This window comes from Bos javanicus, chromosome 12, assembly GCF_032452875.1.
Source record: "Bos javanicus breed banteng chromosome 12, ARS-OSU_banteng_1.0, whole genome shotgun sequence".
Classification (NCBI taxonomy): domain Eukaryota; kingdom Metazoa; phylum Chordata; class Mammalia; order Artiodactyla; family Bovidae; genus Bos; species Bos javanicus.
In genome coordinates this window covers 10,140,709-10,212,797 of record NC_083879.1, presented here as the reverse complement: position 1 = coordinate 10,212,797, position 72,089 = coordinate 10,140,709, and the positions used below count along the sequence as shown (strand labels likewise).

General features: G+C 40.0%; 2 long non-coding RNA genes and 1 other non-coding gene across 3 annotated transcripts; 2 read left to right on the top strand and 1 right to left on the bottom strand.

Moving 5' to 3' along the window:
- Nucleotides 1-17,910: 17,910 nt before the first annotated feature.
- Nucleotides 17,911-21,073, top strand: LOC133258069 (uncharacterized). The gene is made up of 3 exons (XR_009739791.1): nt 17,911-18,180; nt 20,578-20,697; nt 20,846-21,073. It is a non-coding gene; the product is annotated as an uncharacterized LOC133258069 (long non-coding RNA).
- A 23,276-nt stretch (nt 21,074-44,349) lies between these two features.
- On the top strand, nt 44,350-63,229 carry LOC133258154 (uncharacterized). Its single transcript, XR_009739834.1, has 3 exons — nt 44,350-45,678; nt 56,435-56,488; nt 61,800-63,229. It is a non-coding gene; the product is annotated as an uncharacterized LOC133258154 (long non-coding RNA).
- On the bottom strand, nt 45,412-45,483 carry TRNAC-GCA (transfer RNA cysteine (anticodon GCA)). The gene has a single exon. It is a non-coding gene; the product is annotated as a tRNA-Cys (tRNA).
- Nucleotides 63,230-72,089: the final 8,860 nt, after the last annotated feature.

Below are 72,089 nucleotides of genomic sequence, written 5' to 3'. Positions count from 1 at the left end.
TATTCCATGGTATGAATATGCTATAACTTGTTAATTTGTTTTAATTATTTACTGCACATTTGGATTGTTTCTAGCCTTTGGCCATTGCAAATAAAGCTGTTAACACTTATGTACAAGACTTTCTATGGAAATGTACTTTTATTTATCTTGCGTAAATATCTAAAAGTGGGATGATTTTGGCATACAGTGTACATGTGTGTGCTCCGTTGCTTCAGTCCTGTCTGACTCTTTGTGATCCTATGGACTGTAGTCCGGTAGCCCACCAGGCTCCTCTATCCATTGGATCCTATAGGCAAGAATACTGGAGTGAGTTACCATTCCCTCCTCCAAGGGATCTTCCTGACCCAGGGATGGAACGCATGTCTCCTGCATAGCAAGTGGATCCTTTGCCCAGTGAACCACCTGGGAAGCCCTCGTCATCAGATCAGATCAGTCGCTCAGTCGTGTCCAACCCTTTGCGACCCCATGAATCGCAGCACGCCAGGCCTCCCTGTCCATCACCAACTCCCAGAGTTCACTCAGACTCACATCCATCGAGTCAGTGATGCCATCCAGCCATCTCATCCTCTGTCGTCCCCTTCTCCTCCTGCCCCCAATCCCTCCCAGCATCAGTGTCTTTTCTGAGTCAGCTCTTCGCATGAGGTGGCCAAAGTACTGGAGTTTCAGCCTTAGCATCATTCCTTCCAAAGAAATCCCAGGGCTGATCTCCTTCAGAATGGACTGGTTGGATCTTTTTGCAGTCCAAGGGACTCTCAAGAGTCTTCTCCAACACCACAGTTCAAAAGCATCAATTCTTTGGTGCTCAGCCTTCTTCACAGTTCAACTCTCACATCCATACATGACCACAGGAAAAACCATAGCTTTGACTAGACGAACCTTTGTTGGCAAAGTAATGTCTCTGCTTTTGAATATGCTATCTAGGTTGGTCATAGACGTATGCTTTTCAAAGTGGTTGTACTATTATAATCTACATTCCCATTTCCAGTGTATGAGAGTTTGGGGCTTTCCATATCCTCACCAACACTGCTGCAGCTGCGACGCTTTAGTCGTGTCCGACTCTTTGCAACCGCATGGACTGTAGCCCGCCAGGCTCCCCTGTGTATGGGATTATCCAGGCAAGAATACTGGAGTGGGTTGCCAAGCCCTCTTCCAGGAATCTTCCCCACCCAGGAATCTAACCTGTCTTTCTTACATTTCTGTCTCTTGGATTGACAGGAGGGTTCTTTACAACTAGGGCCACCTGAGAAGCCCTTTTTAATCTTAGATGTTCTAATGGGTGTGTAAATGTATTCTATAGTGATTTTTAATTTCCTTTTACCTAATTACGAATGATATGAAATAGAATCAATAATAAGACAAAATGAGTGCAACACTCATCTTGGGCGCAAAACCGGAGAGGATGCCAAGAAACCCAGGAATCATGATAAATCCATACGTACACACTGCAGTAGTTAAAACAGATAATGAACAAGGACCTACCCTGGTGCACAGAGAACTCTGCTCAGTGTCACGTGGCAGCCTGGAGGGGAGTTTGGGGGAGAACAGATGCATGTGTATGTGTGACTGAGTCGCTCTGCTGTGTACCTGAAACTATCCCAACATTGTTAGTTGGGTATACTCCAGTATAAAATAAAAAGCTTTAAAAAAGATAATAGTTAAAAATAGAAGAATACTGGAAAATACAATGAACAAAGTATCAAAAAATAAATCAAGACTGAATTGATATTACTGACTTTTCCTTTTGCTTCAAACTCCAATGTGGCATGGTGCTGCACATATTGGAGGATTTTTGCATGCATTTATTTACTATCTTTATTACGTTCTTTTTACAAAGAATCTATTCAAGTCATTTTTTGCATGTATTTATTTACTACCTTTATATTCTCTTTATGAAGTATCTATTCAAATCTTCCACTCTTTTTTCCTTTAGTTTTTTTTTTTTTATTATTTGGTTTGCGATTACTAGTCCTTCATTACATATGTGTTTGCACATATTTTCTCCCAGTCTGTGGTGTATCATTTCTTTTTCTTAACGGTAACTTTCAAAGAGAGAAATTTCTTAATTTAGTGAAATTACATTATTGATTCTATTATTTTCTAACTTTATGAATTTTGATTTCGACGTTGAAAGAAAACTTTGCTCAACCAAAAGTCTCAAAAGAGTTCGTGCTATCTTTTCTAATGGAAATATTATAGCTTTAGGCTTTATAATTAGGCATATGGCACATTTTGATGGTTAATTTTTGTATAGATCAAAGCTCTTTTGCTTTGCCTATGATTATCCAATTGTTTCACCTGCATTTGAAAAGACTGTCTTTTCTTCATTGAAACATCTTTGAGAAACCTGTCTTCTTTCACAGAATTTTGTTCTTCTCCTTCAAAGATGTTTCGGCTATTTAAAATCCTTGATCATTCTATATGAGTTTTAGAGTCAGCCTGTCAGTTTCTACGGAAGAGGCTGCTCAATTCTGACTGAGATTGCACCGAATCTGTAGATCAACTGGAGAAAAATAATAACCATAATTAATCTGATCCATGGTGGTGGTGGTGGTTTAGTCACTGAGCTGTGTCCAACCCCATGGACTGTAGTGACCCCATGGATTGTAGTGACCCCATGGACTGTAGCCCGCCAGGCTCCTCTGTCCAGGGGATTCTCCAGGTAAGAATACTGGACTGGGTTGCCATGTCCTCCTCCAGGGGCTCTTTCCTAACCAGGAATCGAACCTGGGTCTCCTATATTGCAGGCCAGTTCTTTACGACTGAGCTATGAGGGAATCCCTTCTGATCCATGAACATGGTTTATCTCCCTATTTTTAAATGTGTTCTTTGATTTCTCTGAGGACTATCTTATAGTGTTCAGTGCATAAGCTTTGTATATCCATGTCAGATTTATCCCTATAAATTTAATACTGTTTGTGTTTTTAATAAATTCAATTTTTGATTGTTTGTTGCTGGAATATAGAAATGCAGTTGATTAACATTGGGGTACACGTGTCTCTTTCCCTTCTGGTTTCCTCAGTGTGTATGCCCAGCAGTGGGATTGCTGGATCATAAGGCAGTTCTATTTCCAGTTTTTTAAGGAATCGCCACACTGTTCTCCATAGTGGCTATACTAGTTTATAATAGCCAGGACATGGAAGCAACCTAGATGCCCATCAGCAGATGAATGGATAAGAAAGCTGTGGTACATATACACAATGGAGTATTACTCAGCCATTAAAAAGAATACATTTGAATCAGTTCTAATGAGATGGATGAAACTGGAACCTATTATACAGAGTGAAGTAAGCCAGAAAGAAAAACACCAATACAGTATACTAACGCATATATATGGAATTTAGAAAGATGGTAACAATAACCTTGTATACGAGACAGCAAAAGAGACACTGATGTATAGATCAGTCTTATGGACTCTGTGGGAGAGGGAGAGGGTGGGGAGATTTGGGAGAATAGCATTGAAACATGTATAATATCATGTATGAAACAAGTCGCCAGTCCAGGTTCGATGCATGGTACTGGATGCTTGGGGCTGGTGCACTGGGACGACCCAGAGGGAGGGGAGGGGAGGGAAGAGGGAGGAGGGTTCAGGATGGGGAATGCGGGTATACCTGTGGCAGATTCATTTCGATATTTGGCAAAACTAATACAATATTGTAAAGTTTAAAAATAAAATAAAATTTAAAAAAAAAGAAATGCAGTTGATTCTTATGAATTAATCTTGTATCCTGTAATCTTGCTAAACTTATTTACTAGTTCTGATACCTTTTTGATAGAGTCAGTAGATTTCATTTTTCCATAAATGATCATACTGTCTTCAAATAAAACACATTTTACTTTTCCTTTCCAGTATGTATGTTTTAAATTTCTTTCACTTACCTCATTGTGCTGGCTGGAACCTTCAGTCAGTCCGACATTGAATAGATGTGATGAGAGGGAGCTTCTTTGTTTTATCACTGTTCTGAAAAGGAAATTATTCATACTTTTACCATTAAGTATGTTGTTAGCTGTAGGTTTTTTTTTTTTTTTTTTGGAGGGGGGAATCCCTTCTTTTTCTAATTTGCTAAGAGTTTAAAATTAGAAATGTATAATGGATTTTATCAATTTTCTAAATTTATTGAGATGATCATAATTTTTTCTTATTTAGTTGTTAATATGATAAATTACATCTAAGAATATTCAACTAATCTTCCATTCCTGGAATAAACTCTACTTCATTGTGAGGCCTTATCTTTTCTACATAGTGTTAAATTAGATCTCCTAACATTTTAAAATGATTTTTGCCTCTATATTCATGAGACTTATAGAATTATCATTTTTTTAAACAGCTTTGTCCAATTTGGGGAGAATATGCTGGCCTCATAGAATTAATTGGGGGATTGTTCCCTTTGCCTATGCTTTTCTAGAAGTTTATATAAAGTTGGTATGATTATTTCTTAAAAGTTAGCTAGAATTCACCAGGGAGACCATCTGGTCCAGAGTTTTCTGTATAAGGAGCATTTTAACCTAAAGTTCAGCTTAAAAAAAGGTAAAGGGCTATTCATATTATCTATTTCTTCAGTGAACTTTGATCATTTGTGCCTTTTAAAAGCAGTTTTTACATTTTATAAAAATTGTCATCTTTTTTTTCTTTAAATGCCTTTAGAATTTATAACATCCTGCTTCTTTCATTTTTCACATGGTGATTTGTTTCTATTTTTTATTTCTGATCAGTTTTTTAAGGTATATGTCAATTTTATGGATCTTAAATAACCATGCCTGGATAGCTCAGTGAAGAGAGCATGTTTGCATTTTTATTGTTTTTCTGTTTTCTATTTTATTCATTTCTGTTCTAATCTTTATTATTTCCTTTTTTAACTTTTATTTCAATTTGCTCTTTTTTGAGTTTTTTAAGGTGAAAATTAAGGTTATTGACTTGAGACCTTTTTCCTATTGTAATCTAGTTTATTCAGTGCTATTAAATAAATGTTATTACTGTCATTTAAATACTACTTTACACCTTCAAACTTTGATATGTTGTGCATCCATTTGAATTTCATTCAAAATATTTTATACTTTTATTTCATTGTTTCAATTTTATTTTTTATCCATTGGCAAATTAAAAACATGTTATTTATATTCTAAATATTTCATGAATGGCCACATATTGATTGGTTATTGATTTCTAATTTAATTATATTGCCATTAAGGAGCATAAGTAGATTGCACACTTTTCAAATTATGTAGACCTCTTTTATATCCCAGAGAGTGGTCTTGTTTCATAAATATTCCATTTGTATTAAAGGACTGTGTGCTGCCATTGTCAGGTGGAGTTATTAGGTCACGTTGATTGATAATGTTTTTCATGCATTCTTTATACTTATTGATTTTATGTCTACATATTCTCTCAATTATTGAGACAGGTGTATTGAAATTTCTAACCAAAACTGCAGAATCTAGACTGTTTTTATCCTATGGCTGTTATTTCTACATAATACATTCATTATGCTGGGCCTGGGGAAGACAGAGTTTGAAGAATTCAAGCCACTCTTAAAACTTTTGGACCAGAAATGGCATATTTGGTTGATAAGACATAATCACATGATCCAAACAAGGAAAGCTGAAATATATGGCAGAGGGAGGGTCACATGGAATGGTTGGTAAGCAATAACCATATTTTCCATAATAAGTTTTACCCAAAGTATCTAGTGGGAAGTACTCCCATCTTTAGCACAGTGTACTATATAGAGATGACGCTTTACATAGACTTCTATATCAAAAAAGTTTATACTGTCTCATGCCTCAAAGGAGAAGGCAATGGCACCCCACTCCAGTACTCTTGCCTGGAAAATCCCATGGACAGAGGAGCCTGGTAGGCTGCAGTCCATGGGGCGCTAAGAGTCGGACACAACTGAGCGACTTCACTTTCACTTTTCACTTTCATACATTGGAGAAGGAAATGGCAACCCATTCCAGTGTTCTTGCCTGGAGAATCCCAGGGACGGGGGACCCTGGTGGGCTGCCGTCTCTGGGGTTGCACAGAGTTGGACACGACTGAAGCGACTTAGCAGCAGCAGCATGCCTCAAAATGCACATCTCAGACCTAAAAAAGGACTTTATAACTTTTAAAAGATAATTAAAATTCTAATTTATTGAAATCTTTGAAATGCAACAGAGTCATTCCCACCTTAAGTGTTAATCACTCAGTCTTGTCGAACTATTTGTGACCCTTGAACTGTAGCCCACCAGCCTCCTCCTCTGTCCATGGGATTTTCCAGGCAAGAATTCTGGAGTGGGTTGCCATTTCCTTCTCCAGGGGATCTTCCCACTTAGGGATCAAACCCAGGTCTTCCAAGCTGCAGGCAGGTTCTTCACTGTCTGAGACAACAGGGAAGCCTCCATCCTAAGAAAAAAAATAACAATGAACTATTTTTTGTCATTGTGTACCAGTTTGAAGATTGTAATATGTAAACAATTATATGTAATCTTTACAGAAGCCATATTTTTTTCCCAATTTCTAAGATTATGACACTGAACTATATACATACAAGTAATGAATACATGGACAAATAGCTAAAAAATTAGCCGAATTATTCTTTGGATCCTCATGCCACATCCATCTTATGACAAAGTTCATTTTGTAGGTTTTCTGTGATACTACTAATAGCAGTTTATTCTTTTGCTCAGTTACTGGAAAGTGAAGCAAAAAAAAAGATAAAAAGCGCACACACAGTTGTGTGACATTCGTGTTTCAGTTGAACTGATAAATGTATATGTGTGTGTGTATTCAGTTGCTCAGTCGTGTCTGACTCTGCAACAGCCTAGACTGTAGCCCACCAGGCTCCTCTGTCCATGGGATTTTCTAGGCAACAATACTGAAGTGGGCTGCTATTTCCTACTCCAGGGCGTCTTCCTGACCCAGGGATTGAACCCGGGTCTCCTGCATTGGCAAGTGGATTCTTTACCATTGCACCAGCTGAGAAGCCAATAAATGTATATGGTAAGCAATAATTCAGGTATCCCCAATAAATAAAGTTTTGTGATCTGTTGTAAGCATATTAAGATACCTATCTTTAACACTTCAGAAGCCTATCATGAAGGAAAAGATTATGCTGCTTATACATGGCCCAGTATGAGGCCACAGATAATCCCTTTCTATAGCACCATGATTGAAACATACACGCACATAAATATACATATAGGTATTTATATATGTATACATATCTAAGGAACAGTGATAAAGAATCTGACTGCCAATGCAGGAGATGAAAGATGTGCAGGTTGGATCCTTGAATCTGGAAGATCCCCTGGAGAAGGAAATGCCAACCTACTCCAGTATTCTTGACTGGGGAATCTCATGGACAGAGGAGCCTTCTGGGCTATAGTCAACGGGGTTGCAAAGAACTGGACATGACTGAGCATGCATGCACACATGTGCACATATATAAATTATAACATATAAAGTAGATGTTATATATACACATGTATGTCTGTGTACAAGTATACATGTATAAAAACATACATGTATGCATATGTGTGTGTTTTCCATGCTCAGAAGATTCTTAGGTTTCTTAATCCCCAAACTGCTATGTAGGAGAAAGAGTATCTCCCTGAAGAATCAGCACCTTGAATGATTTAGAGCTGATTCTTCCAAGCTTTAGTGGATGCTGATTTGCCAAGAGGAGCTAGAACTCTGTCTTCCCATTTATAACCTCAGGGTGCCTCACCTGTGAGGTATGGTTATTATGATTCTGTTAAGAAGGTGAAAGACCCATAACTAAAAAACCTCAAGCAGAAGGGAGTTACTAAGACCTCTCACATAAGCAATAGAAACACAATTCTCTCTTCAAAGGTCAGATTGAATGTTTTTTATTTCATTGCAAAAATACTGAGTAGAAAGAAAGAAAGAATGTGAGACACAAATTAACCATGTCAACATGAATAGAAAAATCAGCAGGAGTGAATTAGGTACTATTCTACATTGAGCTGAAATCTGTCTTCAATGTTTGGTCGTTTTGCTTAACTTTTGTTTCATTTTTAAACAATCAACTTGCAAGCTTCAGTGTACTTGAAAAGTTTAAATACAGTAAAAGTGTTGATAGCAAGGTAGACATGTCAGAACAAAAGAGTGTTAACAGGAAAAGTGATCTTCCTTCTTGTACATTTTAGTTGCAATTTTTCAACTTTCTATTATATATATACACACATAGTATTTAATTTCCTTTCTTCTTTCAGAGTTGACATTTTGCTTTCTCCTTTTCTTCATAGCCTGTTTAGATGTTCCTCCCTGTTTTTGTTCTATGCAATTAACACTGAGCAAAGTCATGTATGGTACTCTTGCAGCTTTTATATCCGTGAATAGAATGAAAATCTGTGCCTGCTCTTTCAAGCTCTGAGAGTCTGCACTTGATTTTAGGACTTGACAGCCACCTTTCAGCAATTCTGTTTCATAAAGGTAACTCCACGCCAATATCGTGTGTAGAATAGAATCAGCCACATACACTATATAGATTACAAGGCAATTAAAAGTGGTTTTAGAAATATTTTCCTTAGGAGAATACCAAAAGCATTTCGTTAAAGAGATATTCATGATCTTGTTTGAAAAAGGGTCCTTTGCTGTGATAGATGTGTGAAATGATATAAGACAGTGCATTTCTCTACAACAGTATCTATCTCCAATTTCCATCTCGGTCTCATCTCTTTTTCTTTCTCTATGCTTGGAAAACAGGCTGGTGCATAGCGACCTTGGATGTGAATTCAAACCAAGTCAATGACTGCAATCATATTAACGAACCAAGGATAAGGATTTGACTATCTCCTCAACCTATGTGTACTGACATTTTCAAAGGGCTGAAGTTCAGGTCCAAACTAATGGAGCTGTAAAGAAAGATGCACATGTTTGGAGCCACAGCGTCTGTACTGTGTTGTTGAATTATGCAGATTTAATTCAGTTAGGGTCATGGTCATAGTTTCAGTAATATCTTGGCTGCTTTTTTTGTCATTAGTAAATAGGATGAAAGAAAATTCATAAAGTGAATTATCTTGTGTATTATTTTTCAAAGGAAAAAAAAAACCCAATATCAGACTCTAAGAACTGAAAACTCCAAAGCTTTAGGTGGAAAACCAAGGTAAAACATAAAAGCTTCAGTTTATAAGATTGAATTGGAGATGGATAGGAGGCATGCACGTAGGTATCTTGGTCTGTGATTTTGTAGATTGCCCTGCCATTGTGGACATCTTTATGGAGATGTTGCCCTGGTGGCTTCTTTTCATAAAGAAATAACACAACATATAAGAATATAGCCTTTGCTTGTGCATTATCTGAGTGAAGCAACTGACCACTGTGCTATGCAATTTAATGTGCCTTCTGCTTCTCTTTGTGTTTTCTTGCTGTCTCTGCAACCCTTTCACCTGGCCCCACATTTTCTGCAATGTTCCTTACCCCCAGTACACCCAGTGCTGGGCTGTGCTTAGTTGCTCAATTGTGTCCGACTCTTTGTGACCCCATGGACTGTAACCTGCCAGGCTCCTCTGTCCATGGGATTCTCCAGGCAAGAATACTGGAGTGGGTTGCCATTCCCTTCTCTAGGGGATCTTCCGCACCCAGGGATTGAACTCAGGTCTCCTGCATTGCAGGTGGATTCTTTACCATCTGAGTCACCAGGGAAGCCCGGGACACCCGATATACACACCTAATTTAGTTCAACTGCTTCTTCACTCTTCATTCTTTATCCTTGATCCACATTTCCTCCTCTCCCAGCCACATCTCAACTGTTCCCCTGACCACAGAATCTTCTGCCCATTTTTGGCAACTATCCAGACTACTAGGAAAATGAGAGCAGATGACCCTCTGTTTATAGAACTGCAGCTTGATGCAAAATAGAAGATGTTTTCCCGACCACCCAGATGTGTATACAACATGGATATCCCAAAGAAAGTAAAAATTATGTGGCATATTTTTGAAATTTGGGAAAATGGAAAGCAGCCGTCTGCCATATCTCAGAACTCCTCTATGGGGAATATAGACAATAAGAACTGAAGCTCCAACTGATCCCTGAGAATTGAACAAGATAATGAGAGCTAAGACATAAAAGGATCTCTACTAGAAGCCAGGCTAAACTGGGAAATACCCCAAGAGTCCTTACAAATTTATGGTGCCTATCTTATCAGATCAGAATTAAGGAGCTTCTGATAAATCACCTTGAAATATTCATTTGTAAATGAGAATAAAGCTTATACAGAGAAATACAAAATTTTGGCAGGAAGTTTCTGAGCAAGATTAGTAGAGATGGGATTTCCTAGGAGAGAAACACTCCTTTTAGTTCCTGCGGGATGAGTGTGCATAAATATCATTTTTCAAATTATTCACCCAGATTTTTTTAAAGTGTTTTGGGAGTATAGTCCCTTTCCTCAGTTATTTTGTTAGCTTGACAGCTTTGCACATTTGAGGAGACCCATGGTGCCCAAAGAAAGTAAAAGGCACAATTATTTGCCTAGCACCCAGTCTGTGCCTGTGCTATGCTAGTTATAGAGCCTTTTATTATCACTGTCTTCACAATAACCCTACCAGTGGGGTGTTATTCTCACTGTTTGAATGAGGTTCAAAAGAAGTTCTTGGCGGGGTTACTCACCTCCATCAGGCCGACAGTACAGTACATCAGAACTCTTTTTAACACAACGCATGTCCTTGAGAGTCCCTTGGACTGCAAGGAGATCCAACCAGTCCATTCTGAAGGAGATCAGCCCTGGGACTTCTTTGGAAGGAATGATGCTAACGCTGAAACTCCAGTACTTTGGCCACCTCATGCCAAGAGTTGACTCATTGGAAAAGACTCTGATGCTGGGAGGGATTGGGGGCAGGAGGAGAAGGGGACGACAGAGGATGAGATGGCTGGATGGCATCACTGACTCGATGGACGTGAGTCTGAGTGAACTCCGGGAGTTGGTGATGGACAGGGAGGCCTGGTATGCTGCAGTTCATGGGGTCGCAAAGAGTCGGACATGACTGAGCGACTGAACTGAACTGAACTGATGTCCTGAATATAGAGGTTCTGTACAACCTTCTCAGTGGTTTTGATATAGGAGATAGATGTAGGTGATGTAGGAGATAAATGTCCAATCTGGACATTACAACTAGCCTCCTGTGGCGTTTCCTAAGGCAAGAAATAGGTGGGTCTCAGTTGAGGAATTTACAATCAGCCTCTCATTTACAAATAGCTGGTCCTTGCCTCTTGCAAACATCTCAAGGTAGTAATCATGGGAGGACAAAGAGAGAGAGAAAAATACCCTGTTAGAGTAAAGGATTAAGGGATCTTCTGCTTTCCAGTTTTTAAGACAGGAAGATACTACACATGCGCAGAAAGACTCTTTGTGGGTCAAAAGTCAAGGGATAACGCCAGGCTGTAATGGGTCTCACTCCTCCCAGGAGCCTTCACTTGAAGATCCACCTTGGCTGAAGAGTGCATGTACACCCCAGCGGAGGGTCCTGAGATGAATTAACCATGGGGTGAGGGGTGGGGAATAAAGCAAGATGATTGGCCCGAGGCAAGACAAAGACTTGGAAAACTGCCACCTTATAAAGGATTTAAACTTCCCAAAGGCGTGGCTGTCTCCCTGAGTTCACCTGTGTGCCTTTCCATGTGTAATTTTCCTTTCAATAAACTTTTTACTTTACGCTTTACCTTCTGCCTCCTCCTCTGAATTCGTTCTTGACTAGGCAGGCAAGGACTAGGGACTCTGGCCCTAACTGCTGGTTCCTGTGGTCCCTTGGTTAAGACTCCTGGTCCGGGAAACTAAGACCTTGCTTCCATCACTTCCAGCCCCCGCTCACTGCTGCTTGCTGCAAGCTACCTTTTATTGTTGCGTGCATCTGAAATCAGTTTTGCTTTATTTTTTTTTAACCTACAGACTTAAGCAGTATGGAGAAAAGCTCAAGTCTAACGTAATTAAAATCATGCAAGCTTTACTACTTAAACATTCAAATTTCTTTTTTTTTTTAAATAAACTGATAGCTTTGAGTTAAAAAATAAGGGATATTCTAAAAGGATATAGAAGGTAGCATCTTCATTTGCTATTTATACATGAGCTGGACATCAGAGCAGAGCAATAAGGTCATTGCATTTTTTTATGTTAAGAAAGTCTACTTTTTCCAAATGGAGGAATTTATGTAGTTTGAATTACAACACACACACAATTGAAGATTAAACTTTTCCTGGGAAAATTATGTCCCGCTTATGGTTTAGTGTGGGTTCAGTATGATTTTTACTTCTGTTTGTCTCTATCTTAACTATTTCACCTCTCCTTTATTCCTTCTAACCGAAATGAAAGTTCTTGTACAAATCCTGTGCTCTGAAACCTAGAGATTGGCAGGCGGGTCTTCTCTGTGATTCTCTTCACCTCTATAAGCTCACAGGCCAAGTTCCTATCCTGGAGCTGCTCAGCATCCATTCACTGAGGTTTTCCTCTTGACTTCACATAAAACACCAGATGTGAGCTGCTTGAATTAAAGTGGGTTGGAAGGAAAGGCAGAAACAATGTTTAGCCAAATCACATCCTTGTCTCAAATCTTTGAATTAGTTTTGTCTGTTTTATGTTGCTGGCATTGGTACATCTCTTCCCGTTCAAATCATTAGAGTGTGCCTCACTGTCGAGCCATTGTAAGCTTGGATTCATTTTTCTTCTTAGCGAGTCTTGGAGAAAAAAGTGCTCCCTGTTGGCCCCTTCGGATGTTCTTTCTGAATTTTTGGCTACTTCAAGAACAGGATAACTAAGCCCAGTGATCCATTCCTACTACATACGCAGGTGCTTGCTACATGCACATCTGAGACGTGTACAAGAACTATAGGTGATTCCTTTCACCTTGAGAATCACGCAGGCCAATGTTAGGTTTCTAAGATTTGTTTATTTTGGAACAGAATAACGACACACACAAGCGCACTAGACCCGAATCTCAGGAGGGGAGGAACAGTTGCTTTCTCCCCAGCTCTGCAAGCCCCACGGAAGCCCCTGTGAAGTTTCTGTGGACACGTGGGACTTGATGGATTGACCGTGCTCTCTCAAGAGCTTGCATATCATCTTCTTTACTGATCTGATTGGGAGACAATTTTGCCTGTTCTTTCAACTCTGATTCTGCAAGAGGTGATCAATTTGACATTTCCATCTGCTTACCACATCTCACTCTGGAACTGAGGAGTCGTGGATCAATGGGACAATGAAATGAAGTAGAAATTTCAATGATTCTATTTCATGAGATCAGAACTGCTTCTAATTCTTGGGAGAGGACGGAACAAAGATGGTCTTTAGGAAGACTTCCTGCTGTTGACTTAAGAAAATAGTCACAACCTAAAAATTGAGAGTTATGTTATAGTTGGTGGGAATTTTTAGGACTTCAAGCCTGGGAGACAGCACCTCAAGTGACTGTGAGAGTTCCAAGGAGGCAGGGGAAGGAATTGGGTTATATAGAAGTTTGTAACAAGGGGCAAATAGTCTGAATATCAAAAGATTATTGTTAATTAAAGAAAATAAGATATCTCAAGCTAAGGAATTCAGCACTTTTTAATGGGATGATGTAAGAGTCTGGGCCTTTTGAAATCTTTTTTTTTTTTTTGGAATATGTATCTCAGATATCTGGGGCCAGTATCTTGCATTCCCCCCTCCCCTGACCCTAACTCCTCAGTACTCACCTTGGGGAATGGTTGATGGCTGTGGATTGTGAATTGTTTTTCCTGGGTGCTCTCTAGGCTTAGAAATTCACTTTTGGAGGACTTGAATCACTGATTGCTATGACTTCTTTGTTTACTGACCTAGCAGGAAATATTCCATTACTCACTGCCGTGCATTGACTGTGTCTTCCAAAATTCATTTGTTGAACCCTAATGCCTAAGATGGTGCTTGGATGAGGGGTGTTTGAGAGGTGGTTAGGTCCTGAGGGTGCTTACTCATAACTGTGATTAGCGCCCTTATGAAAAAAGCCCATGAAAGGCCCTTGCTCCTTCTACCCTGTGAGGACACAGTGAAAAGACAGCCGTCCTGAAATCAGGCCTTTATCAGGCACGGGATTGGCCTGATCTTTGACTTTTCAGCTTCCAGAACTTCCAGTGACAAATGTCTATTGTTTAAGACAGTCAATGTACTGCATTTTGTTATAGCACCCTCAAAGGAATTAAGGCACTTCCCAACTTGGAAAACCCAAAGTTTTGTTAGAGCTGTAACTATGCCAGGCCACTAAGGAATCACAGTTTAGCCAACTTACTGGTGAAGCACAAAGACTTATGACACAGTCCAAGAATTATAATTAAAAGTTATTTTGAATTTGGAAAGCACTTCCTATGTTAGAAAGAAATCTCATAAACATTTTCTCATCTTGCACATGTGCAGACACAGAAGGTCCCCAACTTATGACTTTTTGATTTTACAATGGTGTAAAAGCCACACACACTCAGTAGCAACCATACTTCAGATGTTTTTACTTTTGCACTTTTCCTGGGCTTGTGATATGTGGCACATACTCTTTGGTGATGCTTGGCAGTAGCCACAGCTCACAGTTTGCCACATGAATATGAGAATAAACAACCAATACATTTGTAACTGTCATGACTCACCCATTCTGTTTTTCATTTTTGTATGGTATTCAATAAATTGCATGAGATATTCAATACTTCTTTATAAAATAGGCTTTGTGCTGGATGATTTTGTCCAACTGTGAATGTTCTGAGCATGTTCAAGGTAGGCTGGGCCTTTAAGCTCTCATGATCAGTATGTTAGGAGCATTAAATTTTTGACTCAAAATATTTTTCCTTTAGCAAGTTTATTGGGACATAACCATATTGTTAGTAGAGGAATATCTGTGTAAATATGAACATATATGCATGGCAGTGGGTCCCAGAGGGATATAGAATTCCTATGAAATACCATCTGTTAGGTTGTTGTAAATCTAAGTAGTTTTCAAGGAAGTTGGCTGCGTTGACTGGTGGAATCTATCTCAAATATCAAATCATTCCCTCAAAAAACACATAAAACTCCCATTAACTGGTATTATGGTGGAAACAAGGGTAAGAGTTTGGGGAAAGATTTAACTCAGAGGAAGTTAAAGGTAATGATCAAGAAGATAACTCAGTCCACAGAAAGTTGGGAGTGAGCTGTTAAAGGCAAAACTTAGCTCTGATTATATGGATAAGAGGCATAAAATGCAGTCTGTGTTTATTTTCATCCCTGGAGAGACATATACGACAGAAAGAAAATGACTTTTGGACTAAAACAGAATCTTAATAAAAGCCACAATGACAATACATTGGAAGCAGAGTTTAATTATTGTTTTTCTCTGCATGAGTCGTTCTTGGCCTTCTTTGTAAACTTCCTAGCACTTAGTCTAGATTCTTCTTTTATCCTTCATCTGCTGATGTTATTTACATACAGAATTGTGATGTGTGTTATCCTATTATTAAAATAGAACTGGATTTTAATTAAATATCAATTCAGGATCACAGCTTCAAGCTACTTGCCAGCACTGATGGTGATCAATAGATGTTGAACAAAGAAGATAAATGGGTTTTCTGAATAGCCCAATGTTTTTCATTCCTCTCTCTTCCTTCTCCAGTTTCTCTGCTTTCCTATTTCCCTCTAGACTTTTTCACTCACCCCCCCTTCTCTCTTCCTCCACCTGCTTAATTTTTCATACACGGCATATATTTAATTTCCTGTGTGCTTTCACACATTCTGGTGCGTGCATTCAAACATGGGGAACCGGAGATGTTGACTGCCAGATCATCACGTTTGCTAATTCACAAATCCACTTCCAGTTGCCAGTTCCCTTGGATTAAGCATCTCTGAAATGTTTCTATTATGTGCTTGTTTCAGAATTATAAAATGTTATTTGCTTGATTGTGTATTTATTTTACAACAATTAATTCACCCTGAGCGTTTATTTGGAAAAACCATTGCTTGCAAGAAGTAAACACTTCTAAGTATTCCTGAATATTATACCTAATTATCCTTTTATTTTTGTAACTCTACATCATTCCCTTCCAAGTTTAGCATTTTGGTCAATTTAACTCTTGCAGAAATTAAAGCTCTTTGTGAGAAACGTTGCTTAGGAAATTTCAGGACTGTGGATTTGAAAGGACTGTGCTGAATTGGATACATGCTTTGTGGAATGAAATCTTTGTACATTATAATACCAGCGTCATGATGGATTTGTTCACATGCACTGGTTTGCTTCTTTCTTGTACTTATGCATTCATGTATTTTTGCAAGACTAAGTGAATATAAAAATAATTTAAAAGCAGTTCAATATCACATGTGGTAGTAATTCACCATCCCATCAAGCCATGAATATGAGTTTACTTATGGCCTGAATGTGTACAGTCCACAAAAATTATTGAGATAGCAACCCAGATTGTGTATGTAAAGGTTGAGAAAGCTCTATTGTCTTATCCCCGACATATATACACACACATGTATATTTGTGTATGTGGTAACTATACCATATAGGAATTAGAGATTTTCAATTTTCTTCTCTTGATTAAGAATATGAGTTCTTTGAAATTTCTCATATTTATCCACTTTTGCCTCATTCTTGGGGCTTCCCTGGTGGCTCAGACATAAAGAAGCTGCCCAAATGCAGGAGACCAGGGTTTGATTCCTGGGTCAGGTTGATCCCTGGAGAAGGAAATGGCAATCCCCTCCAGTATTCTTGCCTGAAGAATTCCATGGACAGAGGAGCCTGGCAGGTTACAGTCCATGGGGTCACAAAGGGTCAGACATGACTGAGCGACTAACACTTTCACTTTTCACCTCTTTCTGAGAGAACTTTCTTCTTTCTTCTCTTCTTTCTCCTTTGCTTGCTTAGGAAGATTTCTATTTACCTTTGCCTCTATACAAGCAGTTTCCAGAGTGAACTGCTGAATAACTCCGTGTACTTCTGCTTAAGTTTGTTCTCTTGGCTTTTGTGTGTAAGTACTATTTCTTTAAGAAGCTCACCATTTTACACACCCTTGACACACCCCTGTGTTCAGCTGAACACAGGGCTCCTAGCAACCGTGTTCATGATTTTTGCCCTTCACTAGCCTGTATCTGATGCTGTTTTGCTTCACTACTACTCTGACATACAGCGACTGATTCTCGTCTCTCTTTTGTCTTCTTCCTTTTCTCTTGGGAAGGGTATTTGGAAATACATCATAATACATTTTCACGAGGGTGGATATTGAAGGAGGCAGGCCTACACTGCTGGGGTGGTGCTGTGTGAACTCTGGTTGATGTGCATGGATGGAAATTATTCACAAACTTTCTTGATAAGTAGACCTGTGACTTGCTTCCCCACTGGCCAGTGTGGCTGCAGTATGTTTTAATGGTTTGTGAGATGAATGAAAGTATGGATGAAATATTTATGTGCAATTCTGAAACATTCGGTTGAGATAGAAAGCAAGTGATTTCCTAATAGTCCAATGACTCTCCCTCTCTCTCTCTCTCTCTCTCTCTATATATATATATATATACACATATATATATAACAAAGAAAAATGGTGGGATAAAAAGTACAAACTGAGGAGTCAGATGAACAGAAGAAAAAACATCTTATTGAGAAAAGCAAAACCTGAGAGAATAGAAGACTAGGAAGGAAAGGCATGAAGATTGAATGAGGATGTTAAAAAAAATGTGCTTTGGGTACTTCCCTGGGGGTCTAGTGGTTAAGAATCCATCTTGCCATGCAGGGAACATGGGTTCGATCCCTGGTCAGGAGATTAAGCTTCCACATGCCACAGAGAAACTGAGCCCTTGGGCCACGACTACTGAGTTTGTATACTCCAGAGTCTTCAGGCTACAATTGGAGATTCTGTGCACCACCGTGAAAGATCCCGCATGATGTAACAAAGATCCTACATGATGTAACAAAGATCCTACATCATGTAACAAAGATCCTGCGTGCCACAATTAAGACCCAATACAGTCAAATAAAAATACATATTTTTAAAAATGAATTTTGAAAATAAGCCATAGAAGATAATGTTGGAAGTCCTAGAGATAATTTTTTCTGCTACCATAACCTTTGAAATGATAACTAAATTACATGTGATATTTAAAAATCAATCAGTGGTATCAACCAGACTGCAGGATTGAATGGAAGAGAAAACTCTGGAGGGGAAGTAGAATAGAGCCTTGAGACACAATGAATGAAACAAATGCTCCTTCGTCCATGGAATTTTCCAGGTGAGAAGAGTGGGTTACCGTTTCTTACAACAGGATTTTCCCAACCCAGGGATGGAGCCTGTGTCTCTTGCCATTGGCAGGCTGATTCTCTACCACTACCACAACCAGGGAAGCCCATTAATGAAACAAATGACCAAACACAATAAATAGTCAAGTTGCTACTTAGAGGAGTGTTGAGGGTTGAAGTTACATTAACAAATGTAACTTGTTCTTTACCAACTTTGCTGTCTAGAGAGTCTGACCTTCTGAAATCCTAAACTTCCTTTGTCCTGCCATCTTGGTTAGTTGTCAAATAGGATCCCAGCTGTCTGTCTCCCCCACAGAGTTCTGGGCAAGCCTGTGCTTATGATTTCTCCCCTTCACTAGCCTTTATCTGATGCTGTTGTTTTGCTTTGAAATGGTAACTAAATTACACGTGATATTTAAAAATCAATCAGTGGTATCAACCAGACTGCAGGATTGAATGGAAGAGAAAAGTCTGGAGAGGAAGTAGAATAGAACCTTGTTCAGTTCAGTTCAGTTCAGTTGCTCAGTTGTGCCCGACTCTTTGCGACCCCATGAATTACAGCACGCCAGGCATCCCTGTCCATCACCATCTCCTGGAGTTCACTCAAACTCATGTCCATCGAGTCAGTGATGCCATCCAGCCATCTCATCCTCTGTCGTCCCCTTCTCCTCCTGCCCCCAATCCCTCCCAGCATCAGGGTCTTTTCCAATGAGTCAACTCTTCGTAGGAAGTGGCCAAAGTACTGGAATTTCAGCTTTAGCATCATTCCTTCCGAAGAACACCCAGGGTTGATCTCCTTTAGAATGGACTGGTTGGATCTCCTTGCAGTCCAAAGGACTCTCAAGAGTCTTCTCCAACACCACAGTTCAAAAGCATCAATTCTTCCTTCAGTGCTCAGTTTTCTTCACAGTCCAATTCTCACATCCATACATGACCACAGGAAAAACCATAGCCTTGACTAGACAAACCTTTGTTGGCAAAGTAATGTCTCTGCTTTTGAATATGCTATCTAGGTTGGTCATAACTTTCCTTCCAAGGAGTAAGCGTCTTTTAATTTCATGGCTGCAGTCACCATCTGCAGTGATTTTGGAGCCCAGGAAAATAAAGTCTGTCACTGTTTCCACTGTTTCCCCATCTATTTCTCATGAAGTGATGGGACTAGATGCCATAATCTTAGTTTTTTGAATGTTGAGCTTTAAGCCAACTTTTTCACTCCCCTCTTTTACTTTCATCAAGAGGCTTTTTAGTCCCTCCTCACTTTCTGCCATAAGGGTGGTGTCATCTGCATATCTGAGGTTATTGATATTTCTCCCGGCAATCTTGATTCTAGCTTGTGCTTCTTCCAGCCCAATGTTTCTCATGATGTACTCTGCATGTAAGTTAAATAAGCAGGGTGACAATATACAGCCTTGACACACTCCTTTTTCTATTTGGAACCACTCTGTTCTTCCACGTCCAGTTCTCACTGTTGCTTCCTGATCTGCATATAGGTTTCTCAAGAGGCACATCAGGTGGTCTGGTATTCCCATCTCTTTCAGAATTTTCCACAGTTTATTGTGATCCACACAGTCTAGAGACATAATGAATGAAACAAATGCTCCTCTGTCCATGGAATTTTCCAGGCGAGAAGAGTGGGTTACCATTTCTTACAGCAGGGGATTTTCCCAACCCAGGGATGGAGCCTGTGTTTCTTGCATGAGTAAAGAGACATAAGGATGTCACGTTATCCTAGAGAAATATTCTTCAACTCTTGCCAAGGCAGGATTCTACTGAACTTGATTGAACTTTTATCAAATAACAAATTAACTCCTTTTTTGGGGAGGGAGGAAATAAGAGGTATCGATGAGAATGATGAAATGCTCCTGAAGTCCTCAGAAGAGGTGCTTTGCACTCAGTTATTCACATTAAGACTTTTGCACTTTCCAGGCTCATTCTTTGCAGTTCAATGTCCAATGATGCTCCTTTTAGAGTAGAGTATTTCATAAAAATACACAACTTGTTTGAACATTACTGACATATTGGCATATTCTTTTTCAAAAATAGAAATGTGCTGTTGGTGAGAATGAATCACCTTATAAAATGAGTCACCAAATAGCAGGTTAATAGAGCCATTTAGAGAAGAGCAGAAGTAGCTTTAAATATGTATAATCCCTCCACACACCCTCACCTCACAATTATGACACACACACATCCACATTTTTGGGTATATAAATAGTCAGGTAGATTTCTTCTAAACACAGAAAAGATAAACTTTCTAGGTAAGTGATGACTTTAATTGGTTGACATTTAAGAGGCTTATATTAGGTAAGGAAGCATTTTGTCGGGTGGCTGATTGAGCCATTTAACTTGGCTGCTTAGAAAATTAATTTTGCTCTCTTTTTTTCTAACAGAAATAACTGTTTCCTACCTGAGACTCTTTCCCTCCCACTTCTTCTCTGTAATTCCTAGACTGAAGTGAAATTAATTACTGGGCAGATCATGAATCATTATCTACAGACAGTAGGAAACAGGTAAATCATGAAATTATGAAACTCTAAGAGTCATCCATTAACTCCAGTAAGTGGATGGCAAGCCCTTCTCAAATGATTATTTATTAAAATGTTTATGGAGCATAGATCTTTATTCTACCTGTTTTAAGTTTTTTTTTTTTTTTTCCAGGCTGTATACAGTGGAGGAGAAAGGAGAGGGAGGAAATGAACAGCTAAATTGAGATCATCAGGGAGTGCTGGTGTGCTGCAGTCTTTGCGTTGCAAAGAGTCGAGCATGAGCTGGCAACTGAGCAACAACAAGAGAAAAATATAACTATTTCCACTTTTTCACACTTGAAGCATTCTATCCTCAAGTGAAGTAACTATTTTACTATATTAAAACCAAAATGATGTGAAAGGTTGGTGCATTAATATTCTAGATCTATATTCTGGATAGAGTGGCATGTCAAATTTTTCCAAGATTAGGGTTGTCCTCTTTATCAGTGAAATAATACAAAGTAAAATATATCATTTTGTATTTCAGAGAAAATTATATTATAAGCAACTCAGGGTCATTTAGATTGAATATATTTGTCTTTAAATAAACATGCTTCTGCCTCACATTCGAGATGAAATCACACACTTGTGGGTTAGTTTGCCTTATTCAGGGGATGTCCCTACCTAAAACATAGTTTTTTCAAGTCTGACTTGCTAATTGGAATGTTTATTTTCAGAGTCATTTGGTTTTTTAGTTAAAACTGCAGGAAGCCCTTATTTAAATCCAAATATGTGACCCCAAAGAACTGATTCATCAATCCACTGTATTTTCATAAAGAACACTACACCAAACAACAAGCATGTCACACAATTGCCAGGGGAAGGAATTTTGTCAGGCAGGTGGGCGGGTAACGTGCAATTTCATTCATTCCTCAACACAACTCTGAGACTGGCTGGGACCTGGGACCTGGGACCTGGGACCCTTTGCTGCAGTGCTTACACCTGGACAAATGTCTTATGGAACAATAAAATACAAAAAAACTATAAGGGACTAAAAAGAACTGCATGCACGTGCGGTCGGGATAAATTATGGACTACAAGGTACAGAGACACCATAAACCCAGCTGCCACTAAGAACGAGGGGCAAAAGCAGGGCACTGCGCATGTTCCCTGCATGCAAAACCATCAACGGTATGATCCAACCATCTGAGCCACCTCTCAGCCCAAGCCCTGGACCCGCCCCAACCCTCACCCCATAAAAAGGACCAGCTCACCCTCCATGGCTGGGTGAGCAAGCCAGAGAGCAAAGGAAAGCCTTTTTTTTTTTTTAACCTATTCTCGCTCCCCACTGCTGCAGTAAGGGCCCCAGTGAAGCTTTGCCTGAATTTCTTGTCTGGCCTCTGATCAATTTCTGTTGATTAAGGAGGCCAAGAACCTTGGTCAGTAACAACTCCTTGAGCTATCCTATTCCCATTTGAAGAATGAAGGACATGTGGGATTAAATCATTTGCCTCAAATCACACAGTCAGTAAATCTGTTTTTGTTTTCTTTTCCCTTTCAGATCTCCGTGTGATGAATGCAATTTTTTTAAAAGATATGAACACAGTGAAAAGGAAAGCTTTTTCTCTTAAAATATTATTACCATACTAGCACAGTACCCTATGGAGAAAACTCCCGCAGGTGGGAATGTCACACGGGAGCCGCACTCTCGTCATGGCTGCCGAGGAACCTGCTCCTCCTAACATTTTCTCATTTTAGAAGGTGAGGGGGTGGAGGCAAAGAGTGAAAGGTGACTGGGAGGTAAGAGTCACACAAGTTTATCTGAGAACAGCAAAGCGTCTGTGGGAGGTTAAGAGAGAACCCAAGTTCACCAGTGAACTTATGTTGACTAAAGAATAAATCTAGAAGGCAGGGGCCCAACTCCATGGAAGCCTTGTTTTCCTGGCAAAAGAGTATTTACAGAAACAAATGGAGTTTACAGAGAAAGTCTTAGCAATAACAATTTTCATGTCCAAGTCTGTGGCAATTTTTTGATAATCTGTGTTAAAAAGAAATTTGAGTTTCTCAAAAGAGAAGGCTGAGGGGATGACTTAATTACTGTCTTCAGTGTATGAGGGATTGTTACAGTATTTGGAAGATGACAACCAGCTGTTCTCTGTCTCCAAAGAGAAAAACAAGAGAAAATGAATTTGCAAAGTGGCACAGACTTAGACTGGAGACAAGAGAGAACATGATTATTCTATATTTTCTTCACCACTGGGGCTATTTTATTATCCAGTGGGGTAATGAATGTCTGTGTGGGGTGGGGATGCTGTGGACCTTTCTAAACTGAGGTTTGGGGTAAATATCTCATCCACTCTTCTCCATCTGGGCTAAAGGTCTACAGTACCAAGGAAACAGTTACCAAGAACACGTTTGAGATGGTTTTGGCATTGTATGAGTTTTACAGTCCCCTTCAGATCCTCTTTAATACATAGAAGTTTATTTTTTTTAAACTTCTTACTTTATGTTGGAGCATAGCCAATTAACGGGCTTCCTTGGTGACTTAGACAGTAAAGAATTCATCTGCAATGCAGGAAACCTGGGTTCAGTCCCTGGGTTGGGAAGATCCCCTAGAGAAGGGAATGGCTACTCACTCCAGTATTCTTGCCTGGAGAACACCATGCACAGAAGAGCCTGGATGGTTGCAGTCGTGGGGTCACAACTTAGCAAATAACACTTTCCTGGGCGATTAACAATGTTGTGATCATTTCAGGTGGACAGCAAAGGGGCTCAGCCATACATGTACCTGGACCCATTCTCCCTCATGCTCCCCTCCCATCCAGGCTGCCGCATAACATTGAGAAGAGTTCCCTGTGCTCTGCAGCAGGTCCTTGCTGGCTGTCTGTTTAAGACAGAGCAGTGTGCACACGTCCGTCCCAAACTCTCTAACTTTCCCTTCCCCTCATCCTTTCCCCTGGGCAACCATAAGTTCATTCTCTAAGTCTGTGAGTCTGTTTTGTAAATAAGTCTTAGAAGTTTATTTTTAAAACATGCTGCTGTTGCTGCTTAGTCACTAAACTGTGTCTGACCGTTTTGTGACCCCAAGCACTGTAGCCTGCCAGGCTCCTCTGTCCATGAGATTTCCAAGGCAAGAAAACTGGAATGAGTTGCCATTTCCTTCTCCAGGGGATCTTCCTGACCCAAGGATTGAACCCACATATCCTGCATTGCAGGTGGATCCTTTACCATCTGAACCACCACAGAAGCCCATTAAATAATAATAATTCCAGGTAAAATTCAGTTTTTCTAAACATGATTATTACATTGATAACAGACTTTAATATATAACCCTCTCTTCACTAAGACTCAATTTTGAACATCTGTGGTTATAGAAAATTACCTTAAGAATTTTCAATCACTAGTAAACTTCCAATATGTCTATCCTTCCTCTTGATAATCAATGATATGGGGTTGATACATAGATAAAGAAAGTTCTTATAATAATAAATATAATTTTTATTTTATTAATTTTTTTTTTTTGATAAGATCTCTTTGCAGATTGAAACTCACAGCTGTAACTCTTCCAACCTAGAGAGGAAGAGATTTTGGAAGGTGTTTGTTGATTTTGTAGGCGTGTGTGTTTTTAAGCTCTAAGAAACCACAAAGTGATGCAAAATCACCTAGGTGACTCTGTAATAGGAAAAGAGTAACTTTGGCACTCTAGTCAAAGTAATCAAAATCGATTTTTTTCAAGAAGGTGAGAATTTGAAACTGTGTTGAAATAAGACAGAACATTTTGTTGTCTTAAACTCACATTTCTCCTTGCATTTTTAAAATGTTTTCCCTTTTCTCTGGTTTAATAAAGGTTACATAGCATTTAAGTACATATTTAATAATTGGAATTTAACAAATATATGTATATCCATTTAAAAAATAATATAATCACAAGTAAGCTCTTTCCTGATCATTTTTGGTCAAAAGACAAATTTCCAATAGTGACTTAAGTTTTTGAAACCATAAATAATGGTAAAGATTTAATCCTTACCTAATGAGTTTTGTGGCTTAGCAGCTTTATTTGCATGCACTTAAAAGAAAAGTGTGATAGTTCACCACCATTGATCTATTCCTATATTTCTATGTATGTGGAATAGAGGGGCAATACTTTTTAATAAATGCATAATTATCTATTTTTTCTTAAGAAAACCTTCATTTCACTTGATACTCTAAAATGGCCCTCTGAGCACTTCGTAATGTCAATATGAGTTGTTTACCTGTTTGCTAATAGCAATTAGATTTCTTGTTAATGGCCAGCTTGTAATTGAATGCTGCTAGCTAGTCATTAAAACCCAAGAGATCAGAGGAAACAATTTCTCAGGCTTGTGGCACCTTGCACTGGAGGTTTTAAAACCAGCTCTCTCTCTCACACGTGCGCGCGCTCTCTCTCTCTCTTTCTCTCTCTCTATATATATCTTTTAACATTTGCTTCTAGAGTAGAAGGGTACTCAGCATTTCTGTTTTGTTCACTTTACATATTACATTAAAACCAGCTCTTTCCTTGATGAATTTATTTTAAGACATGTGCCAGAGATAGCAGTCCCATCGTATTTACAGAAACAAGAAGACACCCACAAAGTTTTAAGTTTCACTCTCCATACCTCTGCTGGAGTGCTCTGAAGTCTGTCGTAAAGTGGGAACCCAATAAGTGGAGAGACTTGACATTGCCAATATTCCCTACCACCTTTTCTTAGCAAACTTGACTTTTTTTAATGCTCTAATGTGGCATTTTCAATTTTTTCTTTTCTCCTCTGTTTCTAACCGTTTCCTCCGCCTCGCAACATACTCAAAGAGGAAGCTGAGGCAATAGAAGGAGAGAAACCTCATCTTTCCATCTCTGAGTCCAGTGGTAGAAAAGAAGGTAGATTGAGGAAAAGAAGACATTCCTTCCCTAAAGAACACTGGGTGACCCCCAAGCATGGACCCCTCATCCGTTTGCAGAGTTGTCACGGCTCTGCTGATTCCATCCCTTTGGTCAATGTAGAGAGTATTCAATACTTCTGTCTGAGCAACTGGGACATCTCGAGAGCTCGTTTTACGAACTGTGCCCTGGCTCCCAAACACCTAAATTTAAATTGCCATTACACAAAATCCACATTTGGGGTATACACGAGAACACTTACCATTACATTTCAAAAATATCCCTAAATACATACATGCATGCTTGCTAAGTCACTTCAGTCGTGTCCGACTCTTTGCAACCCGATGGATTGTGGCCCACTAGGCTCCTCTGTCCATGAAATTCTCCAGGCAAGAATTCTGGAGTGGGTCACCATGCCCTCCTCCAAGGGATCTTCCTGACCCAGGGATCAAACCTGAGTCTCTGACATCTCCTGCATTGGCAGGCGGGTATTTTTTTTTTTTTTTACCACCTGTGCCACCAGGGAAACCCCAGATATGCACACATGTGCGTATTAATCCCTCAGTCATGTCCGACTCTTGTCACACCATGGACTGTAGCCCGCCAGGCTCCTCTGTCCTTGGGATTCTCCAGGCAGGAATACTGGAGTGGGTATTCCCCTCTCCAAAATACACACATAGGTACAATCAAATGCAAACATGTGGACGTATTCTATATGGACATCCTTCATAGAGATTTAGAATATCTAAGGGCTTTGGGTTATGTTTCCAGAACCTGATAAGAAAATTTCTCATTCTGATCCAGTCAATAAAGCACCAAGTTTTTCCAAGGCTTCTCAAGGGCTGATTGCCAGGCAGAATACATTTTTAAAACTTTTTTGCCCTTTAACTTTATTAAATGCCTGACATTTACCAACATTAGCTGATGGCAGAAGATGAGTCTTGCTTCATGTGCTGTACCCTGCAACATGATGCAAGACATAAAAAGAAATCTGGACGGAAATGTTGCCATTAGTTTGGAAGTTGCTGTTTAATCTGAGTTATTTTGGGGCAGAAAATGACTCACAGAAGCTAAGTGTTCATACAGATTGTGATATTGTAGGAGGCTGGCATGGCTCTTCATTAATCTTATTTCAATTAGAACTCTTCACAGCCTGCAATTAGCATGTTGCTGCTGTGATGAATCCATACTGTACATGTATCAGCGACGGTTTTCTAATGAAGAAAAGCAAGACTCGGCATTTTAAAGACAAATTTCCATTTCGGGTAATTCAATAAAGGCTTATGCTTTGTCTACTCTCTATGCACCTTTGGAATTGTCCCTCAAAGCTAGTGGAAACTTTTTGATTAATTCTAATCATGTCAAGTATAATTCTTACACATCTTCCAGCATGTGCCTTCACTGTGATGGAACCACCCCATAATAATTTGATACTAGTCTGCAGTTTAGACTAGGGACCTTTTTCTTAAAGGGCCAGACAGTAAATGTTGAGGCTTGTGGGTCACAGGGCCTGTGTTCCAGCTACCACTCACTTCTGCTACTCACAAGCAGCCATAGGCAACTGGATATATTTATGTTTCAATAAATCTTAATTTATTAATTTGTAAAAATAGGTAGCTGTCCTCTGAGACCTAGCTTTTTGACCTCCTGTTACCCTTTATCTATTTTTCTGGTGCCTGGGGATCTCAGAAAAATATCATTTTCAAAAGTCCTACTGAAATTGTATAGGTTCTTTAGTCAAATGTATCCTTGTAACTTTCTGAAAAATATTTTCAGTGCTACTGTTTTCTGTTTTCTGAGTTAACTGTGGAGAACTACATTCTGCATGAATTTTATCTCAATACATGTATTCTTTTACCTCTGCTCCCCAGTGACGCAAGGAGCCAAATTGGCCAAATTGTCCTCCTCATTTTCCTTCCACTACAGAATGACTTTTCTGAGGCATTAAAAATGTCAAGAGGTAACAGCATGAACGTTACTTCCTTCAAGCATTCAAATGACTGGCAAATATTTAACTGAGCCAGGCACCATGGTAGACATCATAAAAGAAAATGCTCCATGTTGGAATTCTTGAAAGAAACAGAGAAATAGACTCTCAAAGGAAGCGTGGGCCAGAGATCATGGATTCCAGGCTCTCCTTTCAGACTTGCAGCCATTTCAAGGAGGCTAGATGTGCAGTTATTAAATAGGAAACATACAAAACTGTTGTATATAAGTATTGTGTATTGATGTACAGGTACTAAGGACTGTAGAAATTCTGAAAACATGGAGATACCAAATCGAGAAGGGCAGAAGCCCAGCTCTATCATTAATGAGGTTCAGAAAAATCCCATCAGATTCCAATGAGGCCACCCTTAAAATTCTGACTTCCCGTTACTGAGAATATCCCTTTACATTATTTTATGCTTTCCATATGCTTTTATTGAATTATAGGTGCTGTACTAGGTGCTGTGGGTCATCAGTGGTGTTGATGGATCCCAAACTCAAAGAGGTTATGGATAAGGAGGAAAGTGCGTGTGTTTTCAGCCGGGTCCAGCTCTGCAACCCCGTAGACTGTAGCCCACCAGGCTGCTCTATCCATGAAAGTTTCCAGGCAAGACTACTGGGGTGAGTTGCCAGGTTGTACTGCAAAGGATCTTCCCGGATCAGGGACCAAACCCGTATCTTTTGCCTTGGCGGGAGGATTCTTTACCATTGAGCCACCTGGGAAGCCCAAGGAGGAAAGGAAGTGTGAATAAATAAGGCAAGGCTGAAGGTGGATGCAGCAAGAAAGGAACAAAATGTCATTGAGACTCAGAAGATGAGGGCATAACGATATTGATTTGTCCTTTTGAAATGTCTGCAGGGTTTGACTATAGTGTGATACATCCACTGTAATTCCTTCTTGCCTCCCTCCCTCCTTCCTTCCTTCCACAGTTCACACAAAGAACTTCTCCCTGATCATTAATCATCTTTGCCACACCAGTCATGGCACCATGTGCTAGAGTAAAAGGGGATGTTGATAGCATCTCATGGGGCAGGCTTGTATCTGAGGCAAGAAGGGCAAAAAAAGAGCAAGCTTAATTCAGTCTACAGAGCTCAAGAAAGATTGCTATTATCACTTCAGGCTCACTGATAGTGCAGAGAGAGGACATTAAGAGATGGATCTTCTGGAAAAGACAAGAATAGCAGCTGCAAGTTAATTCTATCCTCACCCAAATTTAATAGCATGAATATTTTCCAACATGAGGTAGTAAAATAAACAGTGGACTACGATTTGTAAAGCTTTATGGACATCTAAAGTTTATGGCAGCTCTGATAAACTTAAGTAGAGGGTATAGGGAGTGTTGGAGAACATTAACTTCAGAAAGACATAGATCCAGAGACATAGCCTGATTTTACCACTTACTGTGTCACCTCAGGCAGGTTATCAAACATCTTCATTTGTAAAGGAGTAACTACTAATAACTCTGTCATTTAGGCTGTTTTTATGTACAGATAACTACCCAATGGCTTCAAGACGGCATGGTGGCTTCAGTGATTCTAGGCATTGTATCCAGGTATGACAATGTCAAGAGGAAGAAGGATGGTGATTTCATATGGCTTGCTCTATTTCCCTGGTGGCTCATTTCAGGTAACGAATTTGCCTGAAATGCAGAGACCAGGGTTCTATCCCTGGGTTGGGAAGATCCCTTGGAGAAGGGAATGGCTATACATTCCAGTACTCTTGCCTGGCAAATTCCATGGACAGAGGAGCCTGGTGGGCTACACTGGTGGCAAAGAGCTGGACGTGACTGACCAATTACCATTTTCACTCTCATGGTAAAAGCACTTTTCCAAAGGTTTCTCTGTAGATTTCCCTTTGTATTCATTCAGAAGTGATCACTCACCCATTCTTGAAACAATACTTGTCAAAGAGAATCAGATAAACCTTGGCCCACCCAGTGGAAATGAAAGAAGTCAGATTCCCTGAACAGCACTTGGAACATAGAAGGCACTTAATAAATGCTCACTAAGACCGTGGTTAATTTTATCACTTCAGTTATTATAAATTCAAGTATCTTAACTGCAAAACATTCTGTAAATTTTCTTCTAGCAGGAATATTATATGCCAATTTTTCTTCATATTTTTTTACATGTGTTCTTTTTCTTAAACTCAGTTTTATTGAGGTATAATTTAAATACAGTAAATCTGTTCAGATCTTAAGTACAGTGTTTGATGTGTTTAGACAAATTAACACATTCTTACAACTATCACCCCAGTAGAACCTTTCTGCCACCCTAAAGAGATCCCTTATGTCTTGTTCCAGCCCACCCTTGAACCTCACAAATGAAATTATTCATAACGTTGCATGCTGTGTCTGGCTTTTTTCACTCAATATAATGGTTTGAGTTTTATCTATGTTGTTGCTTATGAAATGGGAATCTGAGTTTTTGTTTGCGGAGCTCAAGAATGGAACCCAAGAACAGGCACACACTCATGGGTTTATTACAGAGGAGGAAAGTACAAAGTTTTCAGAATAAACACTGTGAGGGGGTAAAGAGTCCCAAAAAGGCAGAGATTACAGTGAAGGGGGAAACAGATGGAACAGGCTCCATCTTGAAAGCAGGAATCCATTTAGGCCAGACTGTGAATGTTGGGTTACACGCATGGTCACCCTCTCAGTGGACTCTGAACTCTGAACCCAGTGTCTATGGAAATGGCATACCAACAGAAAACCAGACCTGCCCTCCACCCCCCACCATGGAATGGAAGAGCCTCAGGACTCATACCTAGACTATCTGTCGCCTAAAAGAATACACTAATTATCTCTGCAGCAGAATAGAGTTGCAAATTCTATTATGCTTATCAGGGTATGACCACAGGCCTATTGAAAATTGTCCACGGTTTAACTACCTAGGCTTAAGGCACAGGAACCTCGGGTTAACTTTGACCATGTAACTCTTTTACTTTGTCCAGACTAGTTTCAAGGAATTTGGAGACCTGAGTTTGAGTACATACACTTAGGGTGTATAAGGTTTTGCAAAAACTGGTCGGGGTCCTTGGCTAAGAGGAGACTCTGCCTTGGGCTCGCTGGTGTAATAAACTGCACTCCACTACCTACATTTTCCTTTTGAGTGAGTTTGTTTCAGGGAACTACAACAACAGCAGTTTTATATCTTTGCCAGTATTCATCTATACGTTTTTTGGTTGACTCCACCTTTAAATCATGTTATTTCTATCCAATCAATTCAAAAGTCAAAATGCTTAACTTAACCTATTTATGGCTTCTCCTGATCCTCAGATTAAGTCATCACCCTTTTTCATGCCCTCTGGCCATTTTACAATGGACCAGATATATGGGGTTAAGATTAATGATCACCAGTTGGTTTTCCCTCAGGCATATTGGAACAGAAGTGAATTACTGCCCTTCCCTGGATCTGACTTCCCTGGTAGCTCAGATGGTAAAGCGTCTGCCTATGATACAGGAGACCCCGGTTCGATTCCTGGGTCGGGAAAATCCCCTGGAGAAGGAAATAGCAACCCACTCCAGTACTGTCGCCTGGAAAATCCCATGGATGGAGGAGCCTGGTGGGCTACAGTCCATGGGGTTGCAAAGAGTCGGACATGACTGAGTGACTTCCCCTTCCCGTTCCTGGATCTGAGTTCTAATAATTTATTAGAACAAGAAACTCCAGATCTCACATGCTAACAAAGTAATGCTCAAAATTCTCCAAGCCAGGCTTCAACAATATATGAACTGTGAACTTCCAGATGTTCAAGCTAGATTTTAAAAACACAGAGGAACCAGAGATCAAATTGCCAACATCTGTTGGATCATAGAAAAAGCAAGAGAGTTCCAGAAAAACATCTACTTCTGCTTTATTGACTACGCCAAAGCATTTGACTGTGTGGATCACGACAAACTGTGGAAAATTCTTCAAGAAATGGGAATACCAGACCACGTGACCTGCCTCCTGAGAAATCTGTATGCAGGTCAGGAAGCAACAGTTAGAACTGGACATGGAACAACAGACTGGTTCCAAATCAGGAAAGGAGTACGTCAAGGCTGTATATTATCACTCTGCTTATTAAATGCAGAGTACATCATGAGAAATGCTGGATAGGATGAAGCACAAGCTGGAATCAAGATTGCCGGGAGAAATGTCAATAACCTCAGATATGCAGATGACACCACCCTTATGGCAGAAAGCAAAGAAGAACTAAAAAGCCTCTTGTTGAAAGTGAAAGAGGAGAGTGAAAAAGTTGGCTTAAAACTCAACATTTAGAAAACTAAAATCATGGCATCCACTCCAATCACTTCATAGCAAATAGAATGGGAAACAATGGAAACAGTGACAGACTTTATTTTGGGGGGCTCCAAAATCACTGCGGATGGTGACTACAGCCATGAAAGTAAAAGATGCTTGCTTCTTGGAAGAAAAGTTACGACCAACCTAGACAGCATATTAAAAAGCTGAGACATTACTTTGCCAACAAAGATCTGCCTAGTCAAAGCTATAGTTTTTCCAGTAGTCATGTATAGATGTGTGAACCGGATCATAAAGAAAGCTGAGCACTGAAGAATTGATGCTTTTGAACTGTGGTGTTGGAGAAGACTCTTGAGAGTCCCTTGGACTGCAAGGAGATCCAACCAATCCATCCTAAAGGAGATCAGTCCTGGGTGTTCATTGGAAGGAATGATGCTGAAGCTGAAATGCCCTACTTTGGCCACATGATGCGAAGAGTTGGCTCATTGGTAAAGACCCTGATGCTGGGAGGGATTGGGGGCAGGAGGAGAAGGGGACAACAGAGGATGGGATGGCTGGATGGCATCACCGACTCAATGGACATGAGTTTGAGTAAACTCCGGGAGTTGGTGATGGACAGGGCGGCCTGGCGTGCTGTGATTCATGGGGTCGGAAAAAGTCAGACACAACTGAGTGACTGAAATGAACTGAACTGAACTGAACTAAACTGGGACAAAGATATAGTTTTAGGTTAATGGAGTGAGATGTTTACTGAAGACAAGAGCAAGGTCTCAGAATTCTACACTGACTGCCTAGCAATTTCTGCCTCACTTATATTAATAACTACCTTTTATTATTGAGTAATATTCCATTATATAGATATGTTACTGCTTCTTTATTTATTTATGAGTTAATGGACATTTAGGCTGTTTCTGTTTTTGTCTATTGTGAATAAAATGGTTCTGTATATTAGAGTTCATCCACTATTATAGAAATATTCTTTTGTTTCTCATGTATTTTCACTTAAAAGTAAGTTATGGGCTCATAAGTGAGGCTTTGTATGAAACTGTCAAACTGTTTTCCAAAGTGACTGCATCGTTTTAACAGGATGAGTAAGACTGAAAATCACACATCATCACCAAACCTTGGTATTATCAGTCTTTTTGTCATTCTGGTGGGTGTGAAGTGAAATCTCATTGTGGCTTTAATTTTCATTTCTCTGATGACTAATTATGCCCATCAACATTTGCTTGTTGGAGATAGATTTCTTATCTTTTATGAAGTATCTTTTCAAGTCTTTGCCCGTTTATTTACACATTTATTATCATTGATTTGATGGAGTCCTTTATGTATTCTGGGTATAAGTGTTTTCTCAAATATCCATATTTATACCCTGACTGTAACTACTTTTTTCATTTTCATAGCAGTGGCTTTTGATGGAATTTTTAATTTGAAGAATCCTAATTTATAATTGCCTTCTGTTTAGTCAGGATTTGTTGTCTATACAAGGAAGCTATGCTAATCTTCTGTTTTCTATAATTTCATTATTTTAGCTTTTTATGTTTTGGGGTCTAAGTAATTCTTATAGAACAACTTTCAACTTATTTCTTGGTTATTAATATATTCACATTTTATATTTCTTGAGACAATTTAAAAAATCAATGACTTTTCATAAAACATCCTTTGAGGATTCTATGCATTAACTTACACTTATAAACAAAAATATAATTTGTATTAATAAATAAGTGTAATTATATACATGCATTTTTTAAGCATCATTTTTTTCTTGCCTATTTCCCTTTTCCTAGAGCAATGTTCCTACCTACATATGTCCTTATATTAATAACCTAATAGCTATCTGTCTAGCTATTTATCTGTCTATCCATCTATCTCTTCATCTACCTACCTACCTATCATCTAATCTATCTATTTACCTGTTATCTAAGCTTGTAAATGTTATCTAAGCTTGATGGAAGAACCTCCACTTAGTCTTTTCTTCTTAATTTGTACATGTTATTCTACTTTTTTCTAGGTTCCAGTACTGTAGGGGAGCAATCTGACATCATTCTGATATTCCTTTGTCATTTCTTTAGTTTAACATTTTTTTGCTTTTATTTTCTCTGAACATAATTTGTCTTTTCATCTCTAGTGATTTGAAAGGCATGCACTCTCTTTTTGTTCTACTTATTATTACCTTTAAAATGAAAAACACTTCTGAATTGTGTTTCTCTAATCATAACTGATAAAATTATTTTATCTTTTTAATTAAACATTTTTTATTGGAATATAGTTGATTTAAAATACTGTGTTAGTTTCATATAGTGAATCATATATATATAGTTATACACTCTTTTTTTGGATTTCTTCCTATTTAGGTCACCACGGAGCACTGAGTAGAGTTCTCTGTGCCACACAGTAGGTTTTTAGTTAGCTATTTTATACATAGTAGTGTATATATGTCAGTCCCAATCTCCCATTTCACTTTCCCATTTCCTCCTTTGATAACCATAGTTTTGTTCTCTACATCTGTGTCTCTATTTCTGCTTCACAAGTACATTTATCTGTACCATTTTCTGGATTCCACATATATTTGTTAATAACAATATTTGTTTTTCTCTTTATATACCCACTGTAAGGTGAATTCTTATGCTTTCCCCCTTTCCCTTTATATTTATGGTCTGTCACTTAATTTTTTTGTGGGTAGTTGGTTTAGTTTTTCCTATTTTTATGGCTTTTTATTTTTTTGGATTTGTTTTGGCTTTCTATTATTTAAACTTTAAAAGTTTTGCTGAGATAGACCTAGAAATGGGTATCCTATCTTAAATTTTAAGAAAAGTCCTCTTAAATTTGCAAATTCAATTCATTTTTACTGGCAGATTTTTTGGGTATTATTTTATGTTCATTTCTTCATACTTTTCTTTTGAAATTTGTTTCAAATTTGCACTAAATCTCCTGGATTGGTCCTCTAAGCCTTGTACCATTTCTCATATCATTTTTTTAATTATATATTTTTAATTGAAGGATAATTGCTTTACAGTATTGCAAGAAGCGGTGGCTGCGCGGGCACAGGATGGCCTAGAGGAGCTACTCCACGTTCAAGGTTAGGAGGGGCGGCAGTGAGGAGATACCCCTCGTCCAAGGTAAGGAGCAGTGGCTGTGCTTTGCTGGAGCAGCCATGAAGAGATACCCCACGTCCAAGGTAAGAGAAACCCAAGTAAGACGGTGGGTGTTGCAAGAGGGAATCAGGGGGCAGACATACTGAAACCATAATCACAGAAAACTAGTCAATCTAATCACACTAGAACCATAGGCTTGTCTAACTCAATGAAAATAAGCCATGCCTTGCTGGGCCATCCAAGATGGGCGGGTCATGGTGGAGAGATCTGACAGAATGTGGTCCACTGGAGAAGGGAATGGCAAACCACTTCAGTATTCTTGCCTTGAGAACCCCATGAACAGTATGAAAAGGCAAAGAGATAGGACACTGAAAGAGGAACTCCCTAGGTCAGTAGGTGCCCAATATGCTACTGGAGATCAGTGGAGAAATATCTCCAGAAAGAATGAAGGGATGGAGCCAAAGCAAAAAGAATACCCAGTTGTGGATGTGACTGGTGACAGAAGCAAGGTCCGATGCTGTAAAGAGCAATATTGCATAGGAAGCTGGAATGTCAGGTCCATGAATCAAGGCAAACTGGAAGTGGTCAAACGAGATGGCAAGAGTGAATGTCGACATTCTAGGAATCAGCTAACTAAAATGGACTGGAATGGTTGAATTTAACTCAGATGACCATTATATCTACTACTGCAGGCAGGAATCCCTCAGAAGAAATTGAGTAGCCATCATGGTCAACAAAAGAGTCCGAAATGCAGTACTTGGATGCAATCTCAAAAATGACAGAATGATCTCTGTTTGTTTCCAAGGCAAACCATTCAATATCACAGTAATCCAAGTCTATGCCCCAACCAGTAACACTGAAGAAACTGAAGTTAAACGGTTCTATGAAGACCTACAAGACCTTTTAGAACTAACACCCAAAAAAGATGTCCTTTTCATTATAGGGGACTGGAATGCAAAAGTAGGAAGTCAAGAAACACCTGGAGTACCAGGCAAATTTGTCCTTGGAATACAGAATGAAGCAGGGCAAAGACTAGTAGAGTTTTGCCAAGAGAATGCACTGGTCATAGCAAACACCCTCTTCCAACAACACAAGAGAAGACTCTATACATGGACATCACCAGATGGTCAACACCGAAATCAGATTGATTATATTCTTTGCAGCCAAAGATGGAGAAGCTCTATACAGTCAGCAAAAACAAGACTGGGAGCTGACTGTGGCTCAGATCATGGGCTCTTTATTGCCAAATTCAGACTTAAATTGAAGAAAGTAGGGAAAACCACTAGACCATTCAGGTATGACCTAAATCAAATCCCTTATGATTATACAGTGGAAGTGAGAAATAGATTTAAGGGCCTAGATCTGATAGAGTGCCTGATGAATTATGGATGGAGCTTCATGACATTGTACAGGAGAAAGGGATCAAGACCATCCCCATGGAAAAGAAATGCAAAAAAGCAAAATGGCTGTCTGGGGAGGACTTACAAATAGCTGTGAAAAGAAGAGAAGTGGAAAGCAAAGGAGTAAAGGGAAGATATAAGCATCTGAATGCGGAGTTCCAAAGAATAGCAAGGAGAGATAAGAAAGCCTTCCTCAGCGATCAATGCAAAGAAATAGAGGAAAACAACAGAATGGGAAAGACTAGAGATCTCTTCAAGAAAATTAGAGATACCAAGGGAACATTTCATGCACAGATGGGCTGGATAAAGGACAGAAATGGTAGGGACCTAACAGAAGCAGAAGATATTAAGAAGAGGTGGCAAGAATACACAGAATAACTGTAAAAAAAATCTTCATCACCAAGATAATCACGATGGTGTGATCACTCACCTAGAGCCAGACATCCTGGAATGTGAAGTCAAGTGGGCCTTAGAAAGCATCACTATGAACAAAGCTAGTGGAGGTGATGGAATTCCAGTTGAGCTATTTCAAATCCTGAAAGATGATGCTGTGAAAGTGCTGCACTCAATATGCCAGCAAATTTGGAAAACTCAGCAGTGGCTACAGGACTGGAAAAGGTCAGTTTTCATCCCAATCCCAAAGAAAGGCAATGCCAAAGAATGCTCAAACTACCACACAATTGCACTCATCTCATACAATGGCACCCCACTCCAGTACTCTTGCCTGGAAAATCCCATGGATGGAGGAGCCTGGTAGGCTGCAGTCCATGGGGTTGCTAAGAGTCGGACATGACTGAGCGACTTCACTTTCACTTTTCACTTTCATGCATTGGAGAAGGAAATGGCAACCCACTCCAGTGTTCTTGCCTGGAGAATCCCAGGGACAGGGGAGCCTGGTGGGCTGCCGTCTCTGGGGTCGCACAGAGTCGGACACCACTGAAGCGACTTAGCAGTAGCAGCAGCACACATTAGTGAAGTAATGCTGAAAATTCTCCAAGCCAGGGTTCAGCAATATATGAACCGTGAACTTCCAGATGTTCAAGCTGGTTTTAGAAAAGGCAGAGGAACCAGATATCAAATTGCCAACATTCGCTGGATCATGGAAAAAGCAAGAGAGTTCCAGAAAAACATCTATTTCTGCTTTATTGACTATGCCAAAATCTTTGACTGTGTAGATCACAATAAATTGGAAAATTCTTCAATAGATGGGATTATCAGAGCACCTGACCTGCCTCTTGAGAAACCTGTATGCAGGTCAGGAAGCAATAGTTAGAACTGGACATGGAACAACAGACTGGTTCCCATAGGAAAAGGACTACGTCAAGGCTGTATATTGTCACCCTGCTTATTTAACTTATATGCAGAGTACATCATGAGAAACTCTGGGCTGGAAGAAGCACAAGCTGGACTCAAGATTGCCGGGAGAAATATCAATAACCTCAGATATGCAGATGACACCACTCTTATGGCAGAAAGTGAAGAGAAATTGAAAAGCCTCTTGATGAAAGTGAAAGAGGAGAGTGAAATAGTTGGCTTAAAGCACAACATTAAGAAACCTAAGATCATAGCATCTGGTCCCATCACTTCATGGGAAATAGATGGGGAAACAGTGGAAACAGTGTCAGACTTTTTTGGGGGGCTCCAAAATCACTGCAGATGGTGATTGCAGCCACAAAATTAAAAGACGCTTACTCCTTGGAAGATAAGTTATGACCAACCTAGATAGCATATTGAAAAGCAGAGACATTACTTTGCCAACAAAGGTCCGTGTAGTCAAGACTATTTTTTTTCCAGTGGTCATGTATGGATGTGAGAGTTGGATTGTGTGAAGAAAGCTGAGCGCCAAAGAATTGATGCTTTTGAACTGTGGTGTTGGAGAAGACTCTTGAGAGTCCTTTGGACTGCAAGGACTTCCAACCAGTCCATTCTAAAGGACTGGTTTTTGTCCTGGGTTTTGTTTGGAAGGAATGATGCTAAAGCTGAAACTCCAGTACTTTGGCCACCTCATGTGAAGAGTTGACTCATTGGAAAAGACTGATGCTCAGAGGGGTTGGGGGCAGGAGAAGAAGGGGATGACAGAGGATGAGATGGCTGGATGGCATCACTGACTCGATGGACGTGAGTTTGAGTGTACTCCGGGAGTTGGTGATGGACAGAGAGGCCTGACGTGCTGCAGTTCATGGGGTTTCAGAGTCGGACACAACTGACCGACTGAACTGAGTGATTGCATTGGTTTCTACCAAACTTCAACATGAATCACTCATAGGTTTACCTATGCCCTCCCTCCCCATCCTACCTCCCTCCCCTCCCTTCCCATCCCTACACGTCCCTCCCCATCCCACCATCTAAGATGTTACTGAACCCTGGCTTGAGTTCACTGAGTCGTATGCCAAATTCCCATTGGCTATCTATTTTACATTTGGTGGTGTATATTTCCATGTTACTGTCTCCACAGTTCTCACCCTCCTTCCTGCCCCCACCCCCAGCCATGCCCATAAGTCTGTTCTCTTTGTCTGTCTTTATTGCTGCTCTGCAAATAGGGTCATCAGTACCATCTTTCTAGATTCCGTATGTATGTGTTAGTATATGATATTTGCTTTTCTCTTTCTGACTTACTTCACTCTGTATAATAGGCTCTAGATTCATGTACCTCATTAGAACTGACTCAAATGTGTTTCTTTTAATGACCAAGTAATATTTCATTATATATATGTACCACAACTTTATCCATTCAACTGTCGATGGACATCTAGGTTGCTTCCATGTCCTAGCTATTGTAAATAGAACTGAAATGAACACTGGGGTACATATTTCTTTTTTAATTTTGGTTTCCTCAAGGTATGTGGCTAGTAGTGGGATTGCTGGGTCATATGGTAGTTTTATTCTTAGTTTTCTTTAAAGGAATCTCCATACCATTATCTTGATATATGGCTGTGTCAATTTACTCACACATCATTTTTACTGCTATGAACTTTCAGTTCTTTTAATGTATCTTTTTTTTTTTGAACCTGATTTTGTTCTCTGATTCTTATGTGTGTGTGTGTGTGTGTGTGCACATGCATGTTTGTCCATGTTTCAAAGGGTGGATATATGGATTTTTTGGTCTGGACAACCTCAGCTTATTCTGCTGTTTATGGAAGCTCTGGTGGGGTGGCTCCCACGCCTGTGACTATGCGTACTACATTCCAGATTCCAAAGATCCCAACAATGCTTCTTGGTTGATGACTCAGTGTGTATTAGCCTAATAAGCTAGTTAAATCCTTTTCTTTTGACTTTTAAATACTCTTCTATTCTAATTATTCTCAAGCCACAATACTTCAATTGCAATAGAAAGAAATCTAACTATGAGAGAAAATTCTCAAAAGCCTTTCCATATTATTCATGTTTCCTTCTTTGGTGGTCAGCACATCAGCTGCAGTGTTGAAATGTTCTATATGAAGATTAAAACACTGAAGTTCATTTTCCTCTAAGGGCTGTAGTGTTACTGGGTTTTATGATCACAACATGCCACGTGAAGCAGGATATGTTTCTTCTCTGTTTTTAACCAGAGGAACAAGATATTCTTAAGAGGTTAGATGACTAACCTGAGTCATACATCAATTAAACAAGGGGTTCCATTTAGCACTCAGGTCTCCTGACAGTCTCTGCTTGGGGTTCAGGCTGCATTTTAATGTAGCTCTTAAATATGTATGACATAATTCTTAGCTTGCCATGCTGCCTGTCTTGTCCAGAGTCCCCATTCATCTCAATCTCTTGAATGCCTTATGTCCTAACTTTCCTTCTCTAAGCTTCAGTATTAAAAATAAGTTAAAAGTGCATGATATATATTGGACAGAATACACGATCAGATTTCAAAATGTATCTGAACTAAGAGACTCAACTGAGGGTCGCTGAAGCATTTAGCAATTTCAGTCTTTAAGATACTGGATTACTGGCTTATGGTTTGCTTTGAATATTTCCTCCCACTCATTGTTCTGTGAATACTTTCTCATTATTTACTGTGACTAAAATCATCAAGGGAATAATTGACATATTTTTGGAATTTTAATTGGTAAATGATATACCCACACATTATAAAGCTATTTTCTATTGTGAAGCAATAAAGGTAGTGCTAATTGCCACTCACAAATGTACTCCAAAACACATTTCTAACCTTACAGAAAATCTCTATTCCCTTCCCTTTGGATATGATGTACATATAGCCTAAATTTCTGTAACCAACATTTCTTTCTATGTTATCAGCTGTTAGTAGTGTATTTAAGAAATGGGGTATTGAGCAAAAGATTTCACAAGTTGCAAACAAGAAACCCATAAGACATTCTACCTTATACATCATGAGGATATGTACCTCACTGAACCATAGGCTCTGACTGTAGATTGTCGTGATTGTTTGAATGTCAGAGATAAAAAGACATTAATTGAAAACAAGTTGACACCTCACTAATTGAGAATCTTAGATTCTATTATTGGCAGAGTGGATAATCAGAACATGGTGGGTATTTATCATGTAATGCTACGCAACGTTTAGAAGCGATGAACTGGCAGTACATGAAACACCAAGCTTAGTTTTAAAATGCAGATTTGAGGAAGAGGAGTAAGAACTAGAACATACCCATAGAGTCTGGGGAAATTAAAAGCATTCATACACACTTTGACAGGATGCAAGGGAAATTTATACAGTCAAGGTCATGTATTGGTCATATTGGACTGAGTTCTTGGACAGAGGAAGGGAAATGGCGTGGGGATCAAGAATAAAACAGAGCCTGAAACTAATATAATATTATATGGTAATTATAACTCAAAAACAACAATTAAGGGCTTTATATGGACCAAAGATGATATTGTGTCAATAGCTAAAGATCATGATTCACTCAGCTCTACCAGTAGACTAAAATTATATGCACAGTGTTGCTCTTCTAGGAGGACAACTGAACTGAGAGTCAGCAAACTTGATTCTAGCACATGCTCTGCCATATTTGCTATTCTACTGCCTAAAGAACAAACTTAACAAAACCACATCAAGTTTTGGACCTAAATTACTTCTCTTTAAGTGCAGATGTTCGCCATTATGCTCTGTAAGATTTCCTCTGGCTTTGATATAAATATAGTCTTTTGTTCGTACATGCAGTGAGGGTTAGGCACATATGTATGATTACTAGAAATGATATATTTAATTTTAATGAAAAATTTGCTGGATAGGAACTTCCCAGGTGGTCCAGTGGCTAAGACTCCATGCCCCCGATGCCGGGGCCTGGGTTCAATCCCTTGTCAGGGAACTAGATCCCACATTGCACAACTAACAGTTTGCATGCTAAAAGATCCCACGGGCCGCAATGAACATCGAAGATCCTGCATGCTTCAATTAAGACCCAGCACAGCTAAAAAAATAAGAAACAAACCTTAATTTAAAAAAAAATGCTGGATGCAAGTCTTTTTCTCTTTTGGTGATGAAAAGATATTGAATATGAGAAAAAGTGCTTTCCTAGCTTGTGCACAGGAACAATGCTGCTGATGTACGTTCTGGGTGCCTGGGCTTTGGTGGTGATCTTGTGGAAGCAAAAGAAACTGTGTTGTTGAAGTAAGGTACAGACAGGCTCAAGGATCTCCCCACTCTAAGCATTAGGGTGGAGTCAAAGACTGGAATATATCTTCAGGAATTGTTCACCATCCAGGTAGGCTGTCAGAACAGATTTGCCTCCTGGCTGATGGCTGGCTACTCTCTGCTTTGTCACTCACACCTGGTATCAGACCCTGGTTTCTGCTTGGTTCTTTGATCTGTTGCTGTTGACTCTGTGTAGCTCTGATGCTTTGCTGATATATTAGTGGTAGTTGATTGCAGCTGTCTACTCCCTAAGGGCTTCCCAGGTGGTGTAAGGGTAAAGAATCCACCTGCCACTGTAGAAGACAGGAGAAGTAGGTTCGATCCCTGGGTGGGGAAGATCCCCTGGAGGAGGACATGGCAACCCACTCCAGGATGCTTGCCTGGGAAATCCCATGGACAGAGGAGCCTGGAGTGCTGCAGTCCAAGGGTTTGCAAAAGAGTCGGACACGACTGTGCAAGCATGCACACACTCCCTAAAGGAAAGTCTAGATCCTAATCTAGTCCCTATAATCCTTTGTTACCCCCATAATAATCCTCTGTTGCTGCAATTCTACTTCATTTCCATTTGCATTCTGGTTCTTGTTGGGTTAAGGGATTCATAATAGGCCCTTGATAAGAATGCTGAAAGAATCCCTGGAGTAGGAAGTGGCAGCCCACTCCAGTGTTATTGTCTGCAGAATCCCATGGGCAGAGGAGCCTGGTGGGCTACAGTCCATGGGGCCACAAAGAGCTGGACATGACTGAGCGACTGAGCACACACACAAGAATGAAGAAACTGTCCCTTCTGAGTCCAAATCTTAGATTGGCTAACTTACACCAACAATTCACATTTGTCACATTCCTATAGCACAGTATCCTCCCCTTGGCAGAAGAAAAACATGTCAGATAAAGAGCTGTTGCCACGTCTAAATAAGCTTTTCTTAGACAAGATTTTCTCATGTGCATATTTTCTTAAAATTTTAAAGGGGTTTAAATGCTTATTTTGTGACAACTTTGAATAAAATCTTGGGGAGTTTCTCTTTCCTTTATGACAGCTTCTCCATGAAAATCTCCATCATCAAAGAGTGGGGGAGGAGACTTCTGATTTCAGTGACATAAAAGATGGATTTAACTCAAGCCCACTCTTAGTAGAAATACAAATCTAAATGCATATTAGCACAATCTTTCAACAATTTAAATATGTAAATGCTGAGGTTAAAAAGAAGAAAAGGAAAGTCCAAATGCTTGCACCAGAGATGAAAGCCAGAGCAGTAAGCAAATTAGCCAATGTCCCAGCAAACTGGGACCTAGCACTCTTGATTATAGGAACCTAGCCCCAGGGGCTGGATCTCTGAGATTCATTCAAGGATAGGAGGAAGGACCCGGGCTTCTGTAAGATGGGGAACTTGAGTAAAGACTCTTGCACCTGCTCAGTAGATTCAGTGTATCCTTCCTGACATTCTGGAGGTGGGGTGAAATCTCCTATGAGCAGTCCAAGCCACAGGTTGTGACATGTTTGAATTTTGTGATCAAATTTATATCTGGGTATGATGTGAAAATTCTCGAGGCAGGGAACTGATTATAAACGTTAATCTCATACTGGTAAAACCTATGGAACTTGGTATCAAAGCAAATACATCACCACTCTGCAGGGACTTTTCTCCAACTCAGACTCCACAGAGTCCCCAGAGTTATGGCAATCCCTGGTAAAAATGACACCTCCCACCGTAGACGGCCAGATGGTATCTTCTAAGAATTTGGGTAAAAAAGGTTTCAAAGATACTATAGAATACATATGCTTAAAATGCCTTAGGGATAAAGATAGGTTATAAACCAAACTAAAAATAAAATAGAATACAGTGAGATTTAAAAGGAGGAAAGGACTAAAGAGTGAAGGGAGATTCTGAGCTATCATATTAAAATATTTTGTTCTTTCTCGAGTTTCGTCATGTCCTGTCCTGTCCTGTGCTTAGTCTTGCCCAACTCTTTGAGACTCTCTGGACTGTAGCCCACCAGGCTCTTCTGTTCATGGGGATTCTCCAGGCAAGAATACTGGAGTGGCTTGCCATTCCCTTCTCTAAGAGATCTTCCCAACCCAGGGACTGAACTACATCTCCCACATTGCAGGTGGATTCTTTACTGCCTGAGCCACCAGGGGAGTCCAAGAATACTGGAATGGGTAGCCTATCCCTTTTTCAGGGGATCTTACCAACCCAGGAATCAAACTGGGGTCCTCTGCATTGCATGTGGATTTTTTACCAGCTGAGCTACCAGGGAAGCCCTTCATCATGTCCTACTATGTATTTATATTTGTAATATAAGTATATATAATTATAGCATAATTTATATTATAATATATAATTATATGATATAGATTATATATATGATATCAACATGAAGCCAAATCTATTCTAACAAATGCAACTAAAACTAATTTATAACAGAAAAAATTTCAATTCCATCTGACGGTTACCAGTTAACCAACTATTTTTTTTTTTTTTTCATACCAAAGGTCGTTACTCATAGTTACAAAAAATTTCTTAGAAAAGTCCAACCTTCTTTAAACATCCAGATATCTTGCATATATTTTTCTTGAGTGAGTACATGTCACAAAATTAGTGTTTAATCAGACAACAGACAACAGGTTATTTCCACTCTCTAATACTAAAACATAAAGGAGTACTCACTTCATTGCAAAGTTGAAGTACATGATGCTTTAGGTATTTTAAAATAAATTGTGTCATGGACAGTAGAAATTTTTAAGACCCTTCAGTTACAAGCACTGCTTTTAATGGTGTTTTAGTGAGTGTTCTTGTATTTTATTTCATATTCAAGTCTTTCATTCTAAATTCAGTCCTGTGATTACTACTTGTCTCTGTTGAATTTCAATGCTAGCCTTTCCAATTGTTTCTTAAACACTCAATTCTTTACTTGTGTTCAGTAGATTTCTCATACTGTATATAATTCCAATCAACACTCCTCAGGGCCCTTTGCATTCTTAAAAAAAATCTTCTTTCCTAAAGTCAGAAATGCTTGCATTGTTTCCCTTCATAAACAGCATATTCTCTTGAGCATTTCAAATCAAATAATAAGTTGATAACTAGATTTGAGATGTTTCCCAGCTTCAACCTGATTTATCATAGTTGGCTGAATTTTTAGGAAAGTTTCCAGGAAAAAAATTAAAAATAAATTAAAAAGATAGAAAGCAAAACCCAAAGAACTTCTCTTCATAAAGACTAGCCAAAGAAACTCTTAGAAACAAACAACAAAAAAAAAACAGTGTGACTGGAGGACAGAATTTTAACTCTTTTCTATAATTGAAAGTGAAAGTCACTCAGTCGTGTCCAACTCTTTGTGACCCCTTGGGTTATACAGTCTATGGAATTCTCCAGGCCAGAATATTGGAGTGGGTAGCCGTTCCCTTCTCCAAGGGATCTTCCCAAACCAGGGATTGAACCCAGGTCTCCCACATATCAGGAGGATTCTTTACCAGTTGAGTCACAAGAGAAGCCCAAGAATACTGGAGCAGGTAGGCTATCCCTTCTCCAGCAGATCTTCCCAACCCAGGAATCGAACCTGGGTCTCCTGCACTGCAGGCAGATTCTTTACCAGCTGAGCTACCTGGGAAGTGTTCCTATAATTAAATTGCCATTATCCCAATCAATGTTAATGTAATTAAAATCTTTCAAGGTTGATATTTGAGCTTTTCCATGTTTTTTCACTCTTGAGTCTTAAGAAAAGTTATTCTCTTCAGTTTCTTTCCAGATTGTTTTCATGTAAAAAGTGGCATTTTCAAGAATCCCAAAGAAAGGCAAAAATTGGGTGAGTCCCAACTTTTGAATGAGTAAAAGAGACAAAGAGTGAGAGTAAGGGAAGACTGACAGAGAGATTGAGAGAGAGAGAGATTTTTGATAATAATACAATTAATACATGTGTTCCCCATCCTGAATACATGTATACCTGTGGCAGATTCATTTTGATATTTGGCAAAACTAATACAATTATGTAAAGTTTAAAAAAAATAATAATATAATTAATATGTTAGTTTTGACCACTAATTACATTCCCTGATACTTGCTTGATTAACTACATATTTTCTTTCTGAGTAAACATAAAAAAGAAGACAGATTGAGTCTATATTTAAAGCTTTTCATGTATCACATTTATAACATGCTCAATGATTTATAAATGCCCAAAGATGTGTTCAGGGCTAGCGAAGTGAAATTAACATAAAATAAATCTAATTCCTGCCTTCAAGACACTTAGGTTCTGAACTGAAGTCAAGGTAAAATATCAATGGTGGTGGTGATTTAGTTACTAAGTCGTGTCCAACTCTTGCGATCCCATAGACTGTAGCCTACCAGGCTCCTCTGCCCATGGGATGATCCAGGCAAGAATACTGGAGTGGGTATCTCCTTCTCCAGGGGATCTTCCAGACCCAGGAATTGAACCTGGGTCTCCTGCATTGCAGGCAAATTCTTTACCAACTGAGCTATGAGGGAACCCCCTAAAATATAGATAGAAAAAGCAAAGCATTACACCAATTGATTATATTATCTGTAGGATGTCAACACATCAGTATAAGTGTTCATTTTTATCCTTGTTGTTTAAAAAGACTTAGTTTATTCAAACCTCTATGTTGGCTTCACATGTCACATAGACTTTCTTGGTTTATAATTAGAGGACACAAGCTTATGGCCAGATAATATGCTTTGTGAGATTTATAGAACAATATTTAAAAGTTTAATTGTTTGTCAAATATATGTACTATTGATTCCATGTATAAAACTAATGATAACCTACCGTATAGCAAGAGGAACTCTACTCAATGCTAAAACAAAGTGACCTAAATGGGATGGAAACCCATAAAGGAGGGGATACATACATATACATAGGGGGCTTCCCTGGTGGCTCAGTGGCAAAGAATCTGCCTGTGATGCAGGAGACCTGGGTTCTACCCCTGGGTCTGGATGATCCCCTGGAGGAGGGCATGGCAGTCCACTCCAATATTCTTGCCTGGAGAATCTCATGGACAGAGGAGCCTGGTGGGTTACAGCTCATAGCATCAAAAGGAGTCAGGCACAAGTGAAGCAACTGAACATTCATGCTAATGTGTAGGTGATTCACTTTGCCGTACAGTAGAAACTAACATGACATTGTAAAGTAACTATATTCCAACAAAATTAAAAAAAAAACAGAGAATTTAACAATTTTCTGATTTCTGTATTTTCTACACTGTTGGTGGGAATGCAAACTAGTACAGCCACTATGGAGAACAGTGTGGAGATTCCTTAAAAAACTGGAAATAGAACTGCCTTATGACCCAGCAATCCCACTGCTGGGCATACACACTGAGGAAACCAGAAGGGAAAGAGACACGTGTACTCCAATGTTCATCGCAGCACTGTTTATAATAGCCAAGACGTGGAAGCAACCTAGATGTCCATCAGCAGATGAATGGATAAGAAAGCTGTGGTACATATACACAATGGAGTATTACTCAGCCATTAAAAAGAATACATTTGAATCAGTTCTAATGAGGTGGATGAAACTGGAGCCTATTATACAGAGTGAAGTAAGCCAGAAGGAAAAACATAAATACAGTATACTAACGCATATATATGGAATTTAGAAAGATGGTAACAATAACCCGGTGTACGAGACAGCAAAAGAGACACTGATGTATAGAACAGTCTTATGGACTCTGTGGGAGAGGGAGAGGGTGGGAAGATGTGGGAGAATGGCAATGAAACATGTAAAATATCATGTAGGAAACGAGTTGCCAGTCCAGGTTCGATGCATGATGCTGGATGCGTGGGGCTGGTGCACTGGGACGGCCCAGAGGGATGGTATGGGGAGGGAGGAGGGAGGAGGGTTCGGGATGGGGAACACATGTATACCTGTGGCGGATTCATTTTGATATTTGGCAAAACTAATACAATTATGTAAAGTTTAAAAATAAAATAAAATTGGAAGAAAAAAAAAAAAAGATATCATGGACAAGAAGTCTGCAATTTCACAAAGGAATAGTTAGTTATAGACAAGTAAGGACTGCTCCTCTAGACTGGGTTTACCTGTAGCTTCTACCTGGTCTGCTTTAACTCTTTATATTAATTGCCTACAGTCCCATGGATTCACAAACCTATACACTTGAATTACTTGGAGAGCTTTTCAGTTCAGTTCAGTCACTCAGTCGTGTTCGACTCTTTGTGACACCATGAACCACAGGACGGCAGGCCTCCCTGTCCATCACCAACTCCCGGAGTTTACCAAAACTCATGTCCATTGAATCAGTGATGCCGTCTAACCATCTCATCCTCTGTCGTCCCCTTCTCCTCCTGCTTTCAATCTTTCCCAGCATCAGGATCTTTTCAAATGAGTCAGGTCTTCGCATCAGGTGGCCAAAGTATTGGAGTTTCAGCTTCAACATCAGTCCTTCCAATGAACACCCAGGAATGATCTCCTTTAGGATGGACTGGTTGGATCTCCTTGCAGTCCAAGGGACTCTCAAGAGTCTTCTCCAGCACCGCAGTTCAAAAGCATCAATTCTTTGGCGCTCACCTTTCTTTATAGTCCAACTCTCACATCCATACATGACCACTGGAAAAACCATAGCCTTGATGGACCTTTGTTGGCAAAGTAATGTCTCTGCTTTTTAATATACTGTCTAGGTTGGTCATAACTTCTTCCAAGGAGTAAGCGTCTTTTAATTTCATGGCTGCAGTCACCATCTGCAGTGATTTTGGAGTCCCAAAAAATAAAGTCAGCCACTGTTTCCCCATCTATTTGCCTTAGGAAGTATCATTACAAACAAAGCTATTGGAGGTGGTAGAATTCCAGTTGAGCTGTTCCAAATCCTGAAAGATGATGCTGTGGAAGTGCTGCACTCAATATGCCAGCAAACTTGGAAAACTCAGCAGTGGCCACAGGACTGGAAAAGGTCAGTTTTCATTCCAATCCCAAAGAAAGGCAATGCCAAAGAATGCTCAAACTACCACACATTTGCACTCATCTCACATGCTAGTAAAGTAATGCTCACAATTCTCCAAGCCAGGCTTCAGCAATATGTGAACCGTGAACTTGCAGATGTTCAAGCTGGTTTTAGAAAAGGCAGAGGAACCAGAGATCAAATTGCCATCATTTGCTGAATCATCGAAAAAGCAAGAGAGTTTCAGAAAAACATCTATTTCTGCTTTATTGACTATGCTAAAGCCTTTGACTGTGTGGATCACAATAAACTGTGGAAAATTCTGAAAGAGATGGAAATACCAGATCACCTGACCTGCCTCTTGAGAAACCACTATCATGTCAAGAAGCAGCAGTTAGAACTAGACATGGAACAGCAGACTGGTTCCAAATCAGGAAAGGAGTACACCAAGGCTGTATATTGTCACCCTGCTTATTAAATGCAGAGTACATCATGAGAAACGGTAGGCTGGAGGAAGCACGAGCTAGAATCAAGATTGCCAGGAGAAATATCAATAACCTCAGATATGCAGATGACACCACCCTTATGGCAGAAAGTGAAGAAGAACTAAAGAGCCTCTTGATGAAAGTGAAAGTGGAGAGTGAAAAAGTTGGCTTAGAGCTCAACACTCAGAAAACTAACATCATGGCATCTGGTCCCATCACTTCATGGCAAATAGATGGGGAAACATTGGAAACAGTGGCTGACTTTATTTTTGGGGGCTCCAAAATTACTGCAGAGCTTTTAAAAGTACGGAAATCCAGATTTCCCTAATACTGGGTCCAAAATAGGTTGGAATTTATGGGTTCCTTAGAGTACGGTGATCAGTATGAATGTATATTTAGTGTTAGTTGCTCAGTTGTGTCTGACTCTTTGTGAGCCCATAAACTGTAGCCTGCCAGGCTCCTCTGTCCATGGAATTCTCTAGACAAGTATACTAGAGTCAGTAGCCATTCCCTTCTCCAGGGAATCTTTCTAACCCAGGGATGGAACCTGGGTCTTCTATATTGCAGGTGGATTCTTTACCACCTGAGCCACTATGGAAGTCCAAATATATATTTAAATAAACCCCAAATAATAACCCAGTGGTTCTGTGTAACCACAGTAGAGAATCACTGTAACACTTGAGGTTTTACCCACTGTTTTATCTGTCCAGTGGTATAACCATTAAATAAGTGTTTCTTTCTACTTCTGTTCTCTTCTGGGGTTTACTTTTGAAGCACTAACGTGGACCACATTGCTTGGTATTTGTTGAGAGTGAAAAACCATGGGATCTGGGTACAGTTTGAAGTCTAGAGCCTCTTTCTATTTTGTCTTTGTGTCCAAAGATGACCAGGTTCAAGAGAAATGAGCCTGCTTAATTAACTCATAGCTAATTGGTATATTTATTAGTTTATGATACAAAGTTTAAAATGAAAACAGAGCTTGCAAGCAGAAGGGAACAAGTTTGTCCTTGGGTCAACAAATCCTTTCCCCAAGATGAAAGCTAATGTTGGAAGTCAAGTTATGGTCAAAAAGCTGCTTTGTGAGCCTGGAATCAGAACAAAGAAAGTGAAGTCAGTTGCCAGACTTGTCGGACTGATGACCCTCTCACTACAACCACAAAACCTGCCTGGCATGTTTGGTTGGATTTGGTTTTTCCCAGACCTCCTCGATGTTGGATTTGCTGATGCTTGTTTGTACCAAATCCCCTCAACAGATGGCCCTTCCCATCCAACAGGATACAATTTTGTTAGTTTAATTTCAAGTATAAAATCTGCCCTTACATTCTGTGGGCATCTCATGATAAACCTCTATCTTAATACTAAATATTATGAATTAGCTATAATATTAAAATATTATGAAGTGGAAGTGAGAAATAGATTTAAGGGCCTAGATCTGATAGAGTGCCTGATGAACTATGGATAGAGGTTCATGACATTGTACAGGAGACAGGGATCAAGACCATCCCCATGGAAAAGAAATGCAAAAAAGAAAAATGGCTGTCTGGGGAGGACTTACAATAGCTGTGAAAAGAAGAGAAGTGAAAAGCAAAGGAGAAAAGGAAAGATATAAACATCTGAATGCAGAGTTCCAAAGAATAGCAAGAAGAGATAAGAAAGCCTTCTTCAGCAATCAATGCAAAGAAATAGAGGAAAACAACAGAATGGGAAAGACTAGGGATCTCTTCAAGAAAATCAGAGATACCAACGAAATATTTCATGCAAAGATGGGCTTGATAAAGGACAGAAATGGTAGGGACCTAACAGAAGCAGAAGATATTAAGAGATGGCAAGAATACACAGAAGAACTGTACAAAAAAGATCTTCACGACCCAGATAATCATGATGGTGTGATCACTGACCTAGAGCCAGACATCCTGGAATGTGAAGTCAGGTGGGCCTTAGAAAGCATCACCATGAACAAAGCTAGTGGAGATGATAGAATTCCAGTTGAGCTATTCCAAATCCTGAAAGATGATGCTGTGAAAGTGCTGCAGTCAATATGCCAGCAAACTTGGAAAACTCAGCAGTGGCCACAGGACTGGAAAAGGTCAGTTTTCATTCCAATCCCAAAGAAAGGCAATGCCAAAGAATGCTCAAACTACTGCACAATTGCACTCATCTCACACGCTAGTCAAGTAATGCTCAAAATTCTCCAAGCCAGGCTTCAGCAATATGTGAACCGTGAACTTGCAGATGTTCAAGCTGGTTTTAGAAAAGGCAGAGAAACCAGAGATCAAATTGCCAACATCCGCTGGATCATGGAAAAAGCAAGAGAGTTCCAGAAAAACATCTATTTCTGCTTTATTGACTATGCCAAAGCCTTTGACTGTGTGGATCACAATAAACTGTGGAAAATCATGAAAGAGATGTGAATACCAGACCACCTGACCTGCCTCTTGAGAAACCTGTATGCAGGTCAGGAAGCAACAGTTAGAACTGGACATGGAACAACAGACTGGTTCAAAATAGGAAAAGGAGTACGTCAAGGCTGTATATTGTCACCCTGTTTATTTAACTTATATGTAGAGTACATCATGAGAAACGCTGGACTGGAAGAAACACAAGCTGGAATCAAGGTTGCCGGAAGAAATATCAATAACCTCAGATATGCAGATGACACCACCCTTATGGCAGAAAGTGAAGAGGAACTCAGAAGCCTCTTGATGAAAGTGAAAGTGGAGAGTGAAAAAGTTGACTTAAAGCTCAACATTCAGAAAACAAAGATCATGGCATCCGGTCCCATCACTTCATGGGAAATAGATGGGGAAACAGTGGATATAGTGTCAGCCTTTATTTTTGGGGGCTCCAAAATCACTGCAGATGGTGACTGCAGCCATGAAACTAAAAGACGCTTACTCCTTGGAAGGAAAGTTATGACCAACCTAGATAGCATATTCAAAAGCAGAGATATTACTTTGCCAACAAAGGTTCGTCTAGTCAAGGCTATGGTTTTTCCTGTGGTCATGTATGGATGTGAGAGTTGGACTGTGAAGGAGGCTGAGCGCCGAAGAACTGATGCTTTTGAACTGTGGTGTTGGAGAAGACTCTTGAGAGTCCCTTGGACTGCAAGGAGATCCAACCAGTCCATTCTAAAGGAGATCAGCCCTGGGATTTCTTTGGAAGGAATGGTGCTAAAGCTGAAACTCCAGTACTTTGGCCACTTCATGGGAAGAGTTGACTCATTGGAAAAGACTCTGATGCTGGGAGGGATTGGGGGCAAGAGGAGAAGGGGACAACAGAGGATGAGATGGCTGGATGGCATCACTGACTTGATGGACGTGAGTCTCAGTGAACTCCGGGAGTTGGTGACGGAGGCCTGGCGTGCTGTAATTCATGGGGTCGCAAAGAGTCGGACACGACTGAGTGACTGATCTGCTCTGATCTGAACTTTTCATGAATGAGTACGGTTCATGCTGTTGAAGTGACAGTTCCCTGAGGGAAAAATATAACATTATACTTGGTGCGTGTGTGTGTGTGTTAGTTGCTCAGTCGTGTCTGACTCTTTGTGACCCCATGGACTGTAACCCACCAATTTCCTCTGTCCATGGGATTTTCCAGGCAAGAATTGACTAGAGTGGGTTGCCATTTCCTCCTCCAGGGGATCTTCGCCGCCCAGAGATGGAACCTGTGTCTCCTGCATTGTAGGCAGTTTCTTTACCACTGTATCACGTGGGAAGTTCTTTTATCCTTGATCAGATCAGATCAGTCACTCAGTCGTGTCCGACTCTTTGCGACCCCATGAATCACAGCAAGCCAAGCCTCCCTGTCCATCACCAACTCCTGGAGTTCACTCAGACTCATGTCGATCGAGTCAGTGATGCCATCCAGCCATCTCATGCTCTGTTGTCCCCTTCTCTCCTGCCCCCAATCCCTCCCAGCATCAGAGTCTTTTCCAATGAGTCAACTCTTCGCATGAGGTGGCCAAAGTACTGGAGTTTCAGCTTTAGCATCATTCCTTCCAAAGAAATCCCAGGGCTGATCTCCTTCAGAATGGACTGGTTGGATCTCCTTGCAGTCCAAGGGACTCTCAAGAGTCTTTTCCAACACCACAGTTCAAAAGCATCAATTCTTTGGCGCTCAGCCTTCTTCACAGTCCAACTCTCACATCAATACATGACCACAGGAAAAACCATAGCCTTGAGTATTTATCCTTGATAATTCTCTTCAATTATCACATCTTCAAGTTACTGTCAAGACAGATTTCACACTTAGGGAAAGAATCAAATAACTCCTTACCTATTTTTAGAAGCTGGTATATTATCTAATTTATATATATACACACATACATATCTATAATTATATATATAGATATATAACATCTAATGATATTATTATCCTCTTTTTATAAATAAGGAATTTAACTAAAAGAAGCTAAATACATTGATCAAGTTTGCAGCTCAGATATCAGCAGAGACTGAATTTAAGAATGCAACTCTGACCTTGAATTCCACTTGTGAGTGTGTCTGCGAGTGGTTGTGAGAGACATAAACTGCATTAGGTTGTCTTCTAATAAATATACTATGATCAATAAAAGTGTCAGTTGTTTGATATATGTTGAAAAAGTTATATTCATCACTCAATTATTTTCTTAAAGTCTCTACATATTTTCATTTGCTGTTTATAGAGGTTTCAGAAATGGAGTGTATTTTAGTTGTCTCAAGTATTTAATGCTTGGCAGTCTGAGTACCTCAATAAATATTTCACATGAGAAGTAAAGGAAAAGAATCAAATACCTCCTTAGCTACTTATATGAGCTGGTACATTATCTCATTCATATATACACAATATACAAGTCTACATGTATATATAGAAGAAGTATAGTGGAATTTTGACTCTAAGGCTAAACTTACCAGGCGTAAATAGCTAAAGGTCAGTTTAATCCTTCTCTTTTCTCTTTATTCAAAATGCAAACAGTGTAAAATCAAATATAATGTAAAGTTATTGTTGCCTGGAAAGGAGGCAGAGAAAGTATTTGCTATTTAAAAAGATTCATTATGAACAGATTAGAAAAATAAGAATCATTTTGTTGTTTTACAAACACACACACATATGTAAATCAACTTTCCAGTGGGATGAAAATTTTTCCTTAATAAAGTTGGTGGATGGCTGTAAACACACACGTGTGTGTGTGTGTGTGTGTGTGTGTGTGTGATATGTGTGTCTAACTCTCTGCAATCCCATGGACTGTAGCTCACCAGGCTCCTCTGTCCAGAGACTTCTCCAGGTAAGAATACTGGAGTGGGTTGCCATGCCCTCCTCCAGGGGATCTTCCTAACCCAGGGATCGAACCCAGATCTTACACATTGCAGGTGGATTTTTTTACTGTCTGACCCAGCACGGAAGCCTAAAAGCGTATATAATGCTGAGCAATTTCATATCAGGCAATCAAGAAAGCTCAGGTTGGGAATATCTGGGGCTGGAAACATACCCATTTCACCTGAGGCATGGTCCTCTAGCCTTGCAGCACTATCAGTCAAGGTGCTGAAGCAGAAGGAAGCAAACCTCACCGTCTTCTGATGTACAGCAGACCTGCTCTTAACAACTGGAGAGAAGCCTCAGGAAAATATGACTGTCACTGGTGTAGCTGACACTCCACAGGTGGCTCTTCTTTTACCCTGTTTTTCCTATTTGAAATGTCTAGTGTAGATATGCGTGGTCCCAGATGAGGTCAAATGATGCTGGAAATTGGATTGACGTCTCTAACATACCATTTTATACTGTAGTTCTTGGACCGAGGTGCACCGTCACCCCACCGTCCCCACCCCAAGTCCTCCCTTATTGAATATCAGCAGTCATTTAACATTCTCCTTGGCTAATACAGTCTCCTTGGGCTACCGTGGTGGCTCAGATGGTAAAGAATCTGCCTGCAGTGTGGGAGACTGGGGTTCGATCCTTGGGTCAGGAAGATCCCCTGGAGAAGGGCCTGGCAACCCACTTCATTGTTCTTGCCTGGAGCATCCCATGGACAGAGGAGCCTGGCGGGCTACAGTTCATGGGGTCACAAAGAGTCGGAAAACTTTTCTTAGTTCTCATTTGGAGTTTTATTTTTAGAGTTTATTTTCCCTAATTGTGCCTATTACAGCATTTTATCTGCATGTGGCAAAGTGGCATATTTATTACCTATACAGAGTGTCCTCCTCCAAAGTCGTCTTTTCCCTTGATATTCCTTAGGCAGCTAATTAATTGCTAAGCACTGCGGTCTAGTTCTTTAATTTTTATTTTCTGTTCATCTTCTTATTAAACCTATTGAAGAAAATCATTTAAAATATTATGAATTCTATAAAGAATTGATTAAAAAAACTTTAAAAAGACAAAAAAAAAAAAGGATCGATGAAGGGCTTGCTGCAGTCCATGGGGTCACAGAGTCAGATGTGACTGAGGGACTGAACTGAACTGAACTTGATTGTTGATCCTTACTAGTTTTATGATTTGCCTAATTATGGTAATCCTTAGTCATATAATACAAAATTCTAAACATTTCTCCCCCCTGCCCCAAGGAGTATAAAGTTGATCTTACATGGTATCAGGGAGGGTCCATAAATTAGTATTTTTAACACAATGCATTGGGAATATCTCATTCAGCTATTATGGTTGAGGAATTTAGAGATATTAAGTTGGGGAAAGAGCAAACATTTATTGAGTGACTACTATGTACAGACTAGCACATTATGTACTTATCTATCTATCTATCTATATATATATAAAACTTTGTTAAACAGACCCAGCTCCATGAGGCAGACATAAGTATTTTTGATCAGTAGACAAGGACAAGAAAGTTGAGACTTGTAAGACAGCTTGCCAGGTTAAGAGCCTGACTTTAATGCCAATGCATCTGCCATTACCTTGTCACTATTTCTGTAAATATTTATATATGTTATTTAAAAAAAATTATTTACCAAAAAGGTTATTACATATATTCTCTAGATATAGATATTTTATTTTTGTCTTCTGGCATATGTTCTCTACATGCAGATATTTTCCCTGCTTTTAAGCATTTTGATCCCATCCTTCAATATTCACCATGCCCCCAAATTATGCTCCCGATGGTCCTGCTATTTTTTAATTACATGAATGAGCATAAGTATATTGAGAATAATATAAATAAAGCTGTTTTGCTCTCTTGCAGGTGGCTTAAATTCTGCTCGGATCACGCTGCCTTCAGATAAGAATTCCTAGTAATGTAAGTCATGTAATGCACGAGAAGGCATATTCTGTTAACTACACTAGAGGCCCTGGTGATTGGATCTCAAGGGGAAGGAATGATAATAGCATCACCATAATCACCCCAGCCTGGATCAGCGAGACAGATGCCATTTATTAGGCACCCTCAGTGTGCGTGGTGTTATACAGGCACTTGGTCCACATAATGTCTCTTTAATATAGGTTTGACTTGATGTGTGAGAAACTCATAACAGTGTCTGCGGATATTAATACTTTTTACACAAATGTTTGCTTTCATCATTTTCATTTTCATCATCATCATCATTCTCTCATTTAAAGCCTTCAATAATCATTGGATACAGATATTATTATTCTCATTTTGTGGGTGAGGAAATTGAAGCTATTGAGGCTGAATTACTTGCCTGGTGAATGAAGAGAGAATGAATTTCAACGCAGGTGTATTTAATTTCTAAGACCCTTTTCTTCCTGCTCAGCCTCACTATGTCCCATGGTGGAAATGGCCACAAGAAAAAGATGTTTCCCTGCTTTTGACCTTCACAAGGTGGGAATACCTTCCTGCCTTCCCTTGGGGAGCATGTCACACAAGGGAGAATAATCCAGAATCCATGGCTGATGTTGTCACTGCATAGACTGCAGTTCAGAGATGTCCCCGTGGCTTTGTGGAGGAAGTATCTGGGTTCCTGGGGGACCTTCTGAGTGTCTCAGATATTTTGATTGCTCTGCTTATCCTAGGGAAGATAACCACTAACTCCTGTCTTCCCTGAGGCATCCGATTTTCCGCCCAGAACTGGGCTCGGCTTCTATAAACGCTCATCTTGTCCCCTCCTCTGTTCCTTGTCATCACTTCTGAACCTGACACCAGCTGTGTGCCATCTATTGTCCTGTCATATTCATTGATTTCCCTAAAAAATCAAACTGTCCCTCTAACTCCCCTGTCTGATCTTCGCTTGCCAGAGCTTACTGACAAAACTGTCCCCCCGAAAAAGAAAACTATAGTCTATTCATCTGAGCGCTCAGAGCCTCAAATGCTATAGAGTCAATACACAGCTTTCACTACATTTTAAACTTTATGGCCTCATTGAAAATGAAAGCTGTTTTCATATAACTCTGACCTGACCTCCAAAGGGTGTATGAGAACACAACAAAAGTAAACCTAAGGATTAAAGAAGTTTATAAAGAGAAGCGTAAAACCTTTCCACTGGAACTTTCATTTTTCAACAGAAATAGACAGGGTGCACTTTGTGATTCATAAATATTCAAATCCAAACTGATGACTAATTTTCCCCTCTTGTTTGCTGAAGCGTGATGATGGAGAATTATAAAATCTTCAGCGTAGTTTACCATGCTTACAGTCAATCTGTGGTCATTTCCTTTTCTGTTTAAGAATCTTAGGAAGTTCTCCATTCCTTGAAGACACTGTTCTTCCATCCCACAATGTTGCTGTAAATGCATGACTTCTTTGCCAAAACTAGGTCTTATTTTTAGAATGAGTACATGCTCAATTCATTATGTATCTGTCCAACTACTCATTCTTTTGTCTATAAATTATTTCATTATTCAGCACTAACCCTGTGCTAGGAGCTTGTATTTGTCAATGTCTTATCAGGATAACATGAATTATGCTAGGCCTTTCAAGCAGAGAGAATCCAACATGGGAAATAAACTAAAAACATATTGAATTCTCACCATAGTATCATTTACAACAGTCAAGGTATGGGAACAATCCTGTGTTTCATTAATGGATGAATGCATGAAGAAGATGTAAAACATACACACACACACACACACACATATGCATTTATTATTTAGCCATAAAAGAAGGATATCCTGCCATTTGAAAAATGTGGAGGGTGGATCTTGAGGGAATTATGCTAAATGATATAATTCAAACATTAAAAGACAAATCCTGTATCATCTCATTTATATGTTGAATCTGAGCAAACTGAAATTATGGAAACAGAGAATAGATGGTGCTTACCAGAGATGGGGCGTGGGGAGGGTGGGGGCAAAATAAGTGAAGGCGTTCAAAACTTCTGCTAAGTCGCTTCAGTCGTGTCCGACTCTGTGCGACTCCATAGACGGCAGCCCACCAGGCTTCCCCGTCCCTGGGATTCTCCAGGCAAGAACACTGGAGTGGGTTGCCATTTCCTTCTTCAATGCATGAAACTGAAAAGGGAAAGGGAAGTCGCTCAGTCGTGTCCGACTCTTAGCGACGCCATGGACTGCAGCCTACCAGGCTCCTCCGTCCATGGGATTTTCCAGGCAAGAGTACTGGAGTGGGGTGCCATTGCCTTCTCTCAAAACTTCTAGTTATAAGATAAATTAGTAATAAGGATGTAATATACAGCATGGTGAAACTATAGTCAACAATATTGCATTGCATATTTGCAAATTCTTAAGAGAGCAGATTTTAAGAGTTCTCATCATAAGAAAAAACGTGTTAGGTTTGTGAAGCAATAGCTGCGACTAACTTACTTTGTGATATGTATTACATCAAGTCATGTTGTACTCTTTGGATTAATACAATATTTAACATTGGTTATATCTCAGTAATGGAGAAGGAAATGGCAACCCACTCCAGGATTCTTGCCTGGAGAATTCCATGGATAGAGGAGCTTGGTAGGCTATAGTCCATGGGGTTGCAAAGAGTCAGACACGACTGAGTGACTAATACGCACATAATCAAATACATATCTCAATAAAAATGAGAACAAAGTTTTTAAAAAGATTGGAAGAATCAACATAGCAACAGAAGAAAACAACTGCTTGCTTAGAATTGAGAGCTGCTGCCACCTTGGGGGCTGAAGGCTGGGAGCCTGGCCCGTGTGGAGTGTGGGTTGCCAAGGTCCCTGTTAGTACTGGCGTCTAGCATCGTGGTCTGCAGTTAAGCAGGAAGCAAGAAGCTCCCTCTCCTGCTCATGCTGCTAAAACTTTCCTAGAGGCTCTGGGGGATGCAAACTTCCCATAGCCTTGCTGCAAGGCTTCAGACTGACTATTCTTCCCCCCGCCTATCACCCCACTGCCCTACCCCCTGCTTGGCTAACTTTTCCATTTCCAAGAAATTAGATTTCTTTGAAACATCCAGCACAAGACTGTCATATCGAGAAGCCCTATTATTATCACCCTTTCTCTGTCTGTTGTATTCTATCTACTATTGCTATATATCATGGTGTGTCTATGACCTGTGTGCTTGTTAGTCTATCCTACTGAGCTATCCTACTGAACTGAGCTCCCCAAGGTGGTGTCTTTTTGTTGTTGCTGTTTATATCCTCTCAACTAGCACAAAACCTATTAATTCTCAATTAATGTTTGCCCATTTTATTTTAGTTGAATTGAGATCTGCAAATGCACAGAACTGTGGTTATATCTTGAAGCATCAGGGTCAGGAACTAAAAGGTCCTGCAGGCGAGGGGAAGTGATAGTCTTCAGTGGGGGCTTAGCATATTGATTTTAGCCTAACTCATCAACGACCACTGTTCTTTTCTCACTTGGGACGTGGGAGTGTTATTTTATCTTACTTTATTGTGGAGGTGGGGCTTTTTCCAGCTTAAAAAGCATTCTTTTCAGAGCTTCTGAAGGTGTCTGGCTGACAGGCTGGCTGAGGTTTTATAATCAACCATTTATAATCATGAAATGTTCTAATTATAAAAAGTAATGTAGTCAGATATTCTAAATTGTGTTCCCGTTCACTTTGCCAAGTACCTTTTCAAAACCTTTTTGCTCTGGCATCCTACTAATTTTTTTTTTTCCTGTAATTCTCATTTTACAATGCAGAAAACCAAGACTCTAACTTCAGAAACAATACAGCTTAGAACACATTTAAAGTACAAGGGGTTCAAGGTAAATCATAAATGAATACTCTGCCTACCGAATTGAACCTCGAGTTTTTCCTCCTGGACAAATGCTTCAGAACAACAGAGTTAGATGCCCCTCTGGCTGACGGTAAAATGACTGTGATAACCCAGTACTCCTTCCTTACTTGAGAAATGGGCTTTCTGTTCCTCCCACAAACCCTCATTCTCAAGATTGAGGCCAATGGGACCCAGGCTAGTGGATTTCAAGCCAAGTATCTCAGATTCTTGAGGACGCCTAAAGGTCAGCCAGGAGAAGGACAGACAGAGTTGGCAGGATTTCATATGCTGCAGCCTCACCCACCTTTACCCTGAGTAGATTGGCTTACCTTTTAAGTACCGTTCAGTCTCTATAAAGCTTCATTTATCAAACGAATCTCTCTACTAAACATTGGGAAAAAACACTGATCTAGTCTCCACAACTATTAGGAGAATGTACAGTTGCTAAAAAGTCTGCCTGAAGGAAAAGTCCATGCCTAGACTCAGATAACCTCTCCTTTGATTTTTTTTTTTTTCATCTTCTAGTTGGATGTGAGGCTTTGAACAAGTTGCTTGACCTCTCTGGATCTTAGCTTTCTCATCTTGGATATTGTGCTTTCAGAACTGGTCTGCAAATTATAATATTCCATTAAGACAAGCATTATTAATGTTTTCCAGAGAATGGGTCAGTAAATTAATGAAATTCTAGAGGAACAACACAAATATGTGTTGAACAAATATGTCATTGTTGATAAACTTTTTTGAATGCTTACTGTGATGCTTAATTTTATGTATTAACCTGATGGGGCCATGGGACACCCAGATAGTTGGTAAACTTTTTTCTGTTGTTTCTGCAAGGATGTTTTTGGATGACATTAATATTTAATTAGTGGGCTTGAAAAAAGCAGATTGCCTTCTATAATGTGAGTGGGCCTCATTTAATCAGCTGAAAGCTTGAAGAGAATGAAAGACTGTCCTTTTTATTTCATCTGCCTCATTGTCTTTGAATGGGAACATTAGCTCTTCCTGGTTCTCTAGGAGTTTCTGGCCCTTGACCAGAACTGGGATATTGGCATTTCTGATTTTAAACTTGCCACTCTGTAATTGTGTGAGCCAATTCTTCACGCAGATAGCTAGATAGATAGATGCCCTTGACCAGAACTTGGATATTGGTATTTCTGATTTTAAACTTGCCACTCTATAATTGTGTGAGCCAATTCTTCATGATAGATACAGATAGCTAGATAGATAAATGCCCCGTTGGTTCTGTTTATCTGGAAAACCCTGACTGATACACCCATTGAGGTGATCCTGGAATATTTTCACAATTCTTTGACACTCTTGCCTCCACAGAGTGAAGCCTAGTTTCCGTGCAAGCTGGACTTAGAGACTTGCTTCTAATGAATGAAATACACTGGAAGTGACAGTGTGGCAAAACGAAAAAAGGCACTGATCCTTCTTCTTGATCATTTTTTCTAGGGACAGCAGCTGCCATGTCTTGAGAACATTCAAACAACCCAATGCAGAATTTCACATCATAATGAACTGAGGCCTCCAACCAACAGTCATGTGAACCATCTTGGAAGCGGACTCTCAGTCCCTGAGAGGTCAAGCCTTCAGAAGATTATCTGATGGTCAGAAGATGAAGATGATGACCCTGAAGATGATTCAGAAGATGACCCTGGTGGTCCTCATCACTGCAACTTCATGAGTGATCCTGAGCCAGAACCATTCAATTCAGCTGTTCCTAGATTCCTGATCCATAGAAGTACATGAGACAACAGACTTACTGTTTTTAAGCCAGCGAGTGTTAGGGTACTTCATTTTGCAGCAGTCTATAAATAATACACCTGCATTGAACACATTGTGTTGCCTGGACTCCCCATCCCTAGACAGGGTTGGGAATAGTTATTAAGAGAGACCATCAGCAAGGGAAATTTTCGCTGTTTTCCATTTGCACCAGGATATGGGAGAGTGGCCAACATCCAGTAAACCTGGACCAGAATTCAAGGTGCCCTTGTTCATCTGGGCAGAAAGTCAAGACAACCAGAAAGAGAGTCAGTGAGGGCAAGGACAGAGTAGTGGGCCTTGGAGGGAAAAGCAAACTCTTCACCAGCACAATGGAGAAAATTTGGCTGCATAAGACTGAAGGTCAGGCTCCCTGTGTACTTAAAATAGGTGTTCAACACACATGCATTGATTGATGTTGGTCACTTTATTTTGAATGCCAGACAGTGAGTCATCTATGTTGCAACAAAGCTTAAACAAATGTGAGTTGTGCCTAGAAAAATAGCAATTCAGCAGTGAGAACCCAAAAGAACCAGTCAGCCTCTCACTGGACAGATTTACTGATTTCTTCCTGCTGCAGACCCCTGATTATTGAGAAGGAGACTATTCCCACTGGAAGATGAGCGATGCCTCAGGGCGGAAAGCCTTCAACGGGAAAGTCTCTGGCCGTGGAGTCTGCGCAATCGCTCTCAGTGTCAGTGAGGACCTGGACTGATTTCTGTATAGGTGGACCAGTGGTGTGATCTGCAGAGATGCTAAGGCAGATCTATAGTAGGTTGACGGTGGGATGGGGGTGGTGGTGACTGCAGGTTGGTAAGGGAAGAGAAATTTGATATAGTTAGACTTAGTCAACACAAAGATATGGGTTATTTTCTTATTATGACTCTTGATGAAAACTTTGCAGTATGCAAGCTTCAGCAAAACAAATACAAGTGTGGCTTTTGCTCTTAATCATGTTGGATTATTTTTTTTCTGTCTTGATGTTCAAGGCTCTGTGTGAAGTATTGAGGGGTGCATTAAAGTGCTCGTATGTTTTCATTTCTTTGGGAGAATCCCTGTTTACACATCATGTTCCAGAGTAATTATTTTAGTGACACGTTTACTCAAAAAGATCCTGAGTTGGACAATTAGTTTTATGGCAACCACTTCTAGGCTTTATGGTGAAACAGCACAGTGGAGTGGGTAGAAATATGAATTCTAATATAAACATCCTGGAAAGAAAATCCCAGTTTTCTCCTTATTAGTCATGTGATCTTGGACAAATTCCTTAATATCTCTGTACCATGGTTACTGTAATGTGCGGATAATCAAAACATCTATTCATGTGGTTGGGGTGAGGATTAAATGAGTTATTATGCACAAAAGCCTGTAAGCAATGTCCGACATATGAAAGCTCTATAACAGCTTTATGTTTAGTTAATCTTAACTCTTCAGAAAACTCTTGTAATGAAGTTATCATTATGCCCCTTTGTAAATGAGGACACTGAATTCCCAGAAATTAAGAAAAAAATTTCTAGGAGACCAGCTAGAAGGTAGTAGGGACAGGGTTTTGTTTCGACTCTGATCTCAAAAGCAGGCACTTAATAGATTCCACAACACCTTTTACCTTCAAAGACTCTTTATCCCTTTTTTTCATTTTCAAGAACAAGTTAGTATGAGATAATATGCCTGCAATCTTGAAAAAGTGAGTGACAGTTACTCAGGTGTGTTTGACTCTTTACGACCCCATGGACTCTAGCTCTCTGGGGTCCTCTGTTCATGGGATTCTCCAGGCAAGAATGCTTAAGTGGGTAGCCATTCCTTTCTCCAGGGGATCTTCTCAACCCAGGGATCAAACCTGTGTCTCCTGCACTGCAGGCAGATTCCTTACCATCTGAGCCACCAGGGAGACCTGCCTGCATTCTTATTCTCATTCAATGCTAATCAGCTCTGGGCAGAGTAAGGATTTTCTGTTTGTTGGGTTTGGGGGATGGAGGGCTGTTTCCATCATGTTTCTCAACCAAACTTGGTAACAAACCCAATCTTCTGACGTTGGTTGTGGTGAAGGAAAGTACAGTGTTTATTGCAGAATGTCAAGCAGGAGAACAGGCAACTCTGCTCAAAAGACCCCAACTCCCCACTGGCTTTCCCGCTCACTCCCAATGGCTTTCAGGGAAGGGTTCTTAAAAACAAATTAGGGGGAAGATTGTAGGATGCCTGGTCAACTACTGCACATCCTTCTGATTAGCTGGTGCTTAGCAAATGGCGTGGTATTTTGGGAGTTAACATTATCAACTTTTGGTTTCAACTGGTCTGGGGTCTATGTGTTTGTGGTCAGCATGGAGTTAACTTTTTCCACCTTGTAGGAGTTATAGTATCTATAAAACAACTCAGCGATATAGCTTAGGATATTATCTCTAGCTTTTCAGGAGAAACCAAAAGTCCTTGATTTTGTTTCACAGTTAAGCTATTATTATTTTCTCATTTCACTGTTTTCCTTTGTTTTTGTATTTTTTCACTTTTCTGATGAAATTTGCTCTTTGGGACTCTGGGTGATCAATGAAGCTAAAGCTTCTTACAAACAAGAGGCAGAGGACCCTGGGGTTCTGTCCCCAGGAAGACCTGGCAGGTTCCTGCTTGGTTTCAGTAATCAACGTCAGATTGTTGTATCAGGTTTGTATCAGGTTCCCACAGGGTGAGACTAAGCCAGCAGCACTCCTGTTTTGATACTGCTTTTCCTTAATCAAGTTGCCCCTAAAAGTTGAGGGTTGAGGCTCATTCTCGTGGAGCTCAGAAGAAACCTCCTCTGAGAACGTTGTGGAGGCAGGCTTAACATACCCTCACAGTCTCTGCAGCATGAGAAGATCAAAAGTTAGGGTGACTCCTGCTCACCAAGAACAGAAAGGATGTGGTACAGAGAGCCAACAGGCCTTGGCCACCCAGGCCAGTAGACTGAGGCCTTGCCAGCGTGGTCCACTGTGGTCAAAAATTGAAAGGAAATGGCGTGTCTGAGTGAATACCAACTGGGATGGATGATCCACCAGGGCCCAGGCACTGCCCCTCACTGTTAAGCCTTCTCACTACAGAAATATCTTCAACTCTTAGATGAAACTCAGTCCAAAGGACAGAGATTAAATATTTGACACCAGCAGAATATAGGGTTCCAGAGATCAAATTGCCAACAACTGTTGGATCTTAGAAAAAGCAAGAGAGTTCCAGAAAAAACATCTACTTCTGCCTTTTTGACTATGCCAAAGTCTTTGACTGTGTGGATCACAACAAACTGTGGAAAACTCTTAAAGAGATGGAAATACCAAACCACCTGACCTGTCTCCTGAGAAATCTCTATGCAGGTTAAGAAGCAACAATTAGAGCCAGACATGGAACAACAGACTGGTTCCAAATTGGGACAGGAGTATATCAAGGCTGTATATTGTCACCCTGCTTATTTAACTTATATGCAGAGTATGTTATGAGAAATGCTGGAGTGGATGAAACACAAACTGGAATCAAGATTGCTGGGAGAAATAACAATAAGCTCAGATACGCAGATGACACCACCCTTATGGTGGAAAGTGAAGAAGAACTAAAGAGCCTCTTGAAGAAAGTGAAAGAGGAGAGTGAAAAAGCTGGCTTAAAACTAAACATTCAGAAAACAAAGGTCATGGCATCCAGTCCCATCATTTCATGGCACATTGATGGGTAAACAATGGAAACAATGACAGACTATTTTTTTGGGCTCCAAAATCACTGCAGATGGTGACTGCAGCCATGAAATTAACAGATGATTTCTCCTTAGAAGAAAAACTATGAGAAACCTAGATAGCATATTAAAAAGCAGAGATATTACTTTGCTGAAAAAGATCCATCTAGTCAAAGCTATGGTTTTTCCAGTAGTCATGTATGGATGTGAGAGTTGAACTATAAAGAAAGCTGAGCACCGAAGAATTGATGCTTTTGAACTGTGGTGTTGGAGAAGACTCTTGAGAGTCCCTTGGACTGCAGGGAGTTCAAACAAGTCAATCCTGAAGGAAATCAGTCCTGAATGTTCATTGGAAGGACTGATGCTGAAGATGAAACTCCAGTACTTTGGCTACCTAATGCGAAGAACTAACTCATTGGAAAAGACCCCAATGCTAGGAAAGATTGTAGGCAGGAGGAGAAGGGGGTGACAGAGGATGAGATGGTTGGATGGCATCACTGACTCATTGGACATGAGTTTGAGCAAGCTCCAGGAGTTGATGATGGACAGGGAAGCCTGGTGTGCTACACAGTCCTTGGAACCAAAAGAGTCAGACGTGACTGAGTGACTGAACTGAAAGTGAAAGAATATAGGGATCCCCAGGTAGGATGGTAGTAAATGATCTACCTGCCAATGCAGGAGACACAAGAGATGGAGGGTCAATCTCTGGGTCAGGAAGATCCCCTTGATAGGAAATGACAACCTACTCCAGTATTACTGCTTGGGAAATCCCACGGACAGCCTGGTGGGATACAAGTCCAAAAGGTTGGAAAGAGCTGGACATGACTGAACATGAGCACACTCCCAGAATATAGTATTTCTCTATATTTTTAGTAAAAATTCAGGTTAATTTTAGAAAAACACAATTCTCCTGCTTGCATCCTTAAGTTTATACAGTTAAAGATTTACTGGTATGCAACTGCTATGCCATCTTGGGGAACATTCTTATTCCAGTTCTCCCAATTCCTTCCTTCCTGACTTTTCCTGTTTGTGACACTTGGTTCCTCAAATTGAGCTTTTCAGTCTTAAACCTTTGCTTAAACTCTGGGTCCCCCTCTATAAGGTAATAATAACAGTAATAAATATTGTGGTCATTGTAAGGATTAGAAGTAATGTAGACAATGTGCCCATCTCACAGAGTTGAGACATCATTGATGCCCACGTGGGACTATTATCACGACTCCTCCTCCTGATGAATTACAGCTGAGCACCAAGGATAACTATAATAAAAATGATAATGACAACCAGCCTGGTTCTAACATTATGATTATTTGAAATTATCACACTGTTGCATTCTACTGTGTCAATATGTACATTATCAACATAAAATTGCCGAGGTTATCAAGGTTAATGCATGTACCTAGGTGTGGGTGCATGCTAGGTTGCTTAGTCGTGTCCATCTCTTTGTGACCCTATGGGCCGTAATCCGACAGGCTCCTCTGTCCATGGGATTCTCCAGGCAAGAATGCTGGAGCGGGTTGCCATGCCCTTTTCCAGGGAAGCTTCAGGACCCATGGATTGAACCCGCATCTCTTGTGTCTCTATTGGCAGGCATATTCTTTCCCGCTAACACCACCTTGGAAGCCCCCAGGTACCTAGGACACAAACTTAATATATGTACCTGGGACAGACAATATCTTCTCCTCAATGCTAGCTCTTTTCTTTGTGTAAAAGCGACCCACCTGTTCTGCCCTGAAAGGGTGTGTTTCTCTTGTGTAGACAAGGGTTTAGAGAATGTTTTACTTTTGTAAAGAGCACATTTCCATACCTATCAAGGAAATGAAAGCTTTCCAAGGAAAATCCTGTGAAAAGTCTAAGATTATTAAAAGAATAATTTCTGACGAAAAAAGAAACAAAGAGTTTAAACTTTTTCCTGAAAAGTTAAAGATGGCACTTCACAATAGCTTCTGCAACATCCAATTTTATTCAAGAGCCAGAGAAAGTAGCAATCCCCAAGGCTCCAAGGTTTAATTTCCCTCTCACAGAATGCCTCTCACATCAGAATTAATCAGGTTTCATTTCCACTGTCCCATTTCCCTTCAGGAGTCCTGCGGTATAAACCTCCAAGGTAAACACAAATATTCATCTACTCACCTGTTTTGAAGAGCCAGACGTTCGGGGGCGTAAATCATTGGCAGTGACGGGTATGCGCTGATTTGGGCACAATTCATCTTCTCTGTCTAACTCCACAGAGTTCCCTTCAGCTTCTTCTCATGTGCACAAGAGCAAACGCTTTACTCTGAGACATCAGGATAAATGAGCGGACCTTGATAATTTTTGATGCCTATGAGCAAACGGTACAAATCTTGATTTTGTTTCTTTTTTAAGAGACAGAGAAAAAAAATCAGGTGTATGAAATAGTAGATAGCATTATCTGGAAAACCTGCTTTGCTCCTTTCAAGAGAGGTTTATACTCTCTTCATTGATAAAGTTAAAAGAAAATTACTTCTGAGATGATAATTTCCTGGCACCAAGCATTTATGAGCTTAACTTTGGTTCACTCTTTGCTGGTAGAAATTTCAGCAATCCTCAGACATGAATAAATGTTAGTTCTAGCTCCAGAATGTGGTGTGTTTAATGAACTGGTTTGTTGTTCAGTCGCTCAGTCACGTCTGGCTCTTTGCGACCGCATAGACTACAGCAAGCCAGCTGCCCTGTACTTCATTATCTCCCTGAGTTTGCTCAAACACATGTCCATTAAGTCAGTGATGCCATCCAGCCATCTCATCCTCTGTCATCCCCTTCTCCTCCTGCCCTAAATCTTTCCCGGCATTAGGGTCTTGTCCAATGAGTTTACTCTTCACATCAGATGGCCAAAGTATTAGAGTTTCAGCTTCAGCATCTGTCCTTCCAATGAATATTCAGGGTTGATTTCCTTTAGGATTGACTGGTTTGATCTCCTTACAGCCCAAGGGACTCTCAAGAGGCTTCTCCAGCACCACTGGGTCCTTATTTGTTTTTAGAGAATGGATTTGGGTTGGTATATCCACAGTGGCTCAGATTCAGTCCACTTGTCTTTTTTTTTTTTTTTTTTTTTTAAATTTCTGGAACTTGCAGTTTTAAAGGGCAGGGATAAAGGATGGGATTTCCCAGAGTGGCTCTTGTAACAATAAAGGACAAGCTTGCTTATCCCTTCTCTATTTCTCGCTATTTCTATCCTTGGTAAATGCTGGCAGCTGTTCCAGTTCAAAAAGTAGACAAAGGACAAGACAGCCCTCATTTTCAAAGCCCTCTTTTAGGAGAGATTGTGAGGAAGCAGAAAGGGTGAAATGTGGCTTTGGAAACTTCCTTCTCCATGATAATTAGCCTTCTCTCCAAATTCATTGGTCTCTAGGGGACTGATTCTCTGCTTGGGTTGACTCCAAACTATATGCAGGCATTAGAGGCAGAGAAGCTCAAGAGAGTTGGGAACGTGTCTTCAGAGCATAATAAGTAGCTTAACGATCTTACTTACAACTTATTTACTTAGTCCTAAAGCATTCAGGAAAAGGAGTACGTCAAGGCTATATATTGTCACCCTGTTTATTTAACTTATATGCAGAGTACATCAAGAGAAATGCTGGGCTGGAGGAAGCACAGGCTGGAATCAAGATTGCCGGGAGAAATATCAATAACTTCAGATATGCTGATGACACCACCCTCATGGCAGAAAGTGTAAAAGAACTAAAGAGCCTCTTGATGAAGGTGAGAGAGGAGAGTGAAAAAGTTGGCTTAGAGCTCAACATTCAGAAAACTAAGATCATGGCATCCAGTCCCATCACTTCATGACAAATAGATGGGGAAACAGTGGAAACAGTGTCAGACTTTATGTTTTTGGGCTCCAAAATCACTGCAGATAGTGACCGCAGCCATGAAATTAAAAGACGCTTACTCCTTGGAAGGAAAGTTATGACCAACCTAGACAGCATACTGAAAAGCAGGCACATTACTTTGTCAACAACTGTCCATCTAGTCAAGGCTATGGTTTTTCCAGTGGTCATGTATGGATGTGAATGTCAGACTGTGAAGAAAGCTGAGCACCAAAGAATTGATGCTTTTGAACTGTGGTGTTGGAGAAGACTCTTGAGAGTCCCTTGGACTGCAAGGAGATCCAACCAGTTCATCCTAAAGGAAATCAGTCCTGAATATTCATTAGAAGAACTGATGCTGAAGCTGAAACTCTAATACTTTGGCCACCTGATGCGAAGAACTTACTCATTTGAAAAGACCCTGATGCTGGGAAAGACTGAGGGCAGGAGAAGAAGGGGATGATAGAGGATGAGAAGGTTGGATGGCTTCTCTGACTCAATGGACATGGGTTCGGGTGAACTCTGGAAGCTGGTGATGGACAGGGAGGCCTGGCGTGCTGCAGCTCATGGGGTCACAAAAAGTCGGACACAACTGAACGATTGAACTGAACTGAAGTATTTGGAAAGTTTTGGAAGTCAAATTTACTTCAAATTTGATTGTCCAGGGAGTACATTCCTTGAAATTATTCTTTTTTTAGTTCAATTTGATGTAAAGATAATAATGTAGGAAAAATAGTATAGCTTTTTGTTCTTTGGTTGTGACAAATTCAAGGGCTTCCCTGATGGCTCAGATGGTAAAGAATCTGCCTGCAATGTAAGAGATCTGGGTTTCATCCCTGGGTATGGAAATCCCCTGGAGATGGGAATGACTACCCACTATGGTAACCTTGCTGGAGAATTCCATGGACAGAGAAGCCTGGTGGGTGATAGTCCATGGGATTGCAAAGGGTCATACATGACTGAGTGGCTAACAGTTTCACACTTTTGACAAATTCATGGAGGAAAGTATCATATTTGGTTCATTTTTGGAGTCCAGTGTAAGGAAGTATCTAGATTAGTGAAAGAAGTTCCTTCTGCCTTTGGTCAGATAAGAGGACTCCAAACATGCACTGATGTTGGTCTTTTTGGATGTCCACCCAGAGATGATCTACTAGAGATGATACTCTGGCCAAGAAAGCAAAGACATTTGTGGAATACTTGGACATGTGTAAGAGGCAACCAACCCATCTCAAGTAAGTGTGTCTATTGAAAATGCAACTAGAGAAAACGTCTTGATCCTAAAACACCCAATACAAAACAGGTGTGTCTTTTGTGACTTTTTACAACGTTTGTACTAACCTCCCTAGAACTTCAGTTCACTACGGCCTTGAAATTGCCATTGTACTTGCTTGCCTCCAAGTGAATGGTAAAGTACCCAAGGGTGAAGACTTGGTTCTGTTCACAGGACACAGCAGTCCAATGACCCAATGGGAGCAAGCATTTGGAAAGTGTTCATTGAATTTATGAACCAGATTTCTTGTGTTAAAATCTGACTCTTAAGTCCACTCCCATTTTCTAGCTCATTAAAATTATCAACAATAATAGCATTCAGTGGTTTAATATGTGTCTCACATTGCACTGAACATTTTGTCCGTCATCTCTTTAAATCTTCACAACCCTCTGGATGTTTGGACTAAAGATGGTCAAACTAATGAGGCTGTGGTATCAGAGAAATCTGAGCTCAAACTTGTGCTTTGCCCCTTGTTAGTGCTTTGAGTTTAACCAGTCTGTGTGAGGCTCTGATTCTCATTTGAAAATATGGGTTAATCACTTCCTCAAAGAATGCTTGAATAGCATCTACCTATGTCTAGCATGTCGCTTGCACCCTTGAGTAGTAATTTCTACGCTTAAGATCATTATATTCTTCGAGTCAATGAATCCTAGGTATAACTTATCAGGTTGGAATACAGAAGGAAAATATTTTCTTTTAGTCTGCTCATTTCTTATTCTTATGCCTTTTTTTTTCATACATCCACCAGTTCCTTCTATTATAAGTACAATTCAGCAGCTTTTCATGAAGTCCGCTATTTACAACTTTTTGTTGTTTGCTATATGCAACCATATTTTCACAATGAGAAATGATTTTCTTTTGTTAGAAACTCTTCTGATTATTCTCGGTCGCCTATTCTACTCAGGTTCTTTGGCCAGTATTTTGATACATCCTCGTTTCTCAATATACTGTGAGAGAATTTATTTGGATAAAGTATTGTTTTAGGTGATCCTAACATTGTGTACACTCAACACTGACCATCTTATCTAGAATAAAAAAGAAATACACTGTGGAAGTAGAAATAATAATATATATGCATAGTCAATCAGAGGAGATACCAGGCATGAACAACTGGTAGCTATAATGTGAACAGTGCAGTCATGCCAGCTGGGGTGTTCACATGTCTGGGTTCCAGCTGAGGGTCAACTGGGTAGCCAGCCATC